Consider the following 72089-nt stretch of genomic DNA (forward strand, 5'->3'; position numbering starts at 1 on the left):
TAAAGTGTCAACCAAAAAGGTTGAGTGAAATTCACAGGTTTATAAATAATATCCAAAGTTTTAGACCACAAGATTTAGTTTAAAGTTGATTGATATAGAAATATCAATCTAAAAGTGTTGCTGCATTTTGTAATATCGCTACTAAACAAGTTTACCCTATGACACCTTGTACTGTCAGTGTCGTGGAATCATTATTATGTAACCAAAGACCAACGGTCGAATGGTTAGAGACGTTACTCTCAATAGGCCTACTCACAATAATTAAGTTTGCATTTAAACGTAGCAATTAACGATATTACGGTAGGGATTTAGCATGAATCAAAACATGACAGCATAGTTAACAATTTAGTACTTGTGTCTAAGCGTAAAACAGTTATAAAGCAAGCATGTGTTTCACCCCAAAAGTTATAAAACAGTTATGAAACAGTAAAAATTGGGGCTATGAAGTTCACCTTAGTAGCACACGAAAGAATTGAACGGAAGGACGTGACCGAGATCTCAACCTAGAGATAGAACGTATGATCAGACATTGCCTAACATACAATAGTATATAGTACTATATTGATAGTAATGGTTCACTAAAGAATTTCCATTTTCGGAAGGTTACTATTTATGGAAAGTTTTCACCTATAGTAATTTTCCAATTTTAGAAAGTTCAGGTTAATCTTTAGCAAGACGTTGTATAACTTTACTCAAACTTCGTTGCTATCAAATAAGTCAGGAATGACCAGATGTAACCGGGGGCCCAGGATTCTTGACCAGAATCTAAGTCATGGCATTCGATATCCACAAGCTTACCCATAAATGGCAACCTAGCCATCATTCACTTACGACCATGAGTAGCGATGAAGTTCACATGAATTATACATTATCTTTGATTAACCTTCACTTTAGGTGTATACACACAACGAATTATTAATGTACTTAATAATTATATATGTGATAATATAACCTAAGTTTTATTTAATATTTAGTTATTATACCTTAGTATGTCTTATATATATTAAATATAATTACCTTTAAATAAATACCTAAATTACTTCAAAAATAATAGTGTTTTATTAATCGAACATTATTCAAAAATGTCTAAATAATAAATTAAATATCTAAAAATTACATACATAATTTTTATAGTCTTAGTTAATCATATAGATTAGTAGAAAAATTTAAGAAAATATTTTTATTATATTTTTGTATTTATTTTTGTTTTTACCCTTAATGTATTCACAAAATAATTTTAATTCTACATAATTACTAAATAAACCTAAATAATTATTTTTATAATTTTTATAAGTTTCTATCAGTCTAATAACCTGTAGAAAAATATTTAAAAAAATATTTTTTATTATTTTATATTTATTCTTAATTTACCTTCGAATTACATAATAATAGAGTTTAATTATATAATAAATACCAATTCGACCCAAGTAATTATTTTTATAATTTTTTCAGATCTATATAAGTTTTAAAAACTCAGAAAAAAATTATATATATTTTATTTTTGGTTAAAAGTATTTATTATGATTTTACATTATTTTTACGTTTAAACACTACATAATTCGTATTTAATTATAAATAATATTTCATAAATTATCAAAATTATTTTTACGCATCATAACACTTATAATACTAATTATAACATATAAACATAATTAATTTTGAATTTTACAAAGAATATACAATAAATATAAATATAAATATAAATGACAATATTGAAAAAAATTAATAAACATAGAAAGTACCTCAAATTTTCTTCAAGGTTTTGAGAGAATAACTTAAGTTTTTGTGTTTGGCAAGAAAAAAATGAATGAGGAGCCATGTATTTATAGGTAAAAAATAGTTGGTGAAAAGGAAAAAAATAATAAAATAAAGGTGCCAATTTTGACAAAATAATAAAAACATGTTAAAAATGTTTTTAATAAGTTTTTGTTTTTGAAAATATTTAGTCAAAATTCATGGGCTCATTATTTAATTTATAAAAAAAATCTTATTTCTTTTTATTTTTATTTTTTTTATAAGCTAAAAATATATATAATGATTAAAATAACTTATCATTTAATTAATAATTATGTTACATATAGTTTTAAATATAATACGCATTAATATTAATATTAACTAAAGTTATTTTATATAATTAGTGTAAACTTTAGTTAACAAAAAGTGTCGACTAAAAATAAATATTTGATCAACGTCGAATTTAATTATATATTACGTATGGATAACAACCCTATAGGAAAATTAGTCAATTCAAGTATGGAAATATGAGGGTTGTTATAACTACGAGTCTACGAGACTCGAATTTATAGCCTGAAAGTTGAAAAGTTACCTCGATACCGCTAAGTAAAGGGGATGCCCATTGAGTTTCTTATTACTCTATAGCTAACCGATGATAGAGGGAGTAACCCCACTTTCAGTATAAGGGATATGATCTACTCATCATTAGGCAAAAATATCACATTATTATCAAACTTTTCGTCAAATATTGACAGAAAGTTTATTGACGCCATGGCGTCGACGATACTAATATAATTTATTTTTCAATTATTTAATTTGGCGCTAAAAAGGAAAAAAATTCCCGCTAAATATCTCCGACGACATGTCTTCGGAGAAGTTATTTTGTATTCTTTTATGTTTATTTATTTATTTAAATATATATGATCTTTATATTATTTTTATTTTTATTTTTGGATTTTCTAATGAAATATCGTTGGTAAAGTTAGATTAAATTTTTAACTTTAGTTTTGGTTTTTAGTTATTAATGAATTAACAACTATTTGATTATTTTTATTTTTTATATAATCAAGCTGCAATAAATAAATTTTCCACTTCTATAAATAAAAAGTAATAATATGATAAATATTCTTTGTCCCTACTTTATTCATGTAGACAAAAAGATAGATAAAAAATAAATGTTAAAACTGAAAAGTTAATAAAAAGTACATGTGACATTGACTTTTTCTTAAATTGTGTTTTTTGTTGGACAATAGGTTTGGGACAGAGGGAATATATATTTTATTTTTGAATATTATATAATAAATTGAATTCTTTTTGCAACGGAACTTCCAACTTGACTAGATCGAGGCGCATCAAGAGATAGACTTTCGGTACAGGGGACCACTCATCGTTCCAGTTATGTTGCGTCACTACGTCAATATGACGCAAATGTCCACCATAAAAGCATATTGAATATTTAGTACTCTAAAATCAATTCGTAATATAAGTAGCCCATGAGCTTATTTATTTGTTTTTAATTTTCAATGTGAGACTTTATTTTGCACCTAATAGTTGAATCCTAAAGGCTCTCAATATCCATGCCCAAAATCAAAAACCACATTCGTCATGCATGGTAGATTGTTATGAGGGCCTTGTTGTATATATAGAAACCCGACAATCATATATTTCAAACATTTCCATCGTGTTGCTTGATTTAGCTAATGTTAGATGAGTAATTCGATGGCTTATTGTCTTTCCACGAGCACCAGGTTATTGAACACGATTAGCTTACAATATATACAAAAAAACTTCACAAATGAAGATCTATTCTATGATCCATCTTCTCTACAAATAGGAGTACCGTACATACTAAAATATATAAACAGTCATTCTTTTAAGTCTTCAGATTGATAAAACTGCCAATGGTCCAAATTAAAAATTCAAACAATCTTTAGTACACTTTTACATAGGTAAAAAGTAAAGCCATAAAGTAATTCATTATTTTTATATGGATACTATTCTAGATTAGTTCTATATAGGCGTAAGAAAGCGAATCTTTTGACCTTGAAAACCGACCTTGTACCATATATACTTACATATTTTGCACATGCCTAAGTAATTTCTAATTCACATTAACTTTATAGTGCAAATCATTTCCTTAGGCTCCTAGTGTCCTTTTAGTACCACTTTCACTAGTGATTTTGGACATTAAAGTTGGCCACCATTCCCTATTAAAAATGTTTGGGTGATGTACCAAAGAGATAATTGTCATAAGCATGTACCAAGATATGATTGTCATAAGTATATTGTAAATATTAAACTACCGAGTAAGTGTTATGATTGTCATAAGCATATTGTAAATATTTAACTAAGTGTTCAATGGAGTACTTCTATTCCACTTTGTCTCTTTTGATTAATAAAAAGCCTTTCAGGATTTTAGTATCCCTAAAGATTTTGATCTCATCATTCTTAATCATACCGAATGTATAAAATATAGATTCATACATAACTTATTGTTTCGACCATCTCAAGGTAGTCCGACGACAGTCACAAGATAATCAGATTAGACTGCGTACATCTAATGTTGAAGGTATGAAGAAGATTTAACAAAGCACAAATGTGTGTACAAGTAGGTGGGCCGCGTTTGGTGACATTGGATCTTCATACACGATCATGTATGTCAAGACGAGAGAAAGTGGTTCGAAACGTTTGGAGCTATTTCATTTGTTGAGGTTGCCGTTTCGCGAATGGACCCTCGCCAAACGTGAGGTCCGACGTATCCAGCAAGTCAGGGATGCTTGTTGCCTTATGTTGATCCCGTATTAACAACAAGAAGTATGGTAGAGGGGTGAATACAATTTTTTTGTTTAAATATGCAATTAAGTGAGTTAAGATAGTAAACATAAATATAAAGAGAGTATAGTAATTTTCAACGTATTCTTTTATGATTTATAATCTAAAGAATTACGGTCATAAAAATGCGGAATAGATGACCGGTTGATACATATGACACCTTGATTGCTTAGAACACAATAAAGCGAATACAAGTAAAGACTCTATGTAATTTAAGCTCCCACACCACTTACTAAAAACTTATGGAGCGTATCTATTTATAGAAAATCTAATAGCTGTGTAAACACTATGTTGACCATTGGTCCGAACTATGTTTGTACTTTGGCCGACAGGTTGGTAAAAAGCGTGCAGCTTCTTTCCTTGTTCTGTGCAAATGCATGAACACCCTAAAAAGGTTGGACATATTAATTAAATAAAAAATTAAAATGTTGTGCTCCCAAGGCAATGACAAAATATATCCTTGATCTGCATATGAGATATATTTCTTCATTCCATGTTGTCTTGTAATGATACTTGTCACTACCGACATGTAGCCTCATATCTTCAACTTCGTCTTCAATGTCAGCTGAATAGCATGTTTGATTAGACAACACATGAAACACACTATGTCTTTAGAGAATAGACATAATATGTCTAAGTGTTTTGTGATGGTTCTTCTAATGGTTCTTCTGCATATCTTTTTCTGGTTCAATAACAATCATTTGATGTCTTTACGAAGAAACCTAAGAATAGACTGTCTTGTGCTGATATAACACACATCACAACTAAACACTGAGATACATCACATGCTGATGTTTTTACACTTAGAAAGATTTAAAAAACTTAAGATGACCGCACATAAATACAATTTGTGTTAATTACTATTTTTGTCATAATTAAATCATTAGTAGGGTTATTAACTCCACACCTTGTTTTTTTCGCACTATAACCCTAATGCAACATGTATCATTAAACACAAAAATATAATAAAAACTCTCTAGTTGGCCGTGGGCTAAAACATTCTCAACAATTTGATATAACCACGTTAATTAGCTTGTGTTGATTTACTTTCCGTGCTTATTCTTTCGTTTATTGCATTGTAGGTGAGTGATTTTTCGAAATCACTTGCTTTGTTTAGTACCTAAAAACTAATATTAGAGCTTAAGGCTACGAGTTTGGGTTCAATAGTGGAAGACGAAAAGCATATAATTGATCGGTTTGATAAAAAAAGACTTCGGATTTTGGAAGATGAAAATTAAAGGCCAATTGTATCAGAAAAATCTACATCAACCCTTGTTGGAGGTGAAACCTGAAGGGATGGTTGGATCGCCAAGCTTTGAGTGTTATTCATCTTTCACTCGTAAAGAACATTGCCTACAATGTTGTGAATGAGAAAACAATGCTTAGTTGATTGAGAGCACTCTCTAACATGTAAGAAAAACCTAACACATCAAATAAAGTTTTTATGATGCGTAAAATGTTCAACACTAAGATAAAGGAAGACATAAGTTTGACGGACCATATCAACGAGTATTATATCGAGACTTGCTTCGGTGGATATTGTGTTTAATGAAGAGCTAAAGAAATTAATATTGCTTTCTTCGTTACTGGAAAGTTGGTAGCGTACGGCAACTGTGGTTAGTAGTTCCACTTGAACTACAAAGCTTAAGTTTAAAGGAATTAGAGATTCGATTCTCAGCGAAGACACTCGTAGGAGAAACTTTAAGGAATCGACGTCTGATTCTTTGTTAAGTACAGACAACCAAGGTAGAAAAATTAAGCACGGGGAAAAGATGGGTAAAAGGAAGTCTAAGAAGAGGTATCCATAGAAGGACCCTAGTGAAGTGATTTGTTTGGGTTGCAATCAAAAGGGGAATTATTAATGTCATTGTAAGAATCCCCCGGCTAAAGATGTCAACTTGACCACGGAAGACATGAATGATGCGCTTTTGTGTAGCGTAGAAAATTCGACGCAGTCTTGGATTATAGATTCGAGAGCTTCCTTTCATGCTAATCCATCTATGTGCATGATGGAGAATTTTAGGTCATATCGTTGTAAGGTAAGATTGACCGGCAACAAAAAGATTGATGTTGAAGGCAATGGAGATGTTGTTTTGAGTACTATTCTCAGATCTAATTGGACTTTGAAGAGCGTGAGATAATTTTGAAACATAAGAGGAATCTTATCTTGGTCGATCAATTGGATGAAGAAGGTAGTGTGGTTACTCTTATCGACCGCCAATGGATGTTGGTTATGAGTGGTTGTGTTTTGGACCATGGACATGAAAATGGAACACATTATATGTTTGAAGTGATGGATAAAGACACGGTGGTTGCTACGGTGGAAGTTGGGGCCGAATCTACTCTATGGAACAGAAAACTCGGTCATATGAGTGAGAAAGGTATGAAGATGCTTGTTTCGAGTGGAAGATTTTCGGATTTGAAGAAATTGTAGCTTGGCTTTTGCAAACCATGTTTCTATGGGAAGCAAAAGAAGGTGACTTTTAGGAAGTCGGGGAATGCGTCCACGTTCGAAAAATTGGAGCTTGTTCATAAGGATGATTTTGGGCCAACGAATGTAGAATCACACATATGTTCTCGCTATTATTTCACCTTCATTAGGACTTCACTCGAAAGGCACGGGTTTACTTTGTAAAGTTTAAATATGATGTGTTTGACACTTTTGTGAAGTCGATTGCTGTTGTAGAGAATGAGACTAACCTAAAGGTTAAGTTCTTGAATTCGGACAATAGACGGGCATACACTAGTCGTGAAATTAAAGACTATTGTGCAAATCTCGAGATTAAAATGTTGAAAACAGTCTCGCGGATGAAATGTCCCGTTCTTATTGATTAAAAACGTTCCATATTAATTGATTTCGTTGCGAGGTTTTGACCTCTATATGAGACGTTTTTCAAAGACTGCATTCATTTTAAAACAAACCATAACCTTTATTTCATCAATAAAGGTTTAAAAAGCTTTACGTAGATTATCAAATAATGATAATCTAAAATATCCTGTTTACACACGACCATTACATAATGGTTTACAATACAAATATGTTACAACAAAATAAGTTTCTTGAATGCAGTTTTTACACAATATCATACAAGCATGGACTCCAAATCTCGTCCTTATTTAAGTATGCGACAGCGGAAGCTCTTAATAATCACCTGAGAATAAACATGCTTAAAACATCAACAAAAATGTTGGTGAGTTATAGGTTTAACCTATATATATCAAATCATAATAATAGACCACAAGATTTCATATTTCAATACACATCCCATACATAGAGATAAAAATCATTCATATGGTGAACACCTGGTAACCGACATTAACAAGATGCATATATAAGAATATCCCCATCATTCTGGGACACCCTTCGGATATGATATAAATTTCGAAGTACTAAAGCATCCAGTATTTTGGATGGGGTTTGTTAGGCCCAATAGATCTATCTTTAGGATTCGCGTCAATTAGGGTGTCTGTTCCCTAATTCATAGATTACCAGACTTAATAAAAAGGGGCATATTCGATTTCGATAATTCAACCATAGAATGTAGTTTCACGTACTTGTGTCTATTTTGTAAATCATTTATAAAACCTGCATGTATTCTCATCCCAAAAATATTAGATTTTAAAAGTGGGACTATAACTCACTTTCACAGATTTTTACTTCGTCGGGAAGTAAGACTTGGCCACTGGTTGATTCACGAACCTATAACAATATATACATATATATCAAAGTATGTTCAAAATATATTTACAACACTTTTAATATATTTTGATGTTTTAAGTTTATTAAGTCAGCTGTCCTCGTTAGTAACCTACAACTAGTTGTCCACAGTTAGATGTACAGAAATAAATCGATAAATATTATCTTGAATCAATCCACGACCCAGTGTATACGTATCTCAGTATTGATCACAACTCAAACTATATATATTTTGGAATCAACCTCAACCCTGTATAGCTAACTCCAACATTCACATATAGAGTGTCTATGGTTGTTCCGAAATATATATAGATGTGTCGACATGATAGGTCGAAACATTGTATACGTGTCTATGGTATCTCAAGATTACATAATATACAATACAAGTTGATTAAGTTATGGTTGGAATAGATTTGTTACCAATTTTCACGTAGCTAAAATGAGAAAAATTATCCAATCTTGTTTTACCCATAACTTCTTCATTTTAAATCCGTTTTGAGTGAATCAAATTACTATGGTTTCATATTGAACTCTATTTTATGAATCTAAACAGAAAAGTATAGGTTTATAGTCGGAAAAATAAGTTACAAGTCGTTTTTGTAAAGTTAGTCATTTCAGTCGAAAGAACGACGTCTAGATGACCATTTTAGAAAACATACTTCCACTTTGAGTTTAACCATAATTTTTGGATATAGTTTCATGTTCATAAAAGTGGATCTAGCTTCAATGGATCCTTGGATGGCTCGAAGTTCTTGAAGCAGAATCATGACACGAAAACAAGTTCAAGTAAGATCATCACTTGAAATAAGATTGTTATAGTTATAGAAATTGAACCAAAGTTTGAATATGATTATTACCTTGTATTAGAATGATAACCTACTGTAAGAAACAAAGATTTCTTGAGGTTGGATGATCACCTTACAAGATTGGAAGTGAGCTAGCAAACTTGAAAGTATTCTTGATTTTATGAAACTAGAACTTTTGGAATTTATGAAGAACACTTAGAACTTGAAGATAGAACTTGAGAGAGATCAATTAGATGAAGAAAATTGAATAATGAAAGTGTTTGTAGGTGTTTTTGGTCGTTGGTGTATGGATTAGATATAAAGGATATGTAATTTTGTTTTCATGTAAATAAGTCATGAATGATTACTCATATTTTTGTAATTTTATGAGATATTTCATGCTAGTTGCCAAATGATGGTTCCCACATGTGTTAGGTGACTCACATGGGCTGCTAAGAGCTGATCATTGGAGTGTATATACCAATAGTACATACATCTAAAATCTGTGTATTGTACGAGTACGAATACGGGTGCATACGAGTAGAATTGTTGATGAAACTGAACGAGGATGTAATTGTAAGCATTTTTGTTAAGTAGAAGTATTTTGATAAGTGTCTTGAAGTCTTTCAAAAGTGTATGAATACATATTAAAACACTACATGTATATACATTTTAACTGAGTCGTTAAGTCATCGTTAGTCGTTACATGTAAATATTGTTTTGAAACCTTTAGGTTAACGATCTTGTTGAATGTTGTTAACCCATTGTTTATTATAACAAATGAGATATTAAATTGTTATATTATCATGATATTATGATATATAATATATCTCAGTATGATGTATATACAGTTAAATGTCGTTACAACGATAATCGTTACATATATGTCTCGTTTCGAAATCATTAAGTTAGTAGTCTTATTTTTACATATGTATTTCATTGTTAATACACTTAATAATATATTTACTTATCATTTAACATAATTAACCAAGTGTATCAATATCTTAATATGATTCATATGTACCTAGTAAGACGTTGTTATAACGATAATCGTTATATATATCGTTTTCGAGTTTCTTAAATTAATAGTCTCATTTTTATGTATATAACTCATTGTTAAAATACCTAATGAGATACATACTTATAATAAAAACATGTTAACTATATATATAACCATATATATGTCCTCGTATAGTTTTTACAAGTTTTAACGTTCGTGAATCACCGGTCAACTTGGGTGGTCAATTGTCTATATGAAACATATTTCAATTAATCAAGTCTTAACAAGTTTGATTGCTTAACATGTTGGAAACATTTAATCATGTAAATATCAATCTCAATTAATATATATAAACATGGAAAAGTTCGGGTCACTACAGCGGACACCGCAACAAAATTGTGTCACTGAACGTATATGATAACTCCTATATTATACAGTATTTTGATAACATTTTGAGGAGTTATCTCGGTATTTTAAAGTCATTTTAATGCCAAAACACACTAAAATGGGTAAAAAAAAAGAAGGGAAAATAGGTATTTCTGGAATTTTGTTTAAGTTATGTGCAAAACAGGAGCAAAAACAGTGAAAAAAAGAAGAATGTGAGATCAAGCCGCCGGCCTGAGGGCTATAAGCCGCCGGCTTCCTCAACGATATCCAGAATGTTCCAGATTTGATCGTAAAATATGCTAAACTTGAAGCCAAAGAAAATGTGAAGTATAGCCGCCAGCTTCACACTGAAGCCGACGGCTTCATGGACACGGTTTCTCGACTTGCTGATCAAGTTCAAGTAAATATGGAAACCAAATCAGAAAGATTTGCCGGATCATCGGAGCCGCCGGCCTGCTACAAAGCCGCCGACTTAAGTTAGACGGTTACGTGTTTTAAGACTTACGGACCAAGTTTTACTTGGAGAAGGATTCACCGCCTCAGGGAAGCCGCCGACTTCACCTTGAAGCCGCTGGCTTGGGGCACCGTTTTGAAACATTATAAATACAGGCCTCAGGCTAGAGTGTTAGAGGCAGTTCAGTTTTCTCTATTTTTCAGAATAAAAATACGAATTAGTTAGGCTTTTATTTTCTTTCAACATTCAAGTTCTTTAATCAATCATTTGGTTTTCAATTTCGTCTATGTCAGTATGATTCTTTATCTTATTTCTTATCTTTTATTTGTTCTTACTTTAGTTATGGGCTAATAGCCTTACATATGCTTGAATCATGTAACACCTTGTGATAAATTGCCTGAACAGTGAAACTGTATGAAAGAAAACAGAAACCCGGATTTGGGACATGAAGCCGCTGGCTTCATGGACCAAAGCCACCGGCTTTATATGGTTAATGTAATATTCGTATGTTATTTATAAACAGATCTAATTAAAAAGTATTCGGCGGAATTATTCAAAACATTAAAGCACCACCGTTAGATTAATCTGGTTTATATCAATCCATTATTATTAGTTTTTAACTAGAACATTGTGACAACCCGGAAATTTCTGACCAAATTTAAACTTTATCTTTACATTATTCCGACACGATAAGCAAAGTTGTTAAGTTGAATCTCAAGAATTTTAAACTGTGTTCATACATTCTTTTAACCTCGACCAAATTCTGAAGATTCACGAACTATTATATACGTGGATATGGTTATAAATATATATATATATATATATATATATATATATATATATATATATATATATATATATATATATATATATATATATATATATATGTATATATATGTATATATGTGTATATATGTATATATATATATATGTATATATATATATATATATATATATTATAACTTGAGAATATTAACAAGGTATTTAAACGTATAATACTTTACATGAACGTATCTGCTTCAATATGTTTATCGATGGAATTATATGATAATATCAAATGATTGAGTTATCAAGATTCATTATGATATGAATTACGTGTCTCTGTTGAGAGGTTCACTTTGAATTAAGAAACCTTTCCTTTTAACGGTATTCGGAATATTTTGTAAAGTGATTTATAAATAAAAACAAAAGTGTCATTAACGAGGATTAGACAAAAGTTAGTAGAAGACTAAATTACATAAGAATCAATTAATTTAATTTCAAATGTACGAAAACATTTTGCAATATAATAGAACTAAATTATTAATGTCTTTGTTTAAATAACGTAAGTTGGAATATGAGTTGTTAGATATGTGAATAACTTGTAACGTATATTAAAACGTGTTTATGTATATTAGATATATATGATTTTAAATTAATTAAGTAAACGATTGTAGCACTCACTTATTGATTTGATTAATATTTGGACATGTCAACTAGTACGTTAAGAAGTTAAAGTAAACGCTAGTACACAAATGAACGATATCTATTTAAGTTTTAGAACGTAAACGTTATATGGTAAAATATTTTCTATCATGTAAACGGTTTTAAATTATACTTTGAAATATAAAAATCTTTTGAAAGACTAAATAATATATTACTAAATAAAAAATTTCTAATATGGATAAGTTACATTTCTAAATAAAAATATATTTATATTTTACAAAATAATAATAATTTACTCATAAAACATTTTAATTTAAAATAATATTATTTAAACAACGAGACATTGATTTATAGAAGCAAATGACCAAAACACTCAAATGATTAAGATACATCTTGAGTGATATAGTTTACTAATACTCTAAGTCTATATTTTGTTAAGGGTACGAGTCATTAAATGTAAAGTACTAGTTTTCTCAGCGTACGAGTTAGCGTTTGAGGAACCGGAATCAGGACATTAGTCGAGTGACAACGTACGAGTTATTGGAACAAAAATTACAAACTAACTATGAACGAGAATTTAATATAATATATAAGTAATTATATAAATTAAATATAATATATATATAATATTAATAAAAAAAGTGTCGGCAGGAAAAATGGCACGAATATGACCCTTCCCACTTAGCCATACGATTACATGGTTAACCCTCACAAACCCCATGCACTCGCATGGGGGTTAGGTACTAAGAAAGTAGTATAAAGCTCGAGCGTTCGGGTTCTTTTGAATTCATCTACTCCTCACTTCGCATAAACATAAATAAATAAATAAATAAATAAATAAATATATATATATATATATATATATATATATATATATATATATATATATATATATATATATATATATATATATATATATATATATATATATATATATATATATATATATTTATATATATTATTAAGATTAATATTATTATTAATCTTATTATTATTATTAGTAGTATTGGTATTATTATTAGTTTATACATAAAATACTACGACGGAGTCATGAGCGGGTTATTTCAAAAACGGATTTTTATGAGCGGGATAGAGCTAAGGAGATTATGGGTTATAGCTATGGAGGTCATGGGTATGGATCAGGGGTGTAGCTCGTGAGGTCAACCTAGTGTTTATCGTCTCCGTTGTGTCTACGTACTTTCCTGCAATATTGAATCTCAATATTCATATGTGAGCACTCATAACTTAACTTTTATATATTAATAGTGTATCCCTGACTAGTGCTCGAGTTTATAGGATTATGCATGCTTGTACGTTTGATATTGTCACTAGATAGGTTATGTTGAATCATGAATTAGATACATATGCTACTGAGAGAAGGTATATGATATGCATGTCGTTGGAAAGCTAACGAAAAATTAAGAACTTTTCATTTAGATATCGAGTGATTTCGATGAACGGATTAAAAGTTATAGTCAATTAGATTATCTATGATTTTATATATTATTGTTAAAATGTTTATTATTATTATTACTATCATCGTTATTATTGTCGTTATAATTATAATTATTATTATTATCAATATCATTATCCTTATAGGTATTATTATTAAAAATTGTCATTTTTATTAGAATTACTACCGTTGTTATCATTAAAATTATTATTAACATTATCATTACTATTATTACTATTATTACTATTCTCAATATTATTATTATTATTATTATTATTATTATTATTATTATTATTATTATTATTATTATTATTATTATTATTATTATTATTATTATTATTATTATTATTATTATTATTATTATTATTATTATTATTATTATTATTATTATTATTATTATTATTATTATTATCAATTATCATTAAAATAGTTATTAATATTATCATAAATATTATTATAATATTTATTAATATTATCTCATTATTATGATTACTATTATTATCATTACTATGAATGTGATATAAAAGAGTATTAAAAGCTATTAACAAATTGATTAGGAAATAATGAGTGCAAGTATCATGACGAAATGAAAATTGAAAGGTGTTGATTTATATAAGAATATCGTTTTCATTATTTTTATCATTATTATTATTAAAAGTATTATTAATATAAAAACTATTATTTTTACAAAAATTATTATTTTTAATAGGAATATCATTATTAATATAAAATATCATTTTTATTATTATTTTTACGTATTATTATTAATAAGAATTATCATTCTATCATAATATCATTTTTTTAATAAATATAAATATTATTATTATTATTAGTAGAATAATAATAATTATTATTACAAAATAATACAACTTTTACTTACTATTGTTATTATCGATATTATTTTATCAAATAAAAATGTGATACAAAGATATTTTACTATATGTAATATAATTACATCAATAATACATATCATATTATTTTTATGATATTAAATGAACTTTATAAATTTTATTACTTAAGATGTATAAAAGTATATTTTTATTATATAATTTTTTAATATAAAATTTTATTTATTAATAAATGAATTATATTATTTACTCTAATAAAATCTGTTAAAAATATTTAAATATATAAAACGACTATATTAAAACTATATAATAATCATGTATAGATTTTGGAAGTCATTTTGGTCAAGATGACTGTTGTTGACGTTTGCATATTAGTCTCGAGCATTAGGATTATGGTACACTATGACTTGACCTAAATTGTTAGACAGATATTGACCAACATATAATTATATATAATTAATATAGGTTCGTAAATCCGAGGCCAACCTTGCACTTGTTCAATGCCATCATATGCTTAATTACTACGAAAATACAATATTGTGAGTTTCATTTGCTCCCTTTTTAAATGCTTTTGCAATATTTATTTTTGGGACTGAGAATACATGCGCTGCTTTTATAAATGTTTTACGAAATAGACACAAGTAATTGAAACTACATTCTATGGTTGGATTATTAAACTGAATATCACCCCTTTTAGCTTGGTAACCTAAGAATTAGGCAGATGAGAGGTTCTGTTCCTAATTGACGCGAATCCTAAAGATAGATCAATTGGACCTAACAACCCCCATTCAGGTTATGGATTGCTTTAGTACTTCGAGATTATATTATACAGACGAGAGGTTCTGTTTGGGGATTTTCTATGCATTAAAGTTAATGTCGGTTACCAGGTGTTGAATTCATATGAATGATTTTATCTTTATGCAGACGAGAGGTTCTGTTTATAAATACAAAAATCTTGTGGTCTATTAAAATTATGGAAATGATCGATTATGATAAACTAATGAATTCACCACCATTTTGGTTGACACTTTAAAGCATGTTTATTCTCAGGATTGAAAGAAATCTTCCGCTGTGCATTTTCTCAATTTAAAGATATTACTTGGAGTCATTCATAGCATATTTCAAAAGACGTTGCATTCAAGTCGTTGAGTTCAGCAAAGATTATGATTAAGTAAATGACAGATTAGATCATTTATAGTTGGATATTATGAAATGGTATGCATGCCTGTCAACTTTCAATGTAATAAAAGTTTATCTTTTAAAACGAATGCAATGTTTGTAAAATGTATCATATAGGGGTCAAATACCTCGCAATGTAATCATATGTTATTGTATTCGTTATTATGGATTAGGATGGGTCTTTACATGTGGTATCAGAGCGGTGGTCTTAGTGAACCAGGTCTGCATTAGTGTGTCTAACTGATAGTTGTTAGGATGCAATAGTGAGTCTGGACTTCGACCTTAGTTGCATGTCAAAAGTTTTTGCTTATCATTTTTGTCGAAAATTACCTGCTTATCATTCTTAAGTCTAGACACATCTTACTGCATTGATTGCATGAATAGTGTATAGACAAAATTCATATCTTAGCGTATCTACTAATTCATATCTTAGCGTATCTGTTACTGTAAACTTTGCATGACATACTCCGTAAATTCCTCCGTAATCTACGAAATCTTTTATTCTATATATATAGATATTCCATGTAAGTAGAATACCATCCGATAGCCAGGAATCATTTCACATCGAAAAATCTTTTATTCAATCATACGAAATGGAACTCTCCACTAGTTCAAGTCCCTCGAATTCCTATATGGAGTTTCACTCAAGCTCCAAAAGCAGTGTGACCGGAATGGACCAACCAATCAGCCATCATCTATTCTGGATGAATTGAGGATGGGTTTGTAGCCTCCTTAATCATTGGAGACAAGAAGAAGGAGATCCTTTCCATCCACCACATTGCTCTCTTGGCGAAGAACCTGAAGCACTTACCGGCAAACCTGTTCGAGACACCATTTTCTCTCTCATTTGCAGAGTATCCCGTCATGATTATATGCTATCCCAGATTCTAGATCTTATTCATCCGCTCGTCCGAACCACCAATCATCCCGGTATAGTAGAAGAAACCAACGAGCTTCGCGCTCGAGTAGTGGCTTTGGAGAATATGGTGCAAAGGTTACAAGTACCAGCAACAACACCGGCATCAACAGTACCACCATCATCAACGTCAATAGAACCATTACCACCATCAACAACATCCACATTCCATGCTTCGACATCATAATCTGTCCCACGAACATCGACGACATACGCCTTGTAGATACTAAGGAATACCAACAACAATAAACGATGAGGTATTGATTCATAACTTCACTGAAGAAAGATTTTGCGGCGATTATGTAATCTCCAAAATCTTAGAGATTATTCTGATTCTGATTACAAATCAGATGTGTGAACAGAGACAGTAGAGTAGAAACCCTGACCGGAATGGTGCATGATTTACAAGTTAGACTCGTTTTACCAACAGCATCAACAGTATCGTCAACATCACCAGCACCGTCAGTACCAACAACATCTATAATATCACAAGCTTCACCAGTTCAAGAATCACCGTGGAAATTATTACAAATCAACAACGAAGTATATTGTATCAATGAGTTATGAAGTATTAACTCATTCCCTCTGAAGAAATTATATGTATATTTTATTTATATACATATGAATTTTGAGATCAAAATAAATCTTTTCGTACTAACCTATTATGTATGAATTAAATAAGGGTAGATATTACTCGGTTAAATTCATATTACTAATATGCTATGATGTACATCCTTCCTTAACAACTTAACCATCGTTAACTATGATCTCTGTTTCAATTCAATGAATTCCATTTCATAATAAATCAAGTGTATTATTCAAATATAGGTTTGATTTTACACTTTCATCATTGATGTACTCGAAACTTTTCAGATAACATCATTCGTACTCTGCGAAGTTCACAAGAATTCCACGAACACCAACATCATGCATCAACAAATAACGAAGTATTGATTCATAATTTCAATTTCATTGAAGAAATACTTCGTAAAAGTTATGTAATTTCTAAAATTTTAGGGATTATTCAATTCTAATTTCAACCGTAAATCAAATGAGTTTAATTTAATATTAACTCATTAAATTTATGTTACATCTGAAGAAAATATACACCTATATATTTTCATAAAGACTGTAATAAAACTTTTGTACAAAATATTAACTGTGAAATTTTTTTTTAATGGGTAGGTAATACCTGAGAGATATATATAAATTCACAATTAATATGTTACATTCTTCGAATCTGATTCAGCAATCACCAACTATACTCACTACTTTCACAACAATATACATTCTTTTATAAATATCAAAATAACCATTCTCATCAAAAATTGATTACATATTCTGATTTTGACGAATCAAAATCCAAGTCAAGATTTAACAGAAGACATCACTCTTAGATTCTTACATCTTTTAAAGCTATACTTTGACTTCAAAACTATGCTAAAACATCATTTCTATTCATAGAACCCATAAAATATTTGTATCATTCAAAATCCTAGAACATTATATGTATATTAACGATTACAATCTGTGTTCAAACCCTTCGAAATTCCTGAAGACACTTCAAATAATGAACAATCGAGATGATGATCCAACCACATGTTACCCACAGTTATGTACCTGAAAAACTCTTGAAACCAAAGTAAAAGTTTAAACACGTATCCACGTCAGATTCTTTGGCATTTATTAGCAAAAATAACTTTGTGATTCCTTTTCAAAGTAGCCAGTTTTGTCACTGCTCCAGCAAGTCAACTTCGACTTTTCAGTTGAAACATCTTATTATAACCTCGATATATACGTTGCCCTTTCGCCATCGTTACTGGGGAACCGTTTATGTTCCACCACATTAGAAATAAACTTACCAACAACTCCACTGATCTTTGATTTTTCCAAAAAATCATTATATTTATCAGAACCCCATCATTTATTCATCTGCATCTTGTAACGAGAATTGCCATACGAATCATCGGGAATTAGCAATCAGTATCTCGCAGCATGTCTACGCCAATAGTTATATGTATACATATAACAGACTTACATACTTTGAATGTGAAATTTTTGAAAAACACCCCGAACTGCGGAATAGTTCTCGAAATGCTGATTAAGCAGCAAAAACTATAAACGACCTTAACAGTAAAAAGTTTGATGATAAAGAATAGTGTGTTGGCAAAGCTTAGAAAAAGAGAAAGTGTGGAACTGGAAAACGGATTGAGCAAAGTATGAAGGAGGCTGTGGACAAATCACAAAGACTAAACCTGCCTTCAAAGAATCCAAATGATTTAGTATCTGCTGAAGTCATTAACGAATACCTTACTCCTTACTCTAAAACCCTTGCGGATAATATTCTTCATCATCATCTGATCTTAGATATTCTAAGATATCATCGTATCTTTCATTATAAATATCTTCGATGTTTCTGAAGATATCTTCATAACTATTGTTATCCGAAATCATTTACCTCTTCGCGCTATCTATGTTATATCATAAAAGAAACTATTTTAGTTTCTAAATTCTGAAACCTTCGAGTTTAAAGTATGAATGTTTTAGAAGTAGTGTTGGGAACTGAAGCATGAGTTAGTATAATATAATGACACTTGATCAACGTGATTATATTACAGTAAGTCATGCTGAGTTTCTAATGGAATGTGATGATTCACAGACCAAACATCATCATGTGCCCTGTACACAACTCTTACATTCTACCAAACCTCTAAACATATCAAGAAATAATAATCTTGATGATTCGGTCTTTTCCGGGGTATTCTGGTAATTTGAAAAATTAAGATCGTGCCATTACAATTTTCTTCTTAGGACATTAATTATGTTCATTCCGAAATTCATATCCGCGAATTCTGGACCATTACAAGCGGTGCTTAATCGCAAGAAGAGAAAACAAAGAATGAAACTCCGAAATAGAAATTAGAGTATAAATCACAGCAAATAGGAGCGAGCATTAACTGTGGATGACAATGATTATAGAAGACAGAAGCAGGGACTTCGAAATATAAAAGAGGATATAAAATCTAACAACAACCCAGAAATTACAAACCGTATATATCGATGCATATAGCAATATAAAGACACGGGAGAACTAAAAATACTATAAAACCTAGAGTATAGTAGAAGTAAATAGATTCTTCCGGTGGTAGATGAAAGAGAAGAATGACAGATAAGAAAGTTAGGAATATATCAAGAAGTAGAACCGGATGGAGCATATTGACGAATGATTCAAAGTATGAATTAAAGAAGAAAGGATAGGAGGTGTGAATTGTAAGGAAACGAAGGGGGTGAATTTATATTAAAATATTCGACAGAGCATTCAAAACAAATGATCGCAGTTAAAGCGAATTCTAATTTCCTTGATTACCGAAGAATCAAATCTCATTACGAAGATTTTCTCCAAATCTCTCGAACTTAGAAATCATCACTATCTACATCAAAGGATATGACGAATCTACACCTACTCATTTCACTCTTTTACGATAGCCCCACTCATACGCTTCGGGAAATCAAATTATTTTATCTGTATTTCTTAATCATGATAAAATTCTATGTATCAGCTTATATTCGTCATAATAACATTCTTACTGTTAGTCATGACGACCTCGATCAAATTTCGGGCACGAAATTTCTTTAATGGGTAGGTACTGTGACAACCCGGAAATTTCTGACCAAATTTAAACTTTATCTTTACATTATTTCGACACGATAAGCAAAGTTGTTAAGTTGAATCTCAAGAATTTTAAACTGTGTTCATACATTCTTTTAACCTCGACCAAATTCTGACGATTCACGAACCATTATATAAGTGGATATGATTATATATATATATATATATATATATATATATATATATATATATATATATATATATATATATATATATATATATATATATATATATATATCATAACTTGAGAATATTAACAAGGTATTTAAACGTATAATACTTTACATGAACATATCTGCTTCAATATGTTTATCGATGGAATTATATGATAATATCAAATGATTGAGTTTTCAAGATTCATTATGATACGAATTATGTGTCTCTGTTGAGAGGTCCACTTTGAATTAAGAAACCTTTCCTTTTAACGGTATTCGGAATATTTTGTAAAGTAATTTATAAATAAAAACAAAAGTGTCATTAACGAGAATTAGACAAAAGTTAGTGGAAGATTAAATTACATAAGAATCAATTAATTTAATTTCAAATGTGTAACGACCCAAACCAAAACACAAACGAACCCGCGAAAAATATCAAAAGAAAAAAAAAATTTGTTTGATCAGCAAATGGCGCGGCGCGCCAGAATGCCGCGCGGCGCGCCATTCTGGTCTGTCCCAAAAGTCTTGAAATGCGAAAAAGATTGGCCACTTCCTGACATAATTAGACAAAACACTTTTAACAACACATTCAAATATGTAAAACTAACACATTCCATTAATAAAATGAGTTTTACAAAGCGGGGCCCACAACGGCCGTTTTACGAGTTTAATACAAAATAAGAGTTCGGCCATCAAAAAGTTTAAGTACCAAACTACACTACGAGCATGGTGTTTGGGATTAAACTACCCAAGTCTCGGTCAAACTCCAAAAGCTAATATCTCCAAAAGCGTCCTCTAACACGCCGGGATCTCTACTCCAAACAAACGCCCTTACCTTTGTCCATACCTGAGCCTATAAAAAGGTAAACAACGAGAGGGTAAGCAAAGCTTAGTGAATGCAATAATTACACATACATATATATAACTCATCTATTTGCAATCACATTCACCAAATACCTCATACGACCTTGTAACTCAATTAGCATGTCATCGTACCCAAAACACTTAACAAGTCGTACATTATCACAAAACCGCATTAGCATATACTCAACACAATGTATATATATATATATAAACAATATGCTAAATAATCGACAATCTCAATATGGTTAACCATAAACGCTATGGTGCTATCGGCTCGTGGTTCACACCATACGCAATTGAGTCATACTCTTTTATAGTGCTACCGGCTCGTGGTTCACACTCGATGCTACCGGATCGTGGTTCACATATTATTTTATAGTGCTACCGGCTCGTGGTTCACACTCGATGCTACCGGCTCGTGGTTCACATCTAGTTTATAGTGCTACCGGATCGTGGTTCACATCTTATCGCACACATGTTATGGCACTACCGGCTCGATGGTTCATACCATAACACCCATAAATAAACGTGTCATATACACATACGTATAATTACTCCACTCATCTCAAAATCTCTTGTGAAAGATAATCAAGCTCGAAAATCTTCAATGTAACGTACCTATTACATTATACATAATATCAATCACAAACTCAAGTTGGCCAACCAACTAAAACTCCATTCTAGGGTTATCTTGCCCCATGGTGCAATTTTGACCCATTTGCAACCCTAACCCTATTATTTGGGTTAACATCCCTAAAACCCTAATCATTATCCAAGTTAGGTCCTAAGACACTTTCCAATACAAAGTTTATGCATCAAACACATACATTTACCCACTTAGGTCCATCATGACCCATTTGATCATTTAAAGTCAATACACCCATTTCGGGTCACCCACTTAACACCCATTTACATATATATAAGTGTGCTAGTACTTTAACTAACCAATTTAGGCTCATAAACATAGTTTAATACTTTAAAAACCCTAGTTAATCATCTTTGGGTCTACATGACCCAAATTCACCCAAAACACCCAATTTACTAACAAATGGGTTTTAGTTCATCACTTACCCCAAACCCTAACCCATAATCAAATTAACATTAAGAAATCAAGATTAAAGCATACCACTACCTCCAAAACGTAGCTAGAGGAAAGATGAACAACTTTGAAACTCGTACTAAGACCCGATTCAAACTCCTTCTTCCTTTAATGGAGCTTTCTCACTCTGGAACCTCCTCTCTCTCTAAGATTTAATGGAAGATGATTAAGTGGGTGGAAATGGAGTAAATGAGGCTCCAACAACTGATCCCAAGCCTTAAAGTCGGATTCCTTGTGATTTTACCAAATTTTCCTCAAAATATCTAATTAAAAGGAATCTGTCACAGAACAATGGCGCGGCGCGCCAAATGGCCGCGCGGCGCGCCAAACACCTAGACCAGTTTTTTGCATTCTTTTAATATGTACAACCAAAACCCCACTTCAAGTACATTAACTACACTTATGTACACTACAAATAAACGGGTCTTACAACTCTCCCCCACTTGAATTGGAGCGCGTCCTCGCAATCCACGCCGCATGACAAGAAGGAAGATAAACCAACACAAACTCTTCGGGCTCCCAAGTAAACTCGGAACCTTTACTACGACGCCATTGAACTTTAAAAGTTCTCACCTCTTTATTTCTCAACATTTTCACCATTTCATCAAGTATAGCAATCGGCTCTTCAACATATTCTAATTTATTGTTTAGCTCAATTTCGTCTAATAGCATCCATGAAGAATCATCCGCAAGACACTTACAGAGATGGGAAACATGAAATGTATTATGAATCCCCGCAAGCTCTTCGGGTAATTCCAAACGATACGCGACTTCACCAACACGAGGTAAAACCTTAAATGGCCCAATAAACCGAGGAGCTAACTTTTCCCGTTTTCGAAATTGAATGATACCTTTCTACGGCGAAACTTTGAGCATCACCATGTCACCTTCTTGAAATTTGATCGTTCGTCTACGTTTATCGGCATACGACTTTTGTCTATCTTGAGCCTTCTTCAAATGATCCCGAATAATATCAATCTTGTTATTCGTCTCTAAAACCAAATCGGTACTCCCGATTTCCTTTTGTCCCACTTCTCCCCAACAAATCGGGGTTCGACATCTACGCCCATAAAGCATCTCATATGGCGGCATCCCGATACTAGTATGATAACTTTTATTGTACGAGAATTCCACCAAAGGCAAATGCTCATCCCAACTACCACCGAAATCAATAATGCACGCTCATAACATATCTTCCAAAGTTTGATTCGTACGTTCGGTTTGACCGTCCGTTTGAGGATGATACGCCGTGCTTAATTTTAATTGCGTACCCATATCTTCATGAAATTTCCCCCAAAACCGAGATGTAAAACGGGTATCTCGATCCGAAATAATAGATATAGGAACTCCGTGTCAAGAGATAATGTCATAACCCAACCTTAACCATAAGGACGAATACAATAACATATGATTTCATCGCGAGGTATTGACCTCTATATGCGACATTTTTCAAAAACTGCATTCATTTTTACAATACAAACCATAGCTTTTATTACAAATACAAGGTTTAAAAAACTTAATAATGATTATCGTTTAGTGATAATCTTAGACTTACAAACTTTACATGTGATAATAACAATACGACTTCCAACATATTTTACATTACAAATCCTCCGATATGCAGTTTTATTTTTGACACAAATATGCATACTCAAGATCTTGCTTAAATTCAACATGTTGCAGCGGAAGCTTTTAGTTATCACCTGAGAATAAACATGCTTAAAACGTCAACATAAAGTTGGTGAGATATAGGTTTAATGCCGGTAGCGTTATAAATATAGACCACAAGATTTCATATATAAACGTTTTAATAAAGATATTCTAAGTTGTTGAGCACTTGATAACCATACTTAACATTTAATCAACGTCGCATATTCCCTTTATTATGAAATCTTACTACACCGTACCAAGTGTAGTCACCGAAACGAAGTACTGTGCAACCGTTGAATACTGGTCGTCCAGTCCGGTTGGGGTTGTCAGGCCCGATAGATCTATCAACAGGATTCGCGTTTACAATACCTCATGTAAATAGTAGTTACCAAGTTACAGGGAAGTATGCCAGTGGTACAACTCAACGTAGAATATATATTTTTAATCACTTGTGTCCATAACGTAAATCATAAAATGCATGTATTCTCATCCCGAAATATTTAGAGTTTAAAAGTGGGACTATATACTCACTTTTGCCTTGAAGGTATTTATCACGACTTGGTCTTCGATAGATATCACGAACCTAACCATATATATAATATATCAACAAATTTTCTTTTTAAGTAATCGTTATATATATATATATATATATATATATATATATATATATATATATATATATATATATATATATATATATATATATACTTTTAATATTTTCTTAGTCCGTAGTTAGCAGTCCGATGTTAGTGGTCCACAATTAGTTGCTTAAATAAAATAAATAAAGACCCCATCGTATTCGTATTGATCAGAATTAATCTCGACCCATGGTACCATGTTGTCAAGTGACGTGTTGCGTACATAAAGTACCGTGTTGTCAAATGACGTGTTGCGTACAATCATGAGGTCTTATGATTAATCTTCTCGTGTTGTTTACGGGTGGTCCTGAAATATATAAAATCAAATCATAAGTAAATATATATGAAATATCATATTAATTAGAAATATATGATTAATTTAATTTTTCTCCAAATATTTTCGTAGCTAAACTAGCTTCGGATACCCGATCTTGTTTTAGTCGTAGTTTCTTCATTACAACTCCGTTTTTGTTGGTTCAACTTGCCACTTCCTTGGATCGAGTCAATTTTTAAGAATATGAACTGAAAATACCTTAGGTTGTATTCGAAATCACAGGTTATAGGTCAAACTTTGGTGAAACTTATGAAAGTGATCATTTTCCATCATAAAAACAACATTTAATGATCATTTTTTTAAAAATACTTACACTTTGAGTTAAACCATGAAATTTTTATGTGTTAACATATTCATAAGAAATATCATTTTTCCAGAACATGAACTTCCAATTGAAAGCTTAAGATGGTTTTTAATTATCCAACCCAAAACAGCCCCCGGTTGCACTCCGACGACGTAGATTCAGTTTTTAAGATGTTCTTTGTAAAACCAAGTTATATCTTGTTAAGTTAGCATATCATTATGATATATTATAGGTCTTGAAGTGTTTTAAAAGTTAAGTTAGAAGGATCTATTTAGTTTGCAAACAAGTTTGAAATCATTCAAACTATGTTCTTGTTGTTAAAATTTTACAACACAAAATAAGATAGCTATATAAATATGAATCGAATAAGGTTATGAACAAGGTTACTACCTCAAGTTACTTGGACAAAGTTACTTTAAAAGATGAGAAAAATCCTAGAACCAAAAGAGTGGTGGAGTTGGATTGAAAGGTTGGAAGTAAACTTGTTTACTTGAAAGGATTTTTGAAGTGTTCTTGAATGGATTTTCTTATGATGATTAAGGGTTGTTTTTGAAGCTAGATCTTCATGGTTATTTGTTGAGATTGTGAAGAACACTTAAGGTTCCTAAGAGTGTGTTTTTGGTTAGAGAAAATGTGTAGTAAAAATGAAAATGGAATGGAGTATAAATGGTGGTGAAAAGATGTATAAATTTGTAATATTGTGCAAAAGTCTTGTAATATGCCAAATTGATTAATCATGCATGCTAAGATCCAAAATTGGCTGACTCATGGCTGCTAATAAAGTGATTGTGATGTGTATATACCAATAGTAAATATGTATAGAAACTGGGTATGATACGGGTACATATACCCTAGATATACGTATAAAAATCTTGAGAAAACGGAACGAGGATTCAAATATAGCTATCTTTTGTAAATATACTTATATTGTTTTATGTATATAAATCCTTTAAAAGTGATAAAATACATATCTATACGATACATGTATAAGCATTATAAGTTTTAAGTATTTAAGTCGAAGAACGTCACATATAGTTATCGTTTTGAAAACTTAAGTTAGTAGTCTCAAAATATACTTATAACTCATTGTTATTAGTACACAATGAGATGTTAAAACGTTCTTAGATCATGTTAAATATATAAAAATACATATATATACACAAACGTATAATTATCGTATGTTATATAGTTCGTGATATCATCGGTCAAATTGGACGGTCAAACGTTGTGTAAAACTCTTTTCTAAAACATAAGTCTCAACAATTTAGATTGCTTATCATGTTGGTAAGGTTTAATTTATGTAAATATTAATCTTATAAGTGTAAAATGATCGGAAAAATCCGGGTCGTTACAGTACCTACCCGTTAAATAAATTTCGTCCTGAAATTTTAAAGTTGTACCTATTTTGCGTTCTCGGGAAACAAATGTGGGTACTTTTGTTTCATCTGATCCTCTCGTTCTCAAGTAAACTCGGGACCTCTTCGAGCATTCCAACGAACCTTAACGATTGGTATGTTGCTCTGCTTGAGCCGTTTAACTTCACGGTCTATGATTTCGACTGGTTCTTCTATGAATTGTAGTTTCTCATCGACTTGGATTTCTTCAAGAGGAATGGTGAGATCTTCCTTTGCAAGAAATTTCTTGAGGTTTGAGACGTGAAATGAATTATGTACTCCGGTGAGTTGTTGTGGTAACTCGAGTCGATAAGCTACCGGTCCGATGCGTTCGATGATCTTGAACGGGCCTACATACCTTGGGTTCAGTTTACCCCTTTTTCCAAAACGTATTACACCTTTCCAAGGTGACACCTTTAGCATAACCATGTCACTGATCTAAAACTCTAATGGTTTCCTTCGGACATCCGCGTAGCTCTTTTGGCGACTACGGGCTGTTTTCAATCTCTCCTTGATTTGTACTATCTTCTCAGTCGTTTCGTGTATGATCTCGGGACCAGTTAATTGTCGATCTCCTACTTCATTCCAATAGATAGGGGATCTACACTTCCTTCCATACAGTGCTTCAAATGGTGCAGCTTTAATGCTCGCATGATAACTGTTATTATACGAGAATTCTGCTAATGGTAGATACTTATCCCATCCGTTTCCAAAATAGATCACACATGCCCTGAGCATGTCTTCAAGAGTCTGAATTGTTCTTTCACTCTGCCCGTCAGTTTGTGGATGATATGCGGTGCTCATATCCAAACGAGTTCCCAGGGCCTCCTGAAGTGATTGCCAAAACTTTGATGTAAATCTACTATCACGATCGGATATAATGGAAATAGGTATTCCATGCCTTGAAACAATTTCCTTTATGTATAATCGTAATAATTTCTCCATTCTATCAGTTTCCTTTATAGGCAAGAAATGTGCAAATTTGGTGAGACGATCAACTATTACCCAAATGGTGTCATAACCCCAGGCAGTCTTAGGTAACTTTGTGATGAAATCCATGGTAATACCGTCCCATTTCCATTCTGGGATTTCTGGTTGTTGAAGTAACCCTGATGGCTTCTGGTGTTCTGCTTTGACTTTGGAACAAGTTAAACATTCCCCAACATATGTTGCAACATCTGTCTTTAAATTAGGCCACCAATAATGCGTCTTAAGATCTTGATACATCTTTCCAACTCAAGGATGTATCGAGTATCTTGTCTTATGTGCCTCGTTCAATATCAATTTTCTTAATCCACCCAACTTTGGTACCTAAATACGGTTTGAAAAATATTGAATTCCGTCTTCCCGTATAACGAGTTGTTTCCCATACTTCTTCATTATTTCATTTCCTATGTTTTCTTTAGTAAGAGCTTCTCGTTGAGCCTCTTTGATCTGTGAGTTGAGATTCATGCGAATTTTTATGTTCATCGCTCGTATTCGAATTGGTTCCCGTTCCTTTCTGCTTAGAGCGTCGGCCACTACATTCGCTTTCCCGGGATGATAGCGAATCTCACAATCATAGTCATTTATCAGCTCGACCCACCTATGTTGCCTCATGTTCAGCTGTTTCTGATCAAAAATATGTTGAAGGCTTTTATGATCAGTAAACACAGTGCATTTAACCCCATATAAATAGTGTCTCCATATCTTCAATGCAAACACTACTGCTCCCAATTCTAAATCATGCGTCGTATAATTCCGCTCGTGAATCTTCAATTGTCGGAATGCGTATGCTATAACTTTCTTCCGTTGCATAAGGACGCAAGCAAAACCTTGTCGCGAAGCGTCACAATATATCTCAAAATCATCGTTCCCTTCAGGTAACGATAAAATAGGTGCTGTAGTCAACTTCTTCTTCAGTAATTGAAATGCACTTTCCTGCTCAGAGGTCCATTCATACTTCTTCCCTTTTTGCGTTAACGCTGTCAACGGCTTAGCTATTCGGGAAAAATCTAGAATAAACCTTCTATAATAACCAGCTAAAACTAAAAATTGGCGTATCTGCGTTGGTGTCTTAGGAGTCTCCCATTTTTCAATGGCCTCAATTTTAGCTGGATCAACCTGAATTCGTTTGCTACTAACAACATGGCCAAGAAATTGCACTTCTTTCAACCAAAATGCACACTTAGAAAATTTGGCGTATAACTGTTCTTTTCTTAACAATTCTAATACCAACCTTAAATGCTACTCATGCTCTTGATCACTCTTGGAATAGATAAGAATATTGTCAATAAAAACGATAACAAACTTATCTAAATACGGACTACAAACTCGATTCATGAGGTCCATGAATACAGCTGGCGCATTAGTCAACCCAAACGGCATAACCAAAAATTCGTAATGACCATAACGTGTCCGAAAAGCAGTTTTCGGAATATCTTCTTCTTTGACACGTAATTGATGATAGCCCGATCTGAGGTCGATTTTCGAGTACACACATGATCCTTGCAATTGATCAAATAAGTCATCAATTCTCGGTAATGGATACCGATTCTTGATAGTTAACTTATTTAATTCACGATAATCTATACACATCCTAAAAGATCCATCTTTCTTCTTAACAAATAAAATTGGAGCTCCCCACGGTGAAGTACTTGGTCGTATGAATCCACGGTCCAGTAATTCTTTTAACTGACTCTGAAGTTCTTTCAACTCAGACGGTGCAAGTCTATATGGAGCACGAGCCACTGGTGCAGCTCCTGGTACTAGATCTATTTGAAATTCTACAGATCTAAATGGAGGTAATCCCGGCAACTCTTCCGGAAAGACTTCAGGAAAATCTCTTGCCACAGGCACGCCATTGATGCTCTTCACTTTTTCCTTCGTTTCAACTTTATTAACATGTGCTAAGATAGCATAACACCCTTTCTTCAAGCACTTTTGAGCTTTCAAACAACTAATGAGTTTTAGCTTTGAGTTACCCTTCTCTCCATAAATCATTACTGGCGTTTTATCCTTACGAGGAATGCGAATTGCCTTCTTGGCACACACAACTTCAGCTCCTATTTTGGACATCCAGTCCATGCCGACTATTACATCAAAACTTCCTAATTCTACGGGTATCAAATCAATCTTAAATATTTCTCCGGCTAAATTTATTTTACAATCACGGCAAATTTTATCGGCTTTAATTAGTTTACCATTAGCTAACTCAATCATGTACTTAGCATCTAGAGGTAATGATGAACAATTCAATTTAGTGTAAAAGTCTCTACTCACGTAACTTCTATCGGCACCAGTATCAAATATAATAGACGCAGATAAGTTATTAATGGTAAACGTACCCGTAACAAGCTCCGGGTCTTCGCACGCCTCTCTAGCATTAATAACAAATGCTCTTCCACGTGCAGATCCGTTATTCTTCTCTGGATTCGGGCACTGACTCTTATAATGACCCTGTTTCCCACACCTATAACAAGTAACTGTGGCCAAGGCAGTTCTAATTGCATTGGTGGCAGGAGTCTTGGTACCGTTTGTATTTGTAGCGGGAACCCTACAATCTTCAGCAAGATGAACTTTTTGATTACAATTGTTGCACACCACATTACAATAACCAGAGTGATGTTTGTGGCATCTGTTACATAAAGGATTTCGTCCCTTGTAACCTGAGTTCGAACCGCTACCCGCACCTTGCATGGTTTCTTGTTTCTTGTTGGATTGTTGATGATTACCTTCCCACTTTCTTTTGTTTCCTGATGTCTTGACATCGGTGTTCTTATCCAGAATAATCCGGTCCATCAACTCATTCGCCATGGTGATGGCTTCGTAAATAGTCTTGGGTTTCGATGCTGTAACATTTGCTTTGACATTTTTAGGCAAACCATCTTTGTACAGTTCAATCTTCCGTTCTTCGGTTGGTACTAATTCGGGACATAGCAAAGCTAATTCCATGAATCGCTGATTGTAGTTGATGAGTTTAGTACCAACAACTTTCAGGCTTCGTAATTCAGCTTCCAACTTCCTAACCTCGTTCCTTGGACAATACTCGTTAATTAGCATTGTTTTGAATTCTTCCCAGGGAGTATCATAAGCTACATCTCCTCCTACGGCCTTCACATAGTTTTTCCACCACGTAAGTGCACTATCTTGTAGGGTGCACGATGCATACTTGGTCATGTCCTTCTCAATACAACCACTGATTTTAAACACAGACTCAATCTTTTCGATCCACCGGGTTAAACCGACCGGTCCTTCTGTTCCACTGAATGATGAGGGCTTGCAACCTTGAAAAGTTTTGTAAGTACATCCCACACGAGGATTTGGGTTAATTGCAGCACCTCTTGCAGCCTCGACCCATAACATTCTGTCATTCACTCGTTGATTGATGAGTTCCTGGATTTCTTGTTCCGTCATTCGGTTCAATCGCGCCATAATCTTCAATAAGAATGAAAAAATAATTATTCACATGGAATATTATAGATGTAGTATGTATTTACAGTACATCGTAGTTTATTAATAATATGAACCAGTTATTATTATAAAAGCATTTTCTTCTTATTAGCGTTTTTTAATTATATCTAGGGTAGTACCTACCCGTTAAAGTTCATACTTAATAGCTTAGTACGAAAATCAATTACTACCACCCAAATAATACTTAACCATGGAAAATTATTGCATTTCACACTTCACTATTTTACATATGCTTATCTTACATCAAACATTAAGCAAACCACACTAGTAATATTATACAAAACATTATATGATCCCATGGTTTAAAACAACAGCACATCATTTAACCCAAAGCATTTGTGTTCAAAGAAATCGCTTAAAGGTTATCCTGGTTGTCTCCCTGCATTTTGGCTGAGGAGCCGAAGAACTGGATGTCGGGATAGAACTAATAGGAATAGCGAGAATAGGTGTGGAAGTATCTGGTGGAGTTGGTGCCACAACATCCTCTCTAGACTCGGGATTTGGATTTTTCATTTCAGTAGCCTTTCGTTTCTTTCCTCGTTCGAACTTGTCTTTCGTAATTTCCTGTATTTCTTCCTCCTCAGGATCACTTTCCGGTTCCTCTTCAATTGATTCATCCGGAACTTGTGAGTCTTCCCCAAAGGTGTCGTTTTCATCATCGGATAGGTTAATGACTGGAACACCATCTAAAGATTCTGGTTCGGAGTCGCTGAATGTGATAATAAGTTCTAAGCCAGACATCTATCACATAACAACTAGCACGTTAATACCACATAATATTTACATATTAATTTTTAACCAACAAGGATAAGCAATAGTTTTCGAAATCAAACACGGTCAAAGTCCAGACTCACTAAAACAAACTCGATAAGACACACTAATGCAAATTCTCTGGTTCTCTAAGACCAACGCTCTGATACCACATGTCATAACCCGACCTTAACCATAAGGACGAATACAATAACATATGATTTCATCGCGAGGTATTGACCTCTATATGCGACATTTTTCAAAAACTGCATTCATTTTTACAATACAAACCATAGCTTTTATTACAAATACAAGGTTTAAACAACTTAATAATGATTATCATTTAGCGATAATCTTAGACTTACAAACTTTACATGTGATAATAACAATACGACTTTCAACATATTTTACATTACAAATCCTCCGATATGCAGTTTTATTTTTGACACAAATATGCATACTCAAGATCTTGCTTAAATTCAACATGTTGCAGCGGAAGCTTTTAGTTATCACCTGAGAATAAACATGCTTAAAATGTCAACATAAAGTTGGTGAGATATAGGTTTAATGCCGGCAGCGTTATAAATATAGACCACAAGATTTCATATATAAACGTTTTAATAAAGATATTCTAAGTTGTTGAGCACTTGATAACCATACTTAACATTTAATCAACGTCGCATATTCCCTTTATTATGAAATCTTACTACACCGTACCAAGTGTAGTCACCGAAACGAAGTACTGTGCAACCGTTGAATACTGGTCGTCCAGTCCGGTTGGGGTTGTCAGGCCCGATAGATCTATCAACAGGATTCGCGTTTACAATACCTAATGTAAATAGTAGTTACCAAGTTACAGGGAAGTATGCCAGTGGTACAACTCAACGTAGAATATATATTTTTAATCACTTGTGTCCATAACGTAAATCATAAAATGCATGTATTCTCATCCCGAAATATTTAGAGTTTAAAAGTGGGACTATATACTCACTTTTGCCTTGAAGGTATTTATCACGACTTGGTCTCCGATAGATATCACGAACCTAACCATATATATAATATATCAACATATTTTCTTTTTAAGTAATCGTTACATATATATATATATACATATATATATATATATACATATATATATATATATACATATATATATATATATATATATATATATATATATATATATACATATATATATATATGTATATATATATATATATATATATATATATACTTTTAATACTTTTAATATTTTCTTAGTCCGTAGTTAGCAGTCCGATGTTAGTGGTCCACAATTAGTTGCTTAAATAAAATAAATAAAGACCCCATCATATTCGTATTGATCAGAATTAATCTCGACCCATGGTACCATGTTGTCAAGTGACGTGTTGCGTACATAAAGTACCGTGTTGTCAAATGACGTGTTGCGTACAATCATGAGGTCTTATGATTAATCTTCTCGTGTTGTTTATGGGTGGTCCTGAAATATATAAAATCAAATCATAAGTAAATATATATGAAATATCATATTAATTAGAAATATATGATTAATTTAATTTTTCTCCAAATATTTTCGTAGCTAAACTAGCTTCGGATACCCGATCTTGTTTTAGTCGTAGTTTCTTCATTACAACTCCGTTTTTGTTGGTTCAACTTGCCACTTCCTTGGATCGAGTCAATTTTTAAGAATATGAACTGAAAATACCTTAGGTTGTATTCGAAATCACAGGTTATAGGACAAACTTTGGTGAAACTTATGAAAGTGATCATTTTCCATCATAAAAACAACATTTAATGATCATTTTTCTAAAAATACTTACACTTTGAGTTAAACCATGAAATTTTTATGTGTTAACATATTCATAAGAAATATCATTTTTCCAGAACATGAACTTCCAATTGAAAGCTTAAGATGGTTTTTAATTATCCAACCCAAAACAGCCCCCGGTTGCACTCCACGTAGATTCAGTTTTTAAGATGTTCTTTGTAAAATCAAGTTATATCTTGTTAAGTTAGCATATCATTATGATATATTATAGGTCTTGAAGTGTTTTAAAAGTTAAGTTAGAAGGATCTATTTAGTTTGCAAACAAGTTTGAAATCATTCAAATTATGTTCTTGTTGTTAAAATTTTACAACACAAAATAAGATAGCTATATAAATATGAATCGAATAAGGTTATGAACAAGGTTACTACCTCAAGTTATTTGGACAAATTTATTGTAAAAGATGAGAAAAATCCTAGAACCAAAAGAGTGGTGGAGTTGGATTGAAAGGTTGGAAGTAAACTTGTTTACTTGAAAGGATTTTTGAAGTGTTCTTGAATGGATTTTCTTATGATGATTAAGGGTTGTTTTTGAAGCTAGATCTTCATGGTTATTTGCTGAGATTGTGAAGAACACTTAAGGTTCCTAAGAGTGTGTTTTTGGTTAGAGAAAATGTGTAGTAAAAATGAAAATGGAATGGAGTATAAATGGTGATGAAAAGATGTATAAATTTGTAATATTGTGCAAAAGTCTTGTAATATGCCAAATTGATTAATCATGCATGCTAAGATCTAAAATTGGCTGACTCATGGCTGCTAATAAAGTGATTGTGATGTGTATATACCAATAGTAAATACGTATAGAAGCTGGGTATGATACGGGTACATATACCCTAGATATACGTATAAAAATCTTGAGAAAACGGAACGAGGATTCAAATATAGCTATCTTTTGTAAATATACTTATATTGTTTTATGTATATAAATCCTTTAAAAGTGATAAAATACATATCTATACGATACATGTATAAGCATTATAAGTTTTAAGTATTTAAGTCGAAGAACGTCACATATAGTTATCGTTTTGAAAACTTAAGTTAGTAGTCTCAAAATATACTTATAACTCATTGTTATTAGTACACAATGAGATGTTAAAACATTCTTAGATCATGTTAAATATATAAAAATACATATATATACACAAACGTATAATTATCGTATGTTATATAGTTCGTGATATCATCGGTCAAATTGGACGGTCAAACGTTGTGTAAAACTCTTTTCAAAAACATAAGTCTCAACAATTTAGATTGCTTATCATGTTGGTAAGGTTTAATTTATGTAAATATTAATCTTATAATTGTAAAACGATCGGAAAAATCTGGGTCGTTACAGATAACTTCCTTGATAAACAACTTAGCCAAGGTCTCCGACGATATTGCTTCTTTAATGGGAAGAAACAAAGCACTTTTCGTCAATCGATCAACTATAACCCAAATCGAATCAAATTGGGTTCTCGCCATTTTAGGTAACTTTGTGATGAAATCCATGGTAATGTGCTCCCATTTCCACTTCGGGATTTCTAACGGTTGTAACTTACCATACGGATTTTGGTGCTCGGCCTTAACTTGCAAACACGTGACGCATTGCTCAACATACTTCACAACATCACGTTTTATGCCCGGCCACCAATAGTCTTTCTTTAAATAAAGATACATTTTCGTCGCGCCCGGATGAATGGAATACTTTGACTTATGTGCTTCATCAAGTAGCACTTGTTGATAATCTCCCATCTTAGGCACCCACACTCTTCTTTGAAAAGACAATTGAAAGGACCCGTTCATATACATTATAAACGATTCACAATAGTTGATTACATCGCGAGGTATTTGACCTCTATATGATACATTTTACAAACATTGCATTCGTTTTTAAAAGATAAACTTTCTTTACAACGAAAGTTGACGGCATGCACACCATTTCATAATACATCCAACTATAATTGGCTTAATAATAATCTTGATGAACTCAATGACTCGAATGCAACCTCTTTCAAAATTTGCCATGAATGACTCCAAATAATATCCTTAAAATGAGCTAATGCACAGCGAAAGATTTCTTTAATACCTGAGAATAAACATGCTTTAAAGTATCAACCAAAAGGTTGGTGAGTTCATAGGTTTATCATAACAATCATTTCAATATATTAATAGACCACAAGATTTCCGTTTATAAATATATGTACACTCGCAAGTGTATAAAAGTATTCTATAAGTTGTAGGCACCCGGTAACAAGCCTTAACGTTCATGTTTTACCCTCTGAAGTACACCAGATCAGGTGTGTTTAAAATAACCTCGAAGTACTAAAGCATCCCATAGTCAGGATGGGGTTTGTCAGGCCCAATAGATCTATCATTAGGATTTGCGCCTACCGTACATAGACAAGTAGTTTATTGTTACCAAGCTAAGGGTATATTTCTGGTTTAAACCCACATAGAATTAGTTTTAGTACTTGTGCCTATTTCGTAAAACATTTATAAAAACAGCGCATGTATTCTCAGTCCCAAAATATATATAAAAGGAAGCAAATGAAACTCACAATACTGTATTTCGTAGTAAAAATACATATAACGTCATTTAACAAGTGCAAGGTTGGCCTCGGATTCACGAACGTATCAATATTGAGATTCAATATTGCAGGAAAGTACGTAAACGCAACGGATATGATAAACACTAGATTGACCTCATGAGCATACCCATGAACCATACCCATCACCTCCATAGCTATAACCCATAATTTCCTTAGCTTCGACTCATTCAAAAAAAAACTATTTTGAAATCACTCGGACAGCACTCCGTCGTAATATTTTATGTATACTAATAATATCTTGAAATAATGCAGAGTAAACATATATATATATAAATTGATTGAGAGAGTTTAGAGAAATATATTTTCAAGTTTCTATGAAATAATGAAACCTATTGAATTCTATTTATAATAGATTTTTGAATTATTAAAGTGAATTATTAAAGTATGAATTATTAAAGTGAATTATTAAAGTATGAATTATTAAAGTGAATTATTAAAGTATGAATTATTAAAGTGAATTATTAAAGTATGAATTATTAAAGTGAATTATTAAAGTATGAATTATTAAAGTGAATTATTAAAGTATGAATTATTAAAGTGAATTATTAAAGTTAAAGTAAAGTAAAGGTAAAGTTAAAGTATAGTAAAAGTATAAAAACTATATATGTATAATACGCGTATAAATATATATAATATTAATTTAAATCGTTATATCTATATTTAATGAAATATAAATATCGTTATATTTATTATACTGGTTAAGTAATGAGTTGTCAAAAGTGATTCTAGATATTTATAAAAGTTATATACGTTTTAATTATAAAGTTCTTTTTAAACTGAAAACGTCTTTGTACGTTTGAAAATAGATTAATAGAATATTATGGAAACCAATTCTCCACTAACTTTTGTCTAACTTTCGTAAATGACACTTTTTGTTTTTATTTATAAATAGCTTTACAAATTATTCTGAATATCGTTAAGAGGAATAGATTTTCTCAAATCATAGTGGACCTCTCAACAGAGACTTGTAATCGTAATTCAATGTTTCTGATAATTCAATCATTTAATATATTTTTTTTAATTTTGTCGAAAATCATATTGAAACAAATACGTTTGTGTAAAGTATTATACGTTTAATACTTTATTAATATTCTCAAGTTATAATATATATATACATATACATATCTATTTATATATAAAGGTTCGTGAATCGTCGGAATTTGGTCGAGGTTATAATGAATGTATGAACACAGTTTAAAATTCTTGAGATTTAACTTAACAAACTTTGCTTATCATGTCGGAATAATATAAAGATTAAAGTTTAAATTTGGTCGGAAATTTCCGGGTCGTCACAACAATAAACCACGCGAGCCCATAGTAATGAACTCCGATTGTCCCATGATTCATTCTGCATGTTTGTTGTGGACGTAAGCCTCTATTTGAATCACACCAAGTTTTTCAAGGAAATCGTTAGTAATAATCATACGTAAAAATCCCAATCGTAACGCCGGGTGGTGACTCTTTCGACTTAACGCATCCGCGACCACATTCGCCTTGCCCGGATGATAAAGTATTTCACAATTATAATCTTTTACCACATCCATCCATCTACGTTGACGATAATTCAAATCTCGTTGATTGAAGAGATGTTTCAAACTCTTATGATCCGAATAAATCATACTCTTGACACCATACAAGTAATGGCGCCAAATTTTCAACACATGCACAACCGCCGCCAACTCAAGATCATGAGTTGGATATCTCGTTTCGTGTTCCTTTAGTTGTCGAGAGGCATAAGCGATGACTTTACCTCTTTGCATTAGAACACACCCGAGCCCATTTAACGAAGCATCACAATAAACCGTCATGTCCTCCACTCCTTCCGGCAACACTAACACCGGAGCTTGACACAATTTCTCTTTTAGCAATTGAAAAGCAATTTCTTGCTCGTTCTCCTAAGTAAATCGCGCGTTCTTCCTCGTCAATTTCGTCAATGAAGAAACGATCTTAGAAAAGTCTTGGATAAACCGACGATAATAACAGGCCAATCCGAGAAAACTTCGGATTTTCGTAGGCGTAGTCGGTCGTTCCCAACTCTTCACCGTCTCTATCTTCCCCGGATCTACTTGAATACCGTCTTTGTTCACAATGTGGCCAAGGAATTGAACCTCCCTTAGCCAAAATTCACATTTGGAGAACTTAGCATACAACTTCTCCTTTCGTAACGTCTTCAATACTTCGCGCAAATGACGTTCATGTTCGTTCATACTTTTCGAGTAGACTAGTATGTCGTCAACGAACACAATCACCGACTTGTCCAACATAGGTTGGCACATTCGGTTCATAAGATCCATGAATGCCGCCGGTGCATTTATAAGACCAAAAGGCATAACCACAAACTCAAAATGCCCATAACGCGTTCGAAAAGCCGTTTTCTAGATATCTTCCTCACGGACCAGCATTTGGTGATAGCCGGATCGTAGGTCAATTTTAGAGAAATACCTTGCACCTTGGAGTTGGTCAAACAAATCGTCGATCCGAGGTAATGGATAACGATTCTTGATCGTCACTTTATTTAACTCCCGATAATCGATGCACATCCGCATACCACCATCCTTCTTTTTTACGAATAAAACCGGAGCGCCCCATGGAGAAGCACTCGGTCGAATAAAACCCTTCTCGAGCAACTCTTGGGTCTAATTTAACAACTCTTGCATTTCCGTCAGCGCTAAACGATAAGGAGTTTTAGCAATGGGGGTAGCCCCCGGAACCAACTCAATGCGAAATTCAACTTGTCTTTCCGCCGGAACACCCGGTAACTCGTCCGGAAAAACGTCTTTGAATTCACTAACCACCGGAATTTCACGAATGGGTGGTGGCTCATCACGAGTATCAACAACATGGGCAAGAAAAGCCATGCCACCACTATCAACGGAGATGATAAACACTAGATTGACCTCACGAGCATACCCATGAACCATACCCATCACCTCCATAGCTATAACCCATAATTTCCTTAGCTTCGACTCATTCAAAAAAAACTATTTTGAAATCACTCGAACAGCACTCCGTCGTAATATTTTATGTATACTAATAATATCTTAAAATAATACAGAGTAAATATATATATATATATATATATATATATATATATATATATATATATATATATATATATATATATATATATATATATATATATATATATATATATATATATATAATTGATTGAGAGAGTTTAGAGAAATATATTTCCAAGTTTCTATGAAATAATGAAACCTATTGAATTATTAAAGTGAATTATTAAAGTATGAATTATTAAAGTGAATTATTAAAGTATGAATTATTAAAGTGAATTATTAAAGTATGAATTATTAAAGTGAATTATTAAAGTATGAATTATTAAAGTGAATTATTAAAGTTAAAGTAAAGTAAAGGTAAAGTTAAAGTATAGTAAAAGTATAAAAACTATGTATGCATAATACGCGTATAAATATATATAATATTAATTTAAATCGTTATATATATATTTAATGAAATATAAATATCGTTATATTTATTATACTGGTTAAGTAATGAGTTGTCAAAAGTGATTCTAGATATTTATAAAAGTTATATACGTTTTAATTATAAAGTTCTTTTTAAACTGAAAACGTCTTTGTACGTTTGAAAATAGATTAATAGAATATTATGGAAACCAATTCTCCACTAACTTTTGTCTAACTTTCGTAAATGACACTTTTTGTTTTTATTTATAAATAGCTTTACAAATTATTCTGAATATCGTTAAGAGGAATAGATTTTCTCAAATCATAGTGGACCTCTCAACAGAGACTTGTAATCGTAATTCAATGTTTCTGATAATTCAATCATTTAATATATTTTTTTTAATTTTGTCGAAAATCATATTGAAACAAATACGTTTGTGTAAAGTATTATACGTTTAATACTTTATTAATATTCTCAAGTTATAATATATATATACATATACATATCTATTTATATATAACGGTTCGTGAATCGTCGGAATTTGGTCGAGGTTATAATGAATGTATGAACACAGTTTAAAATTCTTGAGATTTAACTTAACAAACTTTGCTTATCATGTCGGAATAATATAAAGATTAAAGTTTAAATTTGGTCGGAAATTTCCGGGTCGTCACAACAATAAACCACGCGAGCCCATAGTAATGAACTCCGATTGTCCCATGATTCATTCTGCATGTTTGTTGTGGACGTAAGCCTCTATTTGAATCACACCAAGTTTTTCAAGGAAATCGTTAGTAATAATCATACGTAAAAATCCCAATCGTAACGCCGGGTGGTGACTCTTTCGACTTAACGCATCCGCGACCACATTCGCCTTGCCCGGATGATAAAGTATTTCACAATTATAATCTTTTACCACATCCATCCATCTACGTTGACGATAATTCAAATCTCGTTGATTGAAGAGATGTTTCAAACTCTTATGATCCGAATAAATCGTACTCTTGACACCATACAAGTAATGGCGCCAAATTTTCAACACATGCACAACCGCCGCCAACTCAAGATCATGAGTTGGATATCTCGTTTTGTGTTCCTTTAGTTGTCGAGAGGCATAAGCGATGACTTTACCTCTTTGCATTAGAACACACCCGAGCCCATTTAACGAAGCATCACAATAAACCGTCATGTCCTCCACTCCTTCCGGCAACACTAACACCGGAGCTTGACACAATTTCTCTTTTAGCAATTGAAAAGCAATTTCTTGCTCGTTCTCCCAAGTAAATCGCGCGTTCTTCCTTGCCAATTTCATCAATGAAGAAACGATCTTAGAAAAGTCTTAGATAAACCGACGATAATAACAGGCCAATCCGAGAAAACTTCGGATTTTCGTAGGCGTAGTCGGTCGTTCCCAACTCTTCACCGTCTCTATCTTCCCCGGATCTACTTGAATACCGTCTTTGTTCACAATGTGGCCAAGGAATTGAACCTCCCTTAGCCAAAATTCACATTTGAAGAACTTAGCATACAACTTCTCCTTTCGTAACGTCTTCAATACTTTGCGCAAATGACGTTCATGTTCGTTCATATTTTTCGAGTAGACTAGTATGTCGTCAACGAACACAATCACCGACTTGTCCAACATAGGTTAGCACACTCGGTTCATAAGATCCATGAATGTCGCCGGTGCATTTATAAGACCAAAAGGCATAACCACAAACTCAAAATGCCCATAACGCGTTCGAAAAGCCGTTTTCTAGATATCTTCCTCACGGACCCGCATTTGGTGATAGCCGGATTGTAGGTCAATTTTAGAGAAATACCTTGCACCTTGGAGTTGGTCAAACAAATCGTCGATCCGAGGTAATGGATAACGATTCTTGATCGTCACTTTATTTAACTCCTGATAATCGATGCACATCCGCATACCACCATCCTTCTTTTTTACGAATAAAACCGGAGCGTCCCATGGAGAAGCACTCGGTCGAATAAAACCCTTCTCGAGCAACTCTTGGGTTTGATTTAACAACTCTTGCATTTCCGTCAGCGCTAAACGATAAGGAGTTTTAGCAATGGGGGTAGCCCCCGGAACCAACTCAATGCGAAATTCAACTTGTCTTTCCGCCGGAACACCCGGTAACTCGTCCGGAAAAACGTCTTCGAATTCACTAACCACCGGAATTTCATGAATGGGTGGTGGCTCATCACGAGTATCAACAACATGGGCAAGAAAAGCCATGCCACCACTATCAAGGAGACGACGTGTCCATACAAAAGTGCATATCGGCACAAGTCTTCTACGCTTATCACCGTGAATAATTAACTCTCCCCCACTTGGGGCCTTTACACGAATAAATTTTTCATGGCATGTAATATCGGCTCTATTATGATCAAGCCAATCCATACCAACAACGATATCGAAATCGCCCAAAGTCATCGGGATAAGATCAATCTTAAAGTTTTCGGCATAAAAAACGACATCACAATTTTTACACACATCAACCACTAGCACCGTCTTGCCGTCTGCTATTTCGACTTCTACCGGATGACTTAACTTAGCTAATGGTCTATTAAGTCTAGGCACAAATCTTGGAGATACAAACGACAAATTTTCACTGCTATTAAATAGGATCCTTACCGGATTAGAGTTAACCATAAAAGTACCTGAAACAACTTCGTTGGATTTCTTGGCCTCATCATTGGTCATCAAGTAATTGCGACCCCTAGCCGTACCCGCCGGTCTCTCCAACTTCTTCACATGATCATTATTAAAATCGGGACATTCCGGCCTCTTGTGTCCCTCTTTACCACAATTAAAACAAGTAAGCTTGGTCGTCGCCTTGGTACAATCACGGGCGATGTGCCCTCTTTGATTACAATTATAACACGTGGGTCCGAAACCTCCGGAAGCACCCTTCTTCACATTATTAACGCTCTCGGCAGCCTTTCTTGTTCTTTTTATTTGAAAAGTTCAAATAACTCGAACCTTCAAACTTTCTCTTCGAAAAAGTGAAATCGCTTTTCCTTGGAACCTCCGGCTCAAAACCCCTAGCCAATTCGTATAAATCTTCAAAAGACTTAACCATACCCCGACTAATCTTACCCTTCAACTCATCACTTAAAGTACGGTAGAATTCTAGCATCAACTTGTGATCATCACCAACGTACTCCGGACAAAAATGAGTCTTTGCCAAGAAGGTAGACTTGAGAGTAACAAAGTCCATTGAACCTTGTCGCAAATGGTGCAACTCGTCCCAGATTTTATCAAGATCGGAAGAAGTTCGGTATTCTTGGAAAAATTCCTTCTTAAACTCCTCCCATGTCAAGCACATGCATTGCTCTTCGCCATATAATTTGATTTTATCGTCCCACCACAACTTGCCCTCTTTGCGCAACATGCTAGACCCATACCTCGTCTTCTTCTCGGGAGGACACTCCGTGGTACAGAACGCTCCCTCGATATTGGAAATCCAACAAGTGCTTTTCAATGGATCCCTCACCCCATTAAACATCAGAGGTTGAGTATCCTTGAAATTTTTGTAGTGGAAGTCCCGCCTTCCACCCCCACCATTACCTTCACCCCCTTTGCCTCGAGGATAAATGTTTCTAGCCTCTAAAGCCTCCTCAATTGCGGCTTTCATTCGATCATTGATCATTTCGGTCACTTGTCCATCGACCGACTCTTGGAAGACCTTTCGGACATCGTCAAGAAAATCCTTCTTTAGCCTTTTAAAGATGGCCTCAACCTTGGCCGTGAGTTCAACGTCCTCACTCGTACTTCCGTCATTGGTGTCGTGTCCATTTCTCATCTTCATTCTAAAATGAAGTAAAATAAGCAACAAAATGAAAGGACTTAACACATATGTATATACATATACACCACACTACCCCATCTTGCTCAACAATCGTCGTGCATCGCTTGTTTGACACGATTTGAACCCGTAACAATGGTAGCTAATCATTGTTACGCGAGCACATCGCATTAACTCACTAGTACCACGTCTATTTCGCTTGACGATTTTAAATGCCACACAAAACAATAGCACATGATTAGTTCACATAAACCTATGCACTAACCAAAACTCGATCCAACCCAAAGTCCTACAAGTCCCGCATAATGCGCACACAAAAAGTCTAAGTCTAGGCGCCTATCTCAAGTCACCTAAATCTCTTAGACCATGCTCTGATACCACTTGTAATGACCCAAACCAAAACACAAATGAACCCACGGAAAATATCAAAAGAAAACAAAAATTTTGTTTGATCAGCAAATGGCGCGGCGCGCCAGAAGGCCGCGTGGCGCGCCAGAAGGCCGCGTGGCGCGCCATTCTGGTCTATCCCAAAAGTCTTGAAATGCGAAAAAGATTGGCCACTTCCCGACATAATTAGACAAAACACTTTTAACAACACATTCAAATATGTAAAACTAACACATTCCATTAATAAAATGAGTTTTATGAAGCGGGGCCCACATCAGCTGTTTTACGAGTTTAATACAAAATAAGAGTTTTGACCATCAAAAAGTTTAAGTACCAAACTACACTACGAGAATGGTGTTTGGAATTAAACTACCCAAGTCTCGGTCAAACTCCAAAAGCTAATATCTCCAAAAGCGTCCCCTAACACGACGGGATCTATACTCCAAACAAACGCCCTTACCTTTGTCCATACATGAGCCTATAAAAAGGTAAACAACGAGAAGGTAAGCAAAGCTTAGTGAATGCAATAATTACACATACATATATATAACTCATCTATTTGCAATCACATTCACCAAATACCTCATACGACCTTGTAACTCAATTAGCATGTCATCGTACCCAAAACACTTAACAAGTTGTACATTATCACAACACCGCATTAGCATATACTCAACACAATGTATATATATATATATAAACAATATGCTAAATAATCGACAATCTCAATATGGTTAACCATAAACGCTATGGTGCAACCGGCTCGTAGTTCACACCATACGCAATTGAGTCATACTCTTTTATAGCGCTACCGGCTCGTGGTTCACACTCGATGCTACCGGCTCGTGATTCACATCTTATTTTATAGTGCTACCGGCTCGTGGTTCATACTCGATGCTACCGGCTTGTGGTTCACATCTAGTTTATAGTGCTACCGGCTCGTGGTTCACACTCGATGCTACCGGCTCATGGTTCACATCTTATCGCACACATGTTATGGCACTACCGGCTCGATGGTTCATACCATAACACCCACAAATAAACGCGTCATATACACATACGTATAATTACTCCACTCACCTCAAAATCTCTTGTGAAAGATAATCAAGCTCGGAAATCTTCAATGTAATGTACCTATTACATTATACATAATATCAATCACAAACTCAAGTTGGTCAACCAACTAAAACTCCATTCTAGGGTTATCTTGCCCCATGGTGTAATTTTGACCCATTTGCAACCCTAACCCTATTATTTGGGTTAACATCCCTAAAACCCTAATCATTATCCAAGTTAGGTCCTAAGACACTTTCCAATACAAAGTTTATGCATCAAACACATACATTTACCCACTTAGGTCCATCATGACCCATTTGACCATTTAAAGTCAATACACCCATTTCGGGTCACCCACTAACCCACTTAACACCCATTTACATATATATAAGTGTGCTAGTACTTTAACTAACCAATTTAGGCTCATAAACATAGTTTAATACTTTGAAAACCCTAGTTAATCATCTTTGGGTCTACATGACCCAAATTCACCCAAAACACCCAATTTACTAACAAATGAGTTTTAGGTTCATCACTTACCCCAAACCCTAACCCAAAAACAAATTAACATCAAGAAATCAAGATTAGAGCATACCACTACCTCCAAAACGTAGCTAGAGGAAATATGAACTACTTTGAAACTCGCACTAAGACCCGATTCAAACTCCTTCTTCCTTTAATGGAACTTTCTCACTCTAGAACCTCCTCTCTCTCTAGGATTTAATGGAAGATGATTAAGTGGAGGAAATGGAGTAAATGAGGCTCCAACAAATGATCCCAAGCCTTAAAGTCGGATTCCTTGTGATTTTACCAAATTGCCCTCAAAATATCTAATTAAAAGGAATCTGTCACAGAACAATGGCGCGGCGCGCCAAACGCCCAGACCAGTTTTCTGCATTCTTTTAATATGTACAACCAAAACCCCACTTCAAGTACATTAACTACACTTATGTACACTATAAATAAACGGGTCTTACAAAATGTACGAAAACATTTTGCGATATAATAGAACTAAATTATTAATGTCTTTGTTTAAATAACGTAAGTTGGAATATGAGTTGTTAGATATGTGAATAACTTGCAACGTATATTAAAACGTGTTTATGTATATTAGATATATATGATTTTAAATTAATTAAGTAAACGATTGTAGCACTCGCTTATTGATTCGTTTAATATTTGGACATGTCAACTAGTGCGTTAAGAAGTTAAAGTAAACGCTAGTACACAAATGAACGATATCTATTTAAGTTTTAGAACGTAAACGTTATATGGTATAATATTTTCTATCATGTAAACGGTTTTAAATTATACTTTGAAATATAAAAATCTTTTAAAAGACTAAATAATATATTACTAAATAAAAATTTTCTAATATGGATAAGTTACATTTCTAAATAAAAATATATTTATATTTTACAAAATAATATTAATTTACTCATAAAACGTTTTAATTTAAAATAATATTAATTAAACAACGAGACATTAATTTATAGAAGCAAATGACCAAAACACTCAAATGATTAAAATACATCTTGAGTGATATAGTTTACTAATACTCTAAGTCTATATTTTGTTAAGGGTACGAGTCATTAAATGTAAAGTACTAGTTTTCTCAGCGTACGAGTTAGCGTTTGAGGAACCGGAACCAGGACATTAGTCGAGTGACAACGTACGAGTTATTGGAACAAAAATTACAAATTAACTATGAACGAGAATTTAATATAATATATAAGTAATTATATAAATTAAATATAATATATATATATATATATATATATATATATATATATATATATATATATATATATATATATATATATATATATATATATATATATATATATATATATATATATAATATTAATGAAAAAAAAAGTGTCGGGAGGAAAAATGGCATGAATATGACCCTTCCTCCTTAGCCATGCGATCGCATGGTTAACCCTCACAAACCCCATGCACTCGCATGGGGGTTAGGTACCAAGAAAGTAGTATAAAGCTAGAGCGTTCGGGTTCTTTTGAATTCATCTACTCCTCACTTCGCATAAACATAAATATATTATTATTATTATTATTATTATTATTATTATTATTATTATTATTATTATTATTATTATTATTATTATTAATCTTATTATTATTATTAGTAGTATTGGTATATTATTAGTTTATACATAAAATACTAGGACGGAGTCATGAGCGGTTTATTTCAAAAACGGATTTTTATGAGCGGGATAGAGCTAAGGAGATTATGGGTTATAGCTATGGAGGTCATGGGTATGGATCCGGGGTGTAGCTCATGAGGTCAACCTAGTGTTTATCGTCTCCGTTGAATCTACGTACTTTCCTGCAATATTGAATCTCAATATTGATACGTGAGTACTCATAACTTAACTTTTATATATTAATAGTGTATCCCTGACTAGTGCTCGAGTTTATAGGATTATGCATGCTTGTACATTTGATATTGTCACTAGATAGGTTATGTTGAATCCTGAATTAGATACATATGCTACTGAGAGAAGGTATATGATATGCATGTCGTTGGAAAGCTAGCGAAAAATTATGAACTTTTCGTTTAGATATCGAGTGATTTCGATGAACGGATTGGAAGTTATAGTTAATTAGATTATCTATGATTTTATATATTATTGTTAAAATGATTATTATTATTACTATCGTCGTTATTATTGTCGTTATAATTATAATAATTATTATTATCAATATCATTATCGTTATAGGTATTATTATTAAAAAAATTCATTTTTATTAGAATTAATACCGTTCTTATCATTAAAATTATTATTAACATTATCATTACTATTATTTCTATTCTCAATATTATTATTATTATTATTATTATTATTATTATTATTATTATTATTATTATTATTATTATTATTATTATTATTATTATTATTATTATTATTATTATCATTAAAATAGTTATTAGTATTATCATAAATATTATTATAATATTATTAATATTATCTCATTATTATGATTACTATTATTATCATTACTATGAATGCGATATAAAAGAGTATTAAAAGCTATTAACAAATTGATTAGGAAATAATGAGTACAAGTATCATGATGAAATGAAAATTGAAAGGTGTTGATTTAGATAAGAATATCGTTTTCATTATTTTTATCATTATTATTATTATTAAAAGTATTATTAATATAAAAACTATCATTTTTACAAAAATTATTATTTTTAATAGAAATATCATTATTAATATAAAATATCATTTTTATTATTATTTTAAGTATTATTATTAATAAGAATTATCATTCTATCATAATATCATTTTTTAGTAAATATAAATATTGTTATTATTATTAGTAGAATAATAATAATAATTATTATTATTACAAAATAATACAACTTTTACTTACTATTGTTATTATCGATATTATTTTATCAAATAAAAATGTGATACAAAGATATTTTACTACATGTAATATAATTACATCAATAATACATATCATATTATTTTTATGATATTAAATGAACTTTATAAATTTTATTACTTAAGATGTATAAAAGTATATTTTTATTATATAATTTTTTAATATAAAATTTTATTTATTAATAAATGAATTATATTATTTACTCTAATAAAATCTGTTAAAAATATTTAAATATATAAAACGACTATATTAAAACTATATAATAATCATGTATAGATTTTGGAAGTCATTTTGGTCAAGATGACTTTTGTTGACTTTTGCATATTAGTCTCGAGCATTAGGATTGTGGTACACTATGACTTGACCTAAATTGTTAGAAAGACATTGACTAACATATAATTATATATAATTAATTTAGGTTCGTGAATCCCAGGCCAACCTTGCACTTGTTCAATGCCATCATATGCTTAATTACTACGAAATACAATATTGTGAGTTTCATTTGCTCCCTTTTTAAATGCTTTTGCAATATTTATTTTTGGGACTGAGAATACATGCGCTGCTTTTATAAATGTTTTACGAAATAGACACAAGTAATTGAAACTACGTTCTATGGTTGGATTATTAAACCGAATATCACCCCTTTTAGCTTGGTAACCTAAGAATTAGGCAGACGAGAGGTTCTGTTCCTAATTGACGAGAATCCTAAAGATAGATCAATTGGGCCTAACAACCCCCATTCAGGCTATGGATGGCTTTAGTACTTCGAGATTATATTATACAGACGAGAGGTTCTGTTTGGGGATATTCTATTCATTAAAGTTAATGTCGGTTACCAGGTGTTGAATTCATATGAATGATTTTATCTTTATGCAGACGAAAGGTTCTGTTTATAAATACAAAAATCTTGTGGTCTATTAAAATTATGGAAATGATCGATTATGATAAACTAATGAACTCAACAACCTTTTGGTTGACACTTTAAAGCATGTTTATTCTCAGGATTGAAAGAAATCTTCCACTGTGCATTTGCTCAATTTAAAGATATTACTTGGAGTCATTCATGACATATTTCAAAAGACGTTGCATTCAAGTCATTGAGTTCAGTAAAGATTATGATTAAGTAAATGACATATTAGATCATTTATAGTTGGATATTATGAAATGGTATGCATGCCTGTCAACTTTCAATGTAATGAAAGTTTGTCTTTTAAAACGAATGCAATGTTTGTAAAATGTATCATATAGGGGTCAAATACCTCGCAATGTAATCATATGTTATTGTATTCGTTCTTATGGATTAGGACGGGTCTTTACAAACATCAATAGGTTTAAAACTTGATAAACTTAAACATAATCAGATTAATTTAATTGTGAGGATTATAGCTAGTAACTATAATTAGGGTTTGGTTAATCATACTAAATCTATTATCAGGTCTTAATACAAGCAAGAAGTTTAGCCATCTATTTTAGGGTTAACCTGATCAATTAATCTTGAAGTAGATATTCTTAGGTCAATTATTAATCTGAGTTTGATCTTAATTCAAAAAGGCAATTGTGAACAATGTGTGAAAGATTCAAGCATGTGTTCTCTTTATCATTGTTTATCTTTTCTAGTTATTTATTTGCATTTTATTTGTTCTTTGTTATTTAAAGCTTAAAACCCAAATTTATATTCTAAAATCCACTCGTTCTCTTGGGACGAACCTTAACTTACATAATACTAAACTACATTTGATCGGGTTTTTTTGCTCGTTTGGGTGTTAAAAGTAAATCGTTAATTAAGATATTATAAAATTAAAAGTAGATTAAAAAGGCACGCATTATCGCACACTTTTGACACATCAGTATCCATCGTATGATGAATGAGTGGGAAAAGAATATGAGGTTACATGTAGGTTTTTCTTAAGATGGTTTGGGCCGATGTGGTCAATACGGCGGCTTAGTTGTTCAACAGAGGACCCTCGGTTTTCCAAATCTCCGAGGAGGAATGGTGAGGTAAGGAGGTGACTTATGATCACCTTTGGGTCTTTGAGTGTAATGCATATGTGAAAACTAACGATGCAGATAGTGAAAAGCTTGAGGAGAAATCTAAGAGGTGTCATTTATTGGTTATGAGACTCGCATATGAAATGGGTTACTGATGTTGGGGTAATGAGACTAGGAAGGTGATTCATAGTCGTGATATCACATGTGATGAACACTCAATTTAAGGCAAGGCGGTGATGGTGAGTCCTAAACCTAATTATGTTACTTTTAATGATGTTTCCATTGATGATATTGCAGGTCCTAGTAGGAGTTGGGGTATTGTCGATTAACGGTGATATAACACCCTGATTATTTCTATCATAGTGGAAGTATTCATAATTACAAAAGTAACCCTGGTTAATGTTTATAAACATAAATTATAAACAGGCATAGTTAACGTAAATTACAACGTTACACAATACGATGTTACATAAAAACTGTACAATACTCTGGACACAGCCAGTTTCAAAACGAAGTAAGAAAACATCAGAGTTAAGCTCATAGTCAAACATGTCTTCTAACCCGTCTGCAAAATCTGTCCTAAACAGAAGTACCTAAACCTGCATTGGGTGTAAATGTGGGGGATTAGCACAACTGCTAAGTGAATGGATAATATCTAATAGACCAAGCATAAGCAACTGAACATGAAAGGGTCACAAGTATGCTAACGTCTTGAACTAGTATATAACAACCTCAACTAACAATATGAGGATCGGCGGCTTGTACGAGCACATAACTTAGCTGATCAGGATACAGTCTACCGATAGTCCGCTTTACTGAATTCACTGCATAATCGTCCAGACACAGCACATGCATCCTTCTATGCTATACTGAACAGACAGTAACATCATGACCCAACCAGGCTACCACGGTCGACCTCACACAATCCCTACCTTTGCCGCCTCAGTGGGTTCCCAACCTTGCCGCATCGGTTGGTGTCTAACAAACAATGCGCACATAAGATCACAGATAATCAGTCATGCAATCGTCGTAACTAGCATGGAAATCATACTGAACATTGTTATAATAGACAAACATAATAATAATAATAATAATAATAATAATAATAATAATAATAATAATAATAATAATAATAATAATAATAATAATAATAATAATAATAATAATAATAATAATAATAATAATAATAATAATAATAATAATAATAATAATAAAGAGTCTGAACAAGTAGCGTGTCAGCTACTTGATACTCTATCCGGGGATATACCCACTCACCGAATACCATCAACTAGCTCAGATGATCTATCACTGAGCTGCTTCCTTATCCTTATCACCTGAATATAAGGCAATTCAAGTTAGTACAATGTTCTAGTCAAAATTCGACACACGTGCAACATAACGACTATACATCAACACTTAGTAAAATTTTCAGCTGCCAAAGACCCTCGGTCGACTGTCAGACATAGTCGGCCGACCGTCCTCACACACTCGGCTAAGTGTCTACTCACTCGGTCGATGGTCAATTTCAAACATACTCGGTCGATGGTCTACACACTCAGTCGATGGTTGAGACTGTCGGTCGAGTGTCAAGAGACGCTCGGCCGACCGTGTTCATCTGCAGATGAAGATGAACTCAGCTACGGGTTTCACCCAAAAAACCACCAAATCTCGATTTTGGACTCGTTATTGACCTCAAAATAGAACACATCTTATACACTAAACCTTTTGGGACATAACCCAAAAGATTCAAGCATAAAAAATGTAACTACAAATTGTACCAATTTGACATCAAAACCCACTTTTATAAAACTTAACCAAAACACCCATTTTGACACTGGTTGGATCACAAAATCATATAAACTTTACCTTGTTAGAATCACCATAACACAAAGAATGATTTGACACTAAAGTCTGGCTTCAATTCGAGATCAAATGGTTTAGGGTTGTTTGGAGAAGATGAAGTTATATGAGAGTAAGTGAGAAGAAGGTTCAAGAACCAAAATGAAGAAACTTAGCTGCATATACACTTATTTTGGCTTAAAACCACATACCTCATAACACACGGGTATTTACCAGTTATCTGATATCTTTCGTACTTAATTTGACAAACCTAACGGAGTCCAAATTAAATAAACGAACCTGTTATGTGACCCTTGTCGCAAACTGGTCTTAACCAAATTATAGATAAACCTTGAACATTTAAGTAAAATAAAGGCATAAATAACCACACAATTATGTCTAAGGGTAATAAAGTCATCTTACATCTAGGTCCAGTATGAAGGTGTTATAGGTGAGGCATCAGAAAATGCTAATGATGTGGATGGTTCGGTGAACGATTCCTGATATCGGCCAAAAGGTCACGTTTTACCCTCGATATTAGGCCCTAAATCCATAAAAGTTCCAAACTATATCGTAAAAATAATCGCTTTGTCGGTTGATTTTGTAGATTAAGTAAATATAAAGGCGATGCAAAAAGAATTAAGTAAAACGGAGCTAAAACAAAGAATCTAGAGCGAAAACGGTGAAAGATAAGAAATCAAGTTACGATCCAGTGACCAGGCAAGCCAAACGGGCTGCCAAACGACTTGCCTGTATGGAAAATGGCCTGCCACACGGTCAGCACAAACGGGCACAGCAAACGGCTGATATGATCAAACGGGTACAACAAACGGCTTGTTAAACGGCCTGCCAAACGGCCTGCCAGCTGTTTGCTGGCAAAATCCAAGTCTATTGAAAGAGCGCTTTCCATCCATTTCAACACACACTCAATTTACAAATCATTTTATATTTTCAAGCTTTTTAGTTAGTTTTTAGTCGTAGCTAGCTTAGCTTTTATTTTTCAGAGGATGTCCCGGCGAGTCCCTGCGATCTCGGGCAGATTTCTTCAGCCTTTTCAGGTTTTTATCCGAAACGCTTGTCTTTTGTATTAAACATGTATTCTTACCTTTTATGTTTAATAATGCGTTCCGATATTACCATGCTAGCTTAATTAATCTGTATGTTGCCATGATAGAAGTTCGGGTTAGCGTAGTTGTGTTAAATTAGTACGGTTACTATTGTTATGTTGAACTTGTGAGTATGATAGATTTGTATGCTAGCATCTTAAGGATTGACCAACCTAGGTTGTGATCAGGGCTTGTCCACTTATATGAACTTAGCTACTTCATAGGAATAAGACCCCTGGTTATATTGTACCTGAAGATTCTATGAACTCGGTATAGCTGGAGTTCCCGAGAGGCATCTAATGCGCTTTTAGGACACGAAACTTAGTAATTAAGAAATGAATGACCTAGTATGCCTATTGACTGTTCCAAGGAGACCTCTTAGGAGCTGTTAAGATCTAGTTAGTGCCTTGACTGTATGATCCAAACCTATTGCATGTTCTTGTTTGATTGTTGCCCTAGGACTAAGTCATATCAACTGTTTAGGTATCTGCTAGGTTTCTATCTACTTTACTTTCAGTATATCAATGGTAATGCTATATAATGTTTGATTTGGTGTGATCTCATTAGTATGATGAAATGGTTGTTAGTTTTCAATTAAGGTTTTGTCAACTTAACCAGACAGACTCCTTCCGTTTGTGATCAGTGTTCAATCAACACGGCACGTTGTTATTCAGTTAACTAAACTGATAACTAGGGTTAGGATTAGAACTCAACCCACTAATAAACCTAGTAATTTACTAAGGATAACCTCCAAGGTATAGTTACATTTCAATTATAAAACCAAGTGACGTACTTTTCACTACTCAACGAGAACTCTGAGAGTCTAGAGATAAGTAGGTCTGTGTAATTGGCTCATCCAATCAGATCTACACCATTCCCATCATAGCTTCAACATCAACATAATTACATTTCCCTAGCCCAAACTAATATCTTGGTCAACATTTCCCTGATCTGCATACTCCGGATATCCTTCCATTTTATTTACTTTTTTTGCAATTAGGATCTTTAGCTTAAACCAACTACTATCTTTACCCAGGTAATTTAACCGAAGACAATTATCCACTTGATCTTCAATTCGTTAAACCATTCAAAAACACGACCCTAGGTTAACTTACACCTTCTACATCTTAGAAAGTTAAAAGTAAATATAGGCCCCGCACAATATAAATAATAAACCACTGTATGCTACTCTGATCAGCTGATTCTGACGTCCTGCGACCTAACGACACCACACAAATAAAATCGTCCGTTTCAGTCATATCATTGTAGAGACAAAGTTTCTGGCACCGCTGCCGGGGATCGAATATTTTAATTGTGAAAGATTTTAGATAGACAAAAGTATTTTTAGTGGTGTCTAAGAAAGATAATTATACACGGATTTGGTTGTTGGATTTTCTGATCAGTCTCCAATTATATTGGAACCAAAACTGAAATGACCCGTCCTAATCCATCCGGACGGAGTCCATATCGATTATAAACGATTCACAACAGTTGATTACATCGCGAGGTACTGGACCTCTATATGATACATTTTACAAACATTGCATTCGTTTTTGAAAAGACAATCTTTCATTACATCGAAAATTGACAACATGCATACCACTTCGTAGTATATATTACTATAATGGGCTTAATAATAATCTTAATGTACTCAATGACTCGAATGCAACGTCTTTTGAAATATGTCATGAATGACTCCAAGTAATATCTCTAAGATGAGCAAATGCACAGCGGAAGATTTCTTTCGTACCTGAGAATAAACATGCTTTCAAGTGTCAACCAAAAGGTTGGTGAGTTCATTAGTTTATCATAAATAATCATTTCATAACTTTTAATAGACCACAAGATTTCATATTTCCATTCCTCATAAACATACGTCCCATGCATAGTGACAAAAATATCATTCATATGGATTGAACACCTGGTAACCGACATTCACAATATGCATATAAGAATATCCCCATCATTCCGGGATCCTCCTTCGGACATGATATAAATTTCGAAGTACTAAAGCATCTGGTACTTTGGATGGGGCTTGTTGGGCCCGATAGATCTATCTTTAGAGTTCGCGTCAATTAGGGTGTCTGTTCCCTAATTCTTAGATTACCAGACTTAATAAAAAGGGGCATATTCGATTTCGATCATTCAACCATATAATGTAGTTTTAATTACTTGTGTCTATTTCGTAAAACAGTTATAAAAACAGCGCATGTATTCTCAGTCCCAAAAATATATATTGCAAAAGCATTTAAAAAGGGATTAATGAAACTCACCATAATGTATTTTGTAGTAAAAATATATATGACGTCATTTAACAAGTGCAGAGTTGACCTCGGATTCACGAACCTATATCAGGTATATTTATGTCAAAATATATACTAAACATATAATAGTAATCAGGTAAGTTTATTTATTAATTATATATTGTATATACTATATTAATAAATTATATGTGAAATTAATAATTAATTTAAATATATTTATTTTATATATTTATTATTAAATTTATATTTATTAATATAGTATTTACTCATTTACATAAAAAAATTTATTTATAATTGTAATAATTATAACTTTAAAATTGAGTCCAATACCATTTAGCTCAAGAGACTATTAACCAAACCCAATTTTTCTATCCAGAGGCGGAGCCACATACACTCTTATGAGTGCACGTTACCCCAAAGAATTTTGGGTAGTAATAGCGATTTTAAGCTTCCTTATTATTTTTCATTCTTGGTAGTGTAAATAATGATAGAGAAAGTTTGAGAAAAGGTGCCCATGTCATATTTAGTGGGTGTACTATTGTTATATAAGCATTCACCTATTAATACTTTAATATTTTCATGGTGTAACTTAAAGATTATTACTAGCATAAAATTCGATATTTAGTACTCGTATTTAAATAAGGTATAAGTTTCTTCTTGATACACATGTGCTCACAACAACTTATTTATATTTTAATAAACTTGCATATCATGTAATTTACGCAAAGTAAAAGCTTTGGTAGCTTTCAAATAACATAAAAATAGTTCGAAAGTTAATTTACAGGAATTTAGATGCACATAATTATATATTCTTGTAGCATAATAATAATAATTATGACATCATTGTTATTCATAAGTAACTTACTCTTTTCATATACTTTCTTTTAAAACAATTTATATGATACATTTGTTTAAGACTAAAACTTCTTATAGAAACTTTCGGTGGGTATATATCTCGATTGAAATTAAAAGTAGCAATATTCTTTATTTGTTTTCTAAGTTCATGTATAGTTGAGGGGGTGGAATCATAAGTAAAGCATTCTTTATATTTATTTTGTAAACTTGTTAATACTTCAAGGGTTGGAAGTGCAAAATCCCAAATTTTGTTTCCTGACATCGTCTTCGCTTGTTGAGCATGCATACAACACAATTTCTTTAAATTTCATATACAATCTCTTTAATATAACAACTTAATTTAATTAATTAATTACTTATACAATACTAACTATACTATAAACATCAATATAGGATCTCTGATTCGTTATTTATCGAATTATTTAAACTTCTTGACCTCATAACTGAAACTGGTAACTTTTTAATTCGTATATATATGAACATTAGTTGTATGATAAAGAAATTTTATGATTATGTATACCTTTAAAACGATATCGAGTTAGCACCGTACTAACACTACATGACTTATGTTTGTGTATTAATCCTCCATCGTTCCCTTTATTTCCTGATTGACTTATGCTTTGAACATTACTAATTTCATTTCAAAGAATGATGTAGGTGGTGTGTTATGGTGGGTGAGGGTTTTGGTGATGGCGGTCAAGGTCTTCGATGGTGGCATCGTGATGATCGATTTGAAGAGGAGACAAGGTGGTGTTTTAAATGGGTTTCGTAGGTGATGAGGGCTTTAGGGTGATGGTGGTGAAAGTGATGATGGTGCTGCGGTTCACGGTGGGATACAGTGGTCGGTGATGGTGGAGGTTGGTTTAGGGTTATGGCCTTGGTTGACAAAGAAGAAGGAGATGAAAACATTTCTTAAATTTTACATTTGTATGTATAGAATATATATGGATATATTTATTCTGTTAAAAATTATTGTGTGAAACATAATTCAATCACCAACAGTGTTCAAATAGTAACATAATAGAAAATTAGGAAAGCAGCCATATAATTGAACCTTTATGTCGACACTTAATTTATTCGGATATGGTTTCGTGCTCCGTTGTTAATCAGTGGCGGATAAAAATTTTCGGAAAAATTCCAAATTTTCACAGTAATTATCTTTATTTATTTTGGTCATTATGGTATAAAATTCGATCTTTAATTTGTTAAATAAAAATTACATCAACTGTCCCTCTCATTTCTGGGTAAAATATAAAAAGTGTTCAAATTTATTATTTAGCTTCTAAATATAATTTTAGTACGCCTATAATTTATAAAACTCATTTTCCGATCACCGTTTATTTTAAAATTTCATAAGTTTGATTTTAACTTGTTTAATATCAATCGAATGACAATTGAGCGTTATCGCCGTTTAGTTATAGATTCGAAATCACAATATATTTATTTAATATACCTTATTTACATATATAGACACGTTTTAAATAATAATTTTTATAATATCATATTTTTATTTTATTTTACATAATTACATTTAATAACAACAACATATAATTTTTTAAATTATATTTCCAGCTATTATTTATATATATATATATACACACACACATATCTATTTACAAATAGTTGTTCGTGAATCTTCGGGAATGGTCGAAGGTCAATTGAATATATAAAATAGTTCAAAAATTTTTGAGGTTCAGTTTAATAGACTTTGCTTATCGTGTCGAAACCATATAAAGAGTAAGCTTAAATTTGGTCGGAAATTCCCGGGTTGTCACAGTACCTACCCGTTAAAGAAATTTCGTCCCGAAATTTGATCGAGGTGGTAATGGCTAACAATAAGAATGTTTTCCTGACGTATGAGAGTTGATAAATAGAGTTTCATCATTATTATTTAATATAGATAAAATGATTCGATTATTCGAAAAGTACGAATGAAGCTATCACAAAAGAGTGAACTGAAGAAATAGAGATTCTTCTTAACTTTTGACGGAGTCACGTTTGAATTTAGAAAATAAGGTGCGTCTAATCTTTTGACGTTGTCTTCGTTAAATTTCCAGAATTGAAGGGATTAAGGAAATCTTCTAATCAGAAAGGAAATGTAATAGTACGATTAATTAGCAACTATTGGAATTACGGGAAAACAGAAATACCAAGGAAATATTTCCGTGATACACTTAGAGATTAAGTAGAATGAAAGAGTTATGTAACATGGCACATGATGATGGTATTATCCGTGAATCATCACGTTCCATTAGAAATTCAGCATGACTTACTGTAATATAATCACGTTGGCCAAGCGTCGTTATATTATACTAACCCATGCTTCAATTCCCAACACTTCTCCACAATTCATTCATAATTTATACTTAGATTTTACAGAGGTTTTCAATATAATGGAATACAGAAAACACGAAGAGGTAGATAATTTCAGACAAGAATATTTATGAAAATATCCTCAGAAATATCGAAGATATTTATGATGATATTTTGGAATTTCTAAGTTCGAAGGTTGATGAAGAAAAATTTTCCGCAAGATTTTAACATGACTTCGGAGCAAGATATTCTCTAAAGATTTCGTCGGATCCAGAATTACCTGGATTCTTTGAATATAGGGTTTGGTCCTTGTATTTGTCCGCATTCTCTTTCGTGGTTAGCTCAATCCGTTTTTCAGTACCAAATTTTCTATCGAGTGTTCCCAACACTCCATTCTTTATAATCAAACCCTTGGCCATTTAGGCCATCTACAATTTTACTGTTTCCTCTGCATTTAATGCAGCCATATCTGAATGGTCAGTTATCAATTTGAGGTGTTTTCAGGAGAATTGTGTTTTTTAGATGATTAAACGCTGATGGTAATATGGTGGAATATAAAAGGTTCCCCGGTAACAATAAAAGAGCACGCATATATATCAAGATTATAATAAGGTTGTTTCGAACGAAAAGTCAAAGTTGGCTTGCTGGAGCTGTGACAAAATTTGCTACTTTGAAAGGGATTATCAAGTTGTTTTGGGTAATAATAACACTAAGGAATTAGCACAACTACGTGTTAAACGTTCACTCAGTTTCCGAGAGTTTTTCAGGTGCATAATTATATGCATCAATCTTTTCTTCCATGGATGAAGTGCGGTTGGTTCATCCTCTCGATTGAGGTGTTTTCAAGAATCATGAAAGGTTTGAACGTAGATTGTAATCATCAAGATACAAATGAGGTTTAAGATGATATCAAGTGGCAAGCTTGAAGAATTGTTTAGTTTCATATGTTATAATCAATATTTTAATTCATTTTAATTGTCCAATATGATTAGTCGATAGTCCACAGTTAACAGTCCAATAATTCATATATAATTTAATATATAATATTCGAATTAATTTATACGTATTGTGACCCGTGTACATGTCCCAGACTCGATCACAACTCAAAGTATATATATTATTGTAGATTCAACCTCAACCCTGTATAGAGAACTCGATCATTACTGCATATAGAGTGTCTATGGTGATTCCAAATAATATATATAGATGCGTCGATATGATATGTCAAAACCTTGTATATGTGTCCTGATATTTAAAATGCGTAAATAACAGTATTTAAATAACGATAAATAAAGTGCGTAAAGTAAATAACAGAAATTAAATGACGATAAATAAAATTGCGATAATTAAATTGCGATAAGTTAGCTAGGAACAGTTAGCTAGGAACAGTTAGCGTGGATTCTTAACAAAATTTCTCATAGTTAATTTGTTTGTTTCTAACAAATTTTATTTTTGTCAAATGTTTTCTTCATTATGCCACTTGTTGGATTCTGATAAATCAAAATCCAGATATGAAATTGGATGAATATGGTTATTCTGTGGTGAACGGATTTGTATGTAAGTAGGATAGTAAATGACTGTTGAATCAAATTCGAAGAATGTACAGTGTAACTTAATAATGTGAAATCTAAATATTCCTCGGGTATTACCTACCCGTTAAAATATTTTCACCATTAACAGTTTGTACGAAAGAATTTTTAATTACAATCTTTATGAAAAAATATATATATACATATATATTTTCTTCGGATATAATCATGGATTTAATGGGTTAATGTGATATTAATCTCATTTGATTTATTATTAGAACAAGAATATATAATCTCTAAAACATTAGAGATTACATAATTGCCATACCGAACGAAGATAATTGATGTAGAACGATACGTAGAACGATGATTATACTTGAGGTACAGAATGAGATGTTGAGGCATAGATTGTTGATGGTACTGGTGATGTTATTGATGGTACTGTTGGTGCCGGTGATGTTGTTGAAGCTGGTAAATTTTGCACCATATTCTCCAAATTGATTACTCGAGCGCGATGTTCGTTGACTTCTTCTATTATTCCAGGATGATTGTCGGTCGGAACGAGCGGATGAATAAGGTTTAGAATTTGAGATAGTATATAATCGTGGCGAGATATTCAGGAAATGAGGATGAAAATGGTGTTGCGGATAGGTTCGCCGGTAATTGCTTTAGGTTCATCGTCAAGAGGTAAATTCGGTTGGTGAAAAGGATCGCCTTCTTTGCGTCTCCATTGATTAGGTCGACTACGAACTCATCAGATGAATTGGGGATGGCTGATTGGTTGCTCCATTCCGGTTACACTGCTTTCAGAGTTCGAGTGAAAATCCATATCGGAATAGCTGTCGGAATAACTATTGGAATAGCTATCGTAATCTAAGGGACTCGAACCGATTGAGGGATTCATCTCATACAATCAGATGAAGGATTTTTGATAAGAAATAGATTAATGTATGTAGATTATTACCCTGTAATACATAATTTACATATGCATATATAATACTAAAATCCCATAAATTACGGAGGAATCTTCAGAAGCTGTCAGGCAAAGGTAACAATAACAGATACGTTAAGATATGAATTTATCTATACACTGTCTATGCAATAGAGGCAGTAAGGCGTGTCTAGACTTTAAGGATGATAAGCAAATAATTTTCAACACTAATGATAAGCAAAACTTTTGACATGTAGACACGGTCGAAGTCCAGACTCACTAATGCATCCTAACGACTTATCAGTTATACACACTAATGCAGACCTGGTTCGCTAAGACCACCGCTCTGATACCAACTGAAATGACCCGTCCTAATCCATCCGGACGAAGTCCATATCGATTATAAATGATTCACAACAGTTGATTACATCGTGAGGTACTGGACCTCTATATGATACATTTTACAAACATTGCATTCATTTTTGAAAAGACAATCTTTCATTACATCGAAAATTGACAACATGCATACCACTTCGTAGTATATATTACTATAATGGACTTAATAATAATCTTAATGTACTCAATGACTCGAATGCAACGTCTTTTGAAATATGTCATGAATGACTCCAAGTAATATCTCTAAGATGAGCAAATGCATAGCGGAAGATTTCTTTCGTACCTGAGAATAAACATGCTTTCAAGTGTCAACCAAAAGGTTGGTGAGTTCATTAGTTTATCATAAATAATCATTTCATAACTTTTAATAGACCACAAGATTTTATATTTCCATTCCTCATAAACATACGTCCCATGCATAGAGACAAAAATATCATTCATATGGATTGAACACCTGGTAACCGACATTCATAATATGCATATAAGAATATCCCCATCATTCCGGGATCCTCCTTCGGACATGATATAAATTTCGAAGTACTAAAGCATCCGGTACTTTGGATGGGGCTTGTTGGGCCCGATAGATCTATCTTTAGAGTTCGCGTCAATTAGGGTGTCTGTTCCCTAATTCTTAGATTACCAGACTTAATATAAAGCGGCATATTCGATTTCGATCATTCAACCATATAATGTAGTTTCAATTACTTGTGTCTATTTCGTAAAACAGTTATAAAAACAGCGCATGTATTCTCAGTCCCAAAAATATATATTGCAAAAGCATTTAAAAAGGGATTAATGAAACTCACCATAATGTATTTTGTAGTAAAAATACATATGACGTCATTTAACAAGTGCAGGGTTGACCTCGGATTCACGAACCTATATCAGGTATATTTATGTCAAAATATATACTAAACATATAATAGTAATCAGGTAAGTTTATTTATTAATTATATATTGTATATACTATATTAATAAATTATATGTGAAATTAATAATTAATTTAAATATATTTATTTTATATATTTATTATTAAATTTATATTTATTAATATAGTATTTACTCATTTACATAAAAAAAATTATTTATAATTGTAATAATTATAACTTTAAAATTGAGTCCAATACCATTTAGCTCAAGAGACTATTAACCAAACCCAATTTTTCTATCCAGAGGCAGATCCACATACACTCTTATGAGTGCACGTTAACCCAAAGAATTTTGGGTAGTAATAGCGATTTTAAGCTTCCTTATTATTTTTCATTCTTGGTAGTGTAAATAATGATATAGAAAGTTTGAGAAAAGGTGCCCATGTCATATTTAGTGGGTGTACTATTGTTATATAAGCATTCACCTATTAATACTTTAATATTTTCAAGGTGTAACTTAAAGATTATTACTAGCATAAAATTCGATATTTAGTACTCGTATTTAAATAAGGTATAAGTTTCTTCTTGATACACATGTGTTCACAACAACTTATTTATATTTTAATAAACTTGCATATCATGTAATTTACGCAAAGTAAAAGCTTTGGTAGCTTTCAAATAACATAAAAATAGTTCGAAAGTTAATTTACAGGAATTTAGATGCACATAATTATATATTCTTGTAGCATAATAATAATAATTATGACATCATTTTTATTCATAAGTAACTTACTCTTTTCATATACTTTCTTTTAAAACAATTTATATGATACATTTGTTTAAGACTAAAACTTCTTATAGAAACTTTCGGTGGGTATATATCTCGATTGAAATTAAAAGTAGCAATATTCTTTATTTGTTTTCTAAGTTCATGTATAGTTGAGGGGGTGGAATCATAAGTAAAGAATTCTTTATATTTATTTTGTAAACTTGTTAATACTTTAAGGGTTGGAAGTGCAAAATCCCAAATTTTGTTTCCTGACATCGTCTTCGCTTGTTGAGCATGCATACAACACAATTTCTTTAAATTTCATATACAATCTCTTTAATATAACAACTTAATTTAATTAATTAATTACTTATACAATACTAACTATACTATAAACATCAATATAGGATCTCTGATTCGTTATTTATCGAATTATTTAAACTTCTTGACCTCATAACTGAAACTGGTAACTTTTCAATTCGTATATATATGAACATTAGTTGTATGATAAAGAAATTTTATGATTATGTATACCTTTAAAACGATATCGAGTTAGCACCGTACTAACGCTACATGACTTATGTTTGTGTATTAATCCTCCATCGTTCCCTTTATTTCCCGATTGACTTACGCTTTGAACATTACTAATTTTATTTCAAAGAATGATGTAGGTGGTGTGTTATGGTGGGTGAGGGTTTTGGTGATGGCGGTCAAGGTCTTCGATGGTGGCATCGTGGTGATCGATTTGAAGAGGAGACAAGGTGGTGTTTTAAATGGGTTTCGTAGGTGATGAGGGCATTAGGGTGATGGTGGCGAAAGTGATGATGGTGCTGCGGTTCACAGTGGGCTACAGTGTTCGGTGATGGTGGAGGTTGGTTTAGGGTTATGGCCTTGGTTGACAAAGAAGAAGGAGATGAAAACATTTCTTAAATTTTACATTTGTATGTATAGAATATATATGGATATATTTATTCTGTTAAAAATTATTGTGTGAAACATAATTCAATCACCAACAGTGTTCAAATAGTAACATAATAGAAAATTAGGAAAACAGCCATATAATTGAACCTTTATGTCGACACTTAATTTATTCGGATATGGTTTCGTGCTCCGTTGTTAATCAGTGGCGGATAAAAATTTTCGGAAAAATTCTAAATTTTCACAGTAATTATCTTTATTTATTTTGGTCATTATGGTATAAAATTCGATCCTTAATTTGTTAAATAAAAATTACATCAACTGTCCCTCTCATTTCTGGGTAAAATATAAAAAGTGTTCAAATTTATTATTTAGCTTCTAAATATAATTTTAGTAAGCCTATAATTTATAAAACTCATTTTCCGATCACCGTTTATTTTAAAATTTTATAAGTTTGATTTTAACTTGTTTAATATCAATTGAATGACAATTGAGCGTTATCGCCTTTTACTTATAGATTCGAAATCACAATATATTTATTTAATATACCTTATTTACATATATAGACACGTTTTAAATAATAATTTTTATAATATCATATTTTTATTTTATTTTACATAATTACATTTAATAACAACAACATATAATTTTTTAAATTATATTTCCAGCTATTATTTATATATATATATATATATACACACACACATATCTATTTACAAATAGTTGTTCGTGAATCGTCGGGAATGATCGAAGGTCAATTGAATATATAAAATAGTTCAAAAATTTTTGAGGTTCAGTTTAATAGACTTTGCTTATCGTGTCGAAACCATATAAAGAGTAAGCTTAAATTTGGTCGGAAATTCCCGGGTTGTCACAAAAACGATCCTGCCTCTCCATAGTCGGCCTGGCCACCTAGATACGAAGCAATCTGTGAAAAATCCTATCAGGGGAAATATCCGATAAGGTTAGCGACCGAATTTCATGAATAATTATTTTTATTAAATTATCGATCCTTTTAGTCAATTTATATTTTCTAAAAGTTACTTTTAAAGTCTTTTTAAATAGAAAATCTAAAAATGGAACAACAAAATACCCTTCCTTCTATGCAAAAGTCATGCTTAGAAGAAAGAGAAGGACTAATCACCTTAGGAACCGAAGGAACTCCTGAAATCAGTTCACATATGATTAAGCTGGTCAGTATAATCTGTAAATTTCATGGATTACCAACTGACAATCCAAACTTTCACTTAAACAAATTTATCAGTCTGGTTGAATCTTTTAAGAAGGAAGAAAACGAGAAAAATATTTTAAAACTTCATCTTTTTCAATATTCTCTGTCTACACGCGCTTTAACGAGGTTGATGAGCTTAACCCGAATTCAATACATTCATGGGAGGAACTAGCAACCATGTTTTTGAACAAATTTTATCCACCCTCCCTGCAAACCTGTTTAAGAAATGACATCACAGACTTTTCTCAAAAAGAAAACGAGTCATTGTGTCTAGCATGGAATGGAGTAAAGGTGATGCTTAAAAGATGTCTGAATCATTCGTTAAGTGGGGCAGACATAATCTGCACGCTTTACAATGGTTTGACAAAGGATGATAAGTCTCTCCTAGACATGGCCTCGCAAGGGCATTTCATGTCACGAACAACATACGAAGCATGGAATCTTTTGGACATAATGGCTGCACAACAGGAAGATTGGAACAATGAAGCTGCTGAGAAGGATGACGTCTTCACTCATACGGTACAAATTTTGGAAACCAGGTTACAAGATCTCACCCTCACTCTTCAAAGTACCGATGCTACTAGAACCAATCTAAGGTATCCGTACCCTAGATGGGCATATAAACAGCAGAATAGCTCGGACTTTAACATACTCCTCCCACTACACCAACCTACTATCCTCTCTAAGGAAACTTTAGTTGAATTTATGAAAGAGCAGTACACGATAAACCTTCAAGTCATAGAATGTCAAAACAAGTTCGATACTTTGATAAAGACTTTTGAAGAATTAATAATCAATTTTCAGCTTACGCTTAATGATTAACCACTAAAGTTGAATTAGAGTGTAGTGAGTTTGATGCCCTAGTAGTCACAAGAGGTGTGAAGGAAACAACTTTTAATATACCCATACAAGATTTTTCCGATAAGGAACCTGTGCCAATTGACCCAGTAGTCAATCCACCGGAACCTATCTCTCCTAAGGCGCGCCCGCATACCTTTCCCAGGTAGGCTTAGGAAGGAAAAAAAAGAAGCACAATTCGCTAAGTATTGGGATATTGTTAGGAATTTACATTTGAATGTACGACTAGTAGATGCTTTAGTTGAAATGTCAAACTGCGCTAAATTTTTCAAAGAGCTGCTTTCAAACAAAGAGAGATTACGAGAGATAGTTAGCTTGCCCTTAAGTGAAGAATGTTCATTAGTGTTACAACATGTTATTCCCCCTAAGTTAGGAGATACATGAAGATTTAAGGTACCTTGCTACCTGCAAGATGTCCAAATTAGCAATGCGTTAGCAGACTTAGGAGCCAGTGTAAACCTAAGGCCATATTCGTTATTCAAAAAGCTAGGATTAAAAGACTTAAGACCTACCAGAATGACTATCCAATTCGCGGACAGATCAGTTAAGATTCCTCGAGGAATAGCTGAAGATGTCCTAGTCAGAGTGGATAAGTTCGCATTCCTCGTCGATTTCGTCATTATGGATATTGAGGAAGACACGAAAGTCCCACTCATACTTGGCAGACCATTCTTGAATACTGCCAAGGCCGTAATTGACGTTCAAGAGAAATCATTGAAATTAAGAGTTGGAAGTGAAGAAGTCACATTCGATGCCGACCGACTCATGATCCACCCCCGTGAAAAAGAAATTAATCTCACTGATTCTTTTCGAGAATTCGTCAACGAATATCTGGAGGATACCATGGCTATATGTAGTAAAGACTAAATTTCTAAGGATCTGTTCTTTACACCTCCTGAAGAAAATCTCGACATCCTGATATCGGCTAAAAAGTCACGTTTTCACCCAGGTATTAAGGCCCAAAAACAAGCAATATTCAAAATTTATTGGCAAAATACCCGCTTCGTCAGTTAGAATTGAAGAGCAAGTAATTACGAAGACGGTGCAAAAAGAATCAAGAGAATCGGAGCTAAAACGAAGATTCTAGAGCGAAAACGGTGAAAGACAAGAAATCAAGTTACGATCCAGCGAATCAGCAAGCCAAACGGCTTGCCAAATGGCCTGCCAGTATCACAAATTGCCTGCCATACGCCCAGATCAAACGGGCATGTTAAACGGGCTGGCCTGGCAAACAGCCCCTGCAAACGGCTTGCCAAAAGGCCTGCCAGCCGTCTGCAGGCAAATTTCATGCTTATTTAAAGGGTCTTTGTCATTCATTCCAACACACACTTCAATTCACTTCTTTCTCTCACTTGTACAATATTAGTCATACTTTCAAGGTCTTCGACTCCGTGCGGGAAATCTAGTACCCGGAGAAGAACGCCAAAGATTGTATTAGGAGCGGTCTGGAGTTTGAAGTCGTCACTTTTGTATTCAGAATTCGTTTAATCTACTGATACTTCTATAATTTATCTTATTATAATGTCTTTTATCATTATGTTCTGTGGTGTTGTTGCCATGATTAGTGAGTAGTTATCTTTAGTGTATGCTATGATATAACCAGTTATAATGCCGAAATAGTATCATGGTTTGCGTATGTTGTTGAAATACTTTCCGGTTATGCTTTAAACTCAATCGCTTTTCCATCTAATAGAACGTAGTTATTGGCTCTGTTATTAGGAAGTCGCAAACCCCGATTCAGAGTACACTATCTGTGTCACCCCTTGGTAAGAGAAGTCTATCGGATACAACGTAAGATCGACTGAGGCACACCAGTTGTAGTAAGTCTATCAAGCTTTGGATTCTGACTGAGGACTCTTTCATAGTGAAACATCTAACTAGACCCCTAGTACATTGTTGGTCTCAGACCATGCTAGTGTAGTCACCAAGCATATAAACTTCGTACGTGCATGCTGAAGCACAACAGTTGTTGTAAGCTGTACCTCTGCTAAGTAAGGCCATGGAACCCGGTCAGTGCTGATTAGTACACTACAACATAACGTGGTCTCAAGCATTGCACCCCGCTTGAGGGATTCTTGGTTAATTAAGGAACTATTCATTTAAACACATAAAGGATTGGACCGTTAGTATAACCGAACGTGTTCATGGAAGTCAACTTGACTTGTCCATGGTGTTCTTTATGGTTGAACTCTTTTAAGGGCCTAACTATCTTTTAAACCCAATCATTAACGAATTCATTGAAACACATCACGTCTCTCGGATATGGTAAACCCTGTATTCTATTATGCTTAAGAAAGTTTAGACCTTTGTGGAATGTTAATACGTCACCCAACCGAGTCGCTCAATTGGATGAGCCGTCTGAACGCGTATGCCTGTAGTCAGATGTCATAACCCGTCCTTAACCATAAGAACGCGTTAGATAACGTATGATTTCATTGCGAGGTATTGACCTCTATATGAGACATTTTTGAAAGAAAACTGCATATATTATACATTACAAACCATAACCATTATTTTTGTTACAAGCTTAAGACAATAAAAAGAAGATTAACGTTTAGCGATAATCTTCGACTTACAAACTTTACAAATGATGACAACAACACGGTTTCTAGCATATTTTACAATACAACATCTCGGATATGCAGTTTTATTTTTGACACAAACATGCGTACGCAAGATCCTGGTTAGATCCAACATGATGCAGCGGAAGCTTTAGAAATCACCTGAGAATAGACATGTCTTAAAAAGGTCAACATAAAGTTGGTGAGATATAGGTTTAATGCCGGCAGCAATATATATATGTAGACCACAAGATTTCGTATATAAACAGTTTAATAAAAGTATTCTAAGTGGTTGAGCACTTGGTAACCATACTTAACATTTTCACGTCGCATATTCCCTTTAATATGAAATCTTACTACACCGTACCAAGTGTAGTCACAAAACGAAGTACTGTGCAACCGTTGAATACTGGTCGTCCAGTCCGGTTGGGGTTGTCAGGCCCGATAGATCTATCAACAGGATTCGCGTTTACAATACCGCTGTAAATATTAGTTACCAAGCTACAGGGAAGTATGCCAGTGGTACAACTCAACGTAGAACATATTTTTCAGTTACTTGTGTCCATATCGTAAAACATAAAATACATGTATTCTCATCCCGAAATATTTAGAGTTTAAAAGTGGGACTATATACTCACTCTTGTCTTGATGATGTAAATAATTTGACTCGGTCTTCCGGTTGATATCACGAACCTATCCATATATAATATATCAATATGTTTTCATTTTTAAACAAACGTTATAAATATATACTTGTTATACTTTTAATACTTTGAATAATTCCTTAGTCCGTAGTTAGCAGTCCGATGTTAGTAATTCAATTTTAATGGTTCATTTTTAGATGTTTAATATACCCGCAATGAAATAAATAAAACCCCCCAACGAAATAAATAAAACCCCATCGTATATGTATTGGTCGAGATTAATCTTGACCCATGGTACCGGTGTTGTCAAATGACGTGTTGCGTACAATCATGGGATCTTATGATTAATCTTCTCGTGTTGTTTACGGGTGATCCTGAACCATATAAAATTGAATTATAAGTACATATATATAAAATATCATGTTATCTTAGAAGTATGTGATTTTATGTAAATTTTTCCAATGAATCCCGTAGTCAATTAAGTCTTGGATAACCAATTTTGTTTCGGTCATAGTTTCTTCGTTATAAGTCCGTTTTCGTTGATTCAAATTGCCATCTTCTTGGATCGAGTTCTTCTTTAAGACTATGAACTGTAAATACCTTGGTTTGTATTCAAAATCATACGGCATAAGTGATAGTTTAGTGAAACATATGAAGTTAAACATTTTGTTACAACAAAATCATTTAATGACCATTTTTCCAAAAATACTTATACTTTGAAAAACCAAGTTTTACCTTGTTAAATTAACATATAAATAAGTTATATTACATGTCTTGAAGTATTTTAAAAGTTAAGTTAGAAGGATCTATTTAGTTTGCAAACAAGTTTGAAAACATTCAAACTATGTTCTTGTTGTTAAACTTGTATACCACAAAATATGATAGCTATATATATATGAATCGAATAAGGTTATGAACATAGATTCTACCTCAAGTTCCTTGGATGAAGTTGCTGTAAAAGAGAAGTAAGAAGCTAGAATCAAAAGGGTACTAGAGGTGGATGAAAGATTGGAAGTAAGTTGGTGTTCTTGGAGGGTTTTCTTGAAGTGTTTTTGTATGGTTTTCTTATGGTGATTAAGTAAGGTTTTTGAAGCTAGATCTTTATGGAATTTTGCTGGGTTGTTATGGAGTTTAGAGAGTAAGAAAGAGTGTGTGTTTTAGCTAGGAAATTGAAGTAGTAAATGAAGCAAAATGATCATGTATATATGCTACAAAAAAACGTGTTTCATGGGTATCCATGACAAGATTTCAAGTTGTTCTTTTGTGTAATTAGTCAATAAGCTTCCAAAATCAATTACCTAGCCCTCATGGCATGAATAATGGCTGGTTAGGTGGTGATTTTGATGTGTATTTACTATTAGTAAATACGTATAGAAGCTTGGTATGATACGAGTACAAATACTCTAGGTATACGTATAGAAATTTTGTGAAAAATGGAATGAGGATTCAAATATAGCTATCTTTTGTGAATACACTTATATGGTTTTATGTATTTAAGTCTTTAAAAGTGATTAAATACATTACTTATACAATATATGTATAAACATTATATGTCTTAAGTATTTATGTCAAATAACGTTACGTATAGTTATCGTTTTGAAAACTTAAGTTAGTAGTTTCAAAATACACATATAACTTGTTGTTATTAATACAAAATGAGATATTAAAACATTTATTAATCATGTTAAATATGTATATATACATTTATATACACAAACGTATAATTATCATATATTGTATAGTTCGTGATATCATCGGTCAAACTAGACGGTCAAACGTTGTGTAAAACTCTTTTCGGAAATATAAGTCTCGACAATTTGGATTGCTTATCATGTTGGCAAGGTTTAATTTATGTAAATATTAATCTTATAAGTATAGTATGATCGAAAAAGTGCGGGTCATTACAGTACCTACCCGTTAAATAAATTTCGTCCCGAAATTTTAAAATTGTACCTATTTTGCGTCATCGAGAAACAAGTGTGGATACTTTTGCTTCATCTGATCCTCTCGTTCCCAAGTAAACTCGGGACCTCTTCTAGCATTCCAACGAACCTTAACAATCGGTATATTGCTCTGTTTGAGCTGTTTAACTTCACGGTCCATGATTTCAATTGGTTCTTCGACGAATTGTAGTTTCTCGTCGACATGGATTTCTTCAAGAGGAATGGTGAGGTCTTCCTTTGCAAGACACTTCTTAAGGTTTGAGACGTGAAAGGTATTATGTACTCCGGCGAGTTGTTGCGGTAACTCGAGTCGATAAGCTACCGGTCCAATGCGTTCGATGATTTTGAACGGGCCTACATACCTTGGGTTTAGTTTACCTCTTTTACCGAAACGTATTACACCTTTCCAAGGTGACACCTTTAGCATAACCATGTCCCCGACCTGAAACTCTAATGGTTTCCTTCGGACATCGGCGTAGCTCTTTTGGCGACTACGGGCTGTTTTCAATCTCTCCTTGATTTGTACTATCTTCTCGG

The sequence above is a fragment of the Rutidosis leptorrhynchoides genome, chromosome 7, assembly GCF_046630445.1.
Source record: "Rutidosis leptorrhynchoides isolate AG116_Rl617_1_P2 chromosome 7, CSIRO_AGI_Rlap_v1, whole genome shotgun sequence".
Taxonomy (NCBI): Eukaryota; Viridiplantae; Streptophyta; class Magnoliopsida; order Asterales; family Asteraceae; genus Rutidosis; species Rutidosis leptorrhynchoides.